Source organism: Triturus cristatus, chromosome 3_1, assembly GCF_964204655.1.
Source record: "Triturus cristatus chromosome 3_1, aTriCri1.1, whole genome shotgun sequence".
Classification (NCBI taxonomy): domain Eukaryota; kingdom Metazoa; phylum Chordata; class Amphibia; order Caudata; family Salamandridae; genus Triturus; species Triturus cristatus.
The window spans coordinates 762,013,262-762,085,350 of NC_140583.1; positions in this window are offsets into that span (position 1 = coordinate 762,013,262).

The window sequence follows — 72,089 nt, forward strand, 5'->3', positions numbered from 1 at the left end:
GGGGGTGGCAATCGTCTGGTCCTCAACTTGAAAGATTTAAACTGAAGTGTCGTTTACAGACACTTCAAAATGGAAGGGATCCATCTTTTGCGCGATCTTCTTCGCGAGGGGGACTGGATGGTTCGGCTCGACCTCAAGGATGCGTATCTTTCGATTCCCATTTTCGAGCCTCATCGTCGTTTTCTTCAATTCAGTTGGCAGGGGATTTGGTACGAATACACGGTTCTCCCTTTCGGCCTCTCGTCAGCACCCTGGTGCTTCACGAAACTTCTGAGGCCCGTAGTGGAATGTCTGCGTGCTCGGGGTGTCCGCTTAATAATATATCTCGACGATATTCTTCTCATGGCGGACAGTCCCCTCACAGTCTTAACACACCTGGAGTGGTCTATCGACCTTTTACAATCCCTGGGTTTTCTAGTCAATCCGCAGAAATCTATCTTGAACCCTACACAGGTGATCGAGTTTCTGGGTTTCCAGGTGAATTCCCTATCCTGTCAACTTCTATTACCAAACCAAAAGATTCGGTACATCAAGAGGGAATTGAGGTCTGTTCTTTCCAGACAGACTGTGTCGTTGAGATCGTTAGCACGTGTTGTCGGTCTATTGGCGTCCTCCATTCAGGCGATATTCCCAGGTCCTCTGCACTACAGAGCACTTCAAAGGTTGAAGATTCGTCATCTCCAAAAAGGTCTTCGTTATTCAGATCTGATTCCTCTTTCCGAGGATGCGAAGAGCGAGATGCAATGGTGGTTAGACCACATGGAGGCCTGGAATGGACGAGCCCTGTTCGGCTCCTCTCCGGATCTGGTGATAGAATCCGATGCCAGTCTATGGGGTTGGGGAGCCCGGTGCGGTCCCATCTCGACCAGGGGTCGATGGTCCCCCCAGGGACTGTCTCTTCACATCAACTGTCTAGAGCTTCTAGCGGGTTCCTTTGCGATCCGGTGTTTCTCTCCTCTTCAGACCGATTGTTGTATCCTTCTCCGCATGGACAACGTTTCAGCGGTCCGGTATGTCAACAAGTTGGGGGGAACACGATCCAAGATTTTGGCGGAGATCGCCAAGGATTTTTGGCACTTCTGTCTTCAACAGAAGATCACAGTTATTGCCGAATATCTTCCCGGCTGTCGCAATCAGATTGCGGACTGGAACTCTCGCCATCTTCGCGACTTCAGCGATTGGCGCCTTCATCCGCGCATTTTTCGCATTCTCCGTCGGACTTGGGGTCAATGTCACCTGGATCTGTTTGCGTCTCGCCTAAATACTCAACTCCCTCTATTCTTCAGCTGGAGGCCGGATCCGAAAGCCCTGGCCACGGATGCATTTCTTCAGACTTGGCCGTCCACTCTGTGTTACGCCTTTCCCCCGTTCATGATGATTCCCAGGGTTCTGGCCTACTCGAAACGTTTTCAAACAGAGCTAATTCTCATTGCTCCGCTGTGGAGAGCTCAAGCGTGGTTCCCGGTTCTTCTGGAGATGTGTTGTGCGGTCCCGTTCCTTCTCCCCCAGAAGTGGAATCTGTTGTTGGATCCCCTCGGCAATCCGCATTTCCTTGTTCTATCCGGCAATCTCCTTCTGTTGGCGTGGCGAGTTTCGGGGATCGCTGGCCGCTCCCAGGCCTTTCATGCGACGCTTCCAAATTCATCAGTGACGCCTGGTCTCCCAGTACTCACAAACGATATAGAGCCTCATGGAAACGCTGGTGTGACTGGTGTGTTCAGCGGGAAGTTGATGCCGCTTCAGCAGATGTGGCTATGATTATTAATTTTCTAGCTTCTCTCGCTTCCTCTGGTTTGGCTTATCGCACGGTCAACAACTTCCGTTCCGCCATCTCCGCGGCTCATGTTCCTATCAATGGTAAACCGGCAAGTGAACATCCCTTAATTTCCAAATTGCTTAAGGGCATTCGTTTGGCGAATCCTCCGTGTCCTAAATATGTCTCGCTTTGGGATGTCTCCATTGTTTTGAGATTTTTGGAGGCTTGGCCTTCTAATTCATTACTTTCTCGCAAGCAACTCTCTGCCAAATTGACTATGCTGTTATGACTCGTTTCTTGCAAACGAGTTTCTGATGTGCGTGCGTTAGACTTAGCAGGTCGTAGTTTTACACCCGAGGGTGTCACTTTTCTTATTTCTAAAAGCACCAAAACGGCTACCTCTTCGGTTACCTATCCTTCTTTTCCTCATCACCCCAACCTTTGCGTTGTTCAATGTGTCAAGGATTACGAGGTATGTACTGCCCCTTTACGTTCTGATACACAGGGTCAACTACTTATTGCCTTGCAGAAACCTTTTCGTCCTGTTACTCCTGCTACTTTAGCTCGCTGGGTTAGATGGCTCTTGTCTGAGGCTGGAATTGATGTTTCCATTTTTGGTGCTCATTCGGCTCGCGGGTCCATGGCCTCTAAAGCGTTCTCGATGGGTGTTTCATTATTGGACATCATGAAAACCGCAGATTGGTCTTCTGATTCTATGTTCAAAACTTTTTATTACAAACCTATCGAACATATTGCTTCTGTAGTGGTGGATCATCTTTGAACAAGCATAATCGGAGCCTCCTGTCCTGACATAGAATTAAAAATTTGCAAACATTTGTGACAAGAATTTTCAATTCTATTAAGGACAAGGAGGCGAGGATTATCCCACCCAAAGTCATGATTGATTCTCATGTTTTTCATTGTTACAGTTGCATTTGATTTATGCCAATGCATTGGTTTCTCTCTTTTTACCCTCCCTTTTGTATTGCCTTCACTCTCTTTATCGGATGAGTATTACGGCTGTACTTTCTTTTCAGGTTCTGACCCGAAATAGTGACCCTACTGTTCCTCCTGCTTACTCCGCTTGGATAGTCTGCTGCCTCCTCTGTTCGGCGATTGCTGTGTTTCTAACGTCAGGATGATCACCGGCTGTGGCTGATGGATTCTGTTACCTGGCATTCTTCGTTTTTCCATTGGACTTCCTGTTTTCTGTGAACTGTTCCTCACCAAAGAAAGAGGACGTACTTTCTCCTATTGTATCTTTTATATGAGAGACTCTATGGTTGGTCACGTGGTACCCTGGTGCTCATGGGTACTGTAGTTTTTTCGTTTCACAAACGGTTCTGATTGGCTGCTGGGCATTTCTAATAAAGAAATGAGAAAGCATAATCCTCGCCTCCTTGTCCTTAATAGAATTGAAAATTCTTGTCACGAATGTTTGCAAATTTTTAATTCATCTTCCCCTTCGCAGCAAAGAAAACCGGTTTCTCTTCATTCTGGTCCCGTTTTTTAAAGGCGCCTCGTCCTGAAAAAAGGAAAGTAAGTTAGCAGTCACGAAAAGGACGTGCAGGACATTACAGTAAGTCTATTTACATATTATATTGGAAATGAAAGCGAAAAAGACATCGGACTAAAACACAGGAAATTATTGGGGATTTTGGAATCAAGCAAGACATGCTAAGATAAAAACTTTACTTATCTTTTAGTAGACAATTAGTCTTCTTGGCATAAATCAACCCAATGGACCTATAAAAGAACAGAAGAACATTCTTATGTGAAATAAGGTGCCTTCTTTACGAAACAAATTGTAATTTTCTTTTTAAGTAAGTGTACAGCAGGCGCCAGATATCATACTATTTTGTTGATGTAGTAATAGTTGAACATCTGTGCTCAGGTGTGTTTATTTCTTTTACAGAGAGAGTAAATCACTCTAAATTTTGCATTTTTATGAATGACATTCTGGTGGAGACAAGACCAGAATAGAGAGGTATAGTTATTCATTGTATTAGTCTAGAGGTAATTGGAGAATTTAGGTTCTAAAACTATATGCTAATGTTATTTTGTTGCTTCTGTTTGAAATTAGAGATACAGTCCATAGACGTCTGGCCATCTACAGCAGATTGAAGCTGGAAATTGGAGTGTTTCTGTGTGTTTATTATTTTGTCCCAATTCCCCCTTCCCTTAGGATTTTGCTCCTGGTAAACTGTGTTTATGAATTCAGTTTTTCAGAGGCAGATTCTTAGGGGCAGCTGAGACAAATCCTCTCATCTCTCAAGTTGAACGTCCTGGATTTCAGGTGAGCGAAGGTCTAACAGAAGCATAAGCCTTCACAAAAAATAAGGTTCTCCTTGAGAGATATGGATTTGGAAGACGTAAGAATTAACGGCCAAGCAATGGCTCAAGTACTTGAAGAAGATGTGGAAAGGAACAAATCTGTGACAGATATGTTACATAAAATGCAATTAGAGATAAATAAATTAAAACAGGAGAATTTAGCTTTGCGACAAGAAGTAGTTCGTTATAAGCCAAGAGAGTCTTTATGGGGTGCTCCTTTTTCTTCAGCTTTTCAAGACTCTTCAGACTTTGGAAACAAAGCAAAATCTTCTAATGCGTTTATGGTATCAGACACAAATCCGTCTCCAGTACAAGTCACAGTAGCTGTACCTAATGTCGTTCCGCTATCAGCTCCAGAACGCTTTTTTGGTGATAGTAATAAGTTTAATGTGTTTATTAGTCAATGTCAATTACACTTTATTTGTAAACCACATTTATTCCCTACTGACGCAACAAAGGTGGCATTTGTACTTTCTTATTTGGGAGGCACTGCAGCAAATTGGTCTATACCATATATTGATAGAGACGATCCTATTTTGCATAACTGGCCCCAGTTTAAAGGAACAATGACTAAATTATTTGCAAAACATACCTACGTTCAAGCTAGTGACAATGAGTTGCTTAACTTAAAACAGGGAAAACGAGATTTGTTAACCTATGTCACCATGCTTAATAGACTATTGACAGAAACTCAGTGGCCTGAGGAAAAGCGCATGTCTTTATTTTATAGAGGTTTGCGCGACGATTTAAAGGATGCCTTAGCGCACATTGTAGATCTTCCTGATGAGTATTCAGAATTTGTGAATTTAGTTGTAAAACTAGATCACGCTTGGGAGAAAGAGAAGGAGATAAAACGCGATTTGAGGCTAGATTTTCGATATTAAAACATGACAAAAAGGAATCTGATAATAGAGTGTCAGAATCTGAACCTATGCAGATAGGAACCATCAAAGGACCTTTGTCAGTAGAAGAAAAAGATAGAAGAAGAAAATTAAACTTATGTTTATATTGTGCTCGGTCAGGACATTTTGCAAAAGATTGTCCTATCAAACCTAAGGTATCAAAAAAGGCAAATTCCATCGTAATAAATCCTCTAGAGCAGGAAAACTAAGGAACTCGTCAAGAAGGGAGGTCTCTTGCATAAGTGGAAAAAATCTACAGATCTCCAAACTTTTAACAAATACTGTGCCAAGAATACCACGACACTTTGTTATACAAGTTGTTTTGATAATGAGTACTCATTTACGACACTCAGTCCCAGTCTTACTAGACTGAGGAGCCACTGGGAATTTTATGGACATTAAAATGGCTCAAGAATTACATATAGCCACTGAATGGAACACTCACCCTGAGTCTGTTTGTGCGGTGGATGGTTCCGAACTATCCTCAGGAATGATAACAAAGAGAACTAGTTCTCTTATCATGGTATGCCAAAATGGTCATACAGAAAAAAATAAGTTTTGATTTAATTGATACACCTACTTTTGGTCTTATTTTAGGGGTACCTTGGCTAACACTGCATAACCCTAAAATAAACTGGATTTCACGAACTCTAACCTTGGATTCCTCACATTGTCGAGAATCTTGTTACCAAGAAGCACCTAACGACTCCATGACAATTTTACATTGTGCAAGTACAGTAACACTTGTTCCTAGTATTCCATCTGAATATCAGGACTTTAAGGATGTATTTGATCCTGTTAAAGCTGGTGTTTTACCACCACATAGATCATACGATTGTCGTATAGACCTAATACCTGGAGCTTCCTTGCCAAATAGTAGAGTGTATGCTCTTACAGAGGAAGAAACTAAATATTTGAGAACTTACTTGGATGATTTATTGGTGTCGGGTTTTATAAGACATTCCACATCTCCTGTATCCTTGCCACTATTTTTTATCCCTAAACCTGATGGAAGTCTCCGCGCATGTATAGATTATCGCGGATTAAACAAAGCTGCTATTAAAAATAAGTATCCATTGCCTTTGATACCAGTCCTATTAGACCAATTATGTCATTAAACTATTTACACAAAATTAGATTTAAGAGGGGCATATCACCTTGTCAGAGTAAAAGAAAATGACGACTTCAGAGTAAAAGAAAATGACGACTGGAAAACTGCTTTCAAAACTAAATTTGGTTTATTTGAGTACACAGTAATGCCCTTTGGGTTATGTAATGCCCCTGCAGCATTTCAATATTTTATTAATGAGGTGTTACATGAATTTCTTGATGTTTGTGTAATAGCTTATATTGATGACATACTTATCTATTCTAAAACAAAGGAAGAACATATCCATCAAGTCAGAGCAGTATTAAACAAATTATTAGAAAATCATTTGTTTGCAAAATTGGAGAAATGCATTTTTAATACAGATACAGTTGATTTTCTTGGATATTGTTTATCCCCAGCAAGAATAATGATGGACTATAAGAAGGTGAGCGCCATCAAAGATTGGCCAGAACCCACAACTGTGAAAGAGGTACAGAAAGTCTTAGGTTTTGACAACTTTTATAGGCGCTTTATTCCTCACTTTGCAGAGACAGTGGTACCTCTTACCAAATTATTACACAAAGGTCAGATATTTTCTTGGTCAGAACAAGCAGCTCAAGCATTTGAGCTTGTTAAACAAAAAGTTACCTCTGCACCTCTGTTAAAACACGCAGATCCAGATCTTCCTTTTTTCGTTGAAGCAGATGCTTCACAGATGGCAGTGGGAGGGGTACTCTCTCAAAGAGATACCCAGGATGGTAAACTACATCCCGTAGCTTTCTATTCTAAGAAATTGCTGCCTGCTGAACAGAACTATACTGTAGCTGAGAGGGAGCTCTTAGCTATTAAATTAGCATTGACAGAATGGAGACACCATTTAATGGGAACAAAATTTCCGGTCACCATCTTTAGTGATCATAAAAAATTTCAGTTTTTTAGTTCTGTAAAGGCACTGTCACCACGGCAAATGCGCTGGTTAAATTTCTTTAGTGCCTTTGACTTTGTTATTACTTATAGACCAGGAACACAGCAGTTACAGTCAGATGTTTTATCTAGATATGGATATACAAATGAATCTAAAAAAGAGTTGACAGGTCCCCCCATAATACCTCCACAAAGATATTGGCGCCAATCATTCAACATAATTTTTTGAAAACAGTAAGGGCAGAGCATTTTAAGTTAAATGCACAGACCTGGTTAAAAAGTCCTCACAATTCTATACAGGATGGTTTGTTTTACCATAAATCTTTACTGTTTGTGCCAACCAAGGATTTGCAAGAAAAGGTGATGACATGGCATCATGACTCAATATTAGCTGGTCATCCAGGTTATCAAAAGACTCTAGATAATTGTAAAAAACATTTTTGGTGGTCCTCAATGATCACCGATATTAAAGAATATGTAAGCACTTGTTCTATCTGTGCTAGAAATAAATCTTTACACAAAGCACCTATGGGTTTATTACAACCCTTATCTACTCCCCATGTCCCTGGCATACAGTCAGTTTGGACTTTATTACTAATCGACCAGAAGCAAATGATTACACAACTATATTAGTGGTAGTGGATTATTTGTCAAAAATGTCACACTTCATGCCATTGATTAAACTTCCTACCGCTGCAGAATTGACAAATATTTTTATTAAAGAAATAGTGAGGTTACATGGCTTGCCAACCAAGGTCGTTTCGGACAGAGGAAGTCAATTCACCTCAAAATTCTGGACAAATCGGTGTAAAAGTCTAAAAATGGAAATAGCTCTTTCCACAGCCTTTCACCCTGAGACAGATGGTCAAACGGAAAGAGTGAACCAAACATTATTACAAACCTTACGATGTTTAATGGCAGAATTTACTACTGAATGGGATAAAGTGTTACCAATTGGTGAATTTATTTATAACAACAATGTACATTCAGCAACACAATGACCACCATTATACTTTTTAAATGGGTACCATCCAAGAGTATTACCTATAACAGTAATTCCTTCTTCAACTCCAGGAGTCACAGAACAACTCTCTACTCTATTAAATATTCAAGAAAAAGCAACAAAACATCTAAATAAATATAAAGAGTTGATGAAAAAACAAACAGACAAACATAGATTAGACGCTCAGGAATATCAAATTGGAAATAAAGTATGGCTCTCAACTAAGAATTTGAATATATTGGGACCTAGAAAATTGTTACCAAAATACATAGGACCATTTTCTGTAAACAAGATTATAAATCCAGTAACAGTGCAGTTAGAACTGCCTCCTGAATATGCAATACACCCTACTTTTCATGTTTCCTTGTTAAAACCCTATAATCCTGAAACTAGGTTGGAACCCCCACCTCCACCCATTCCCATAAATGGTCATTTAGAGTATGAAGTACAAAAAATATTAGATGCCAAAAGAATTCAAGGAAAGCTTTATTATTTAATAGCTTGGAAAGGATATGATGCTACAGAAAACTCATGGGAGCCAGCATCATTTGTTCACGCACCAAGATTACTGAGACAGTTTTATTTGCGATTCCCACAAAAACCTCGCCCGTGGGGAGGCCTTTGAGGGGAGCGACTGTTAGGGTTTGTCTTAAGAATCACGCTCAACCTCATACAAAGTTTTAAGAATGAATACCGATTATGTAGATTAAGTACTAAAGTTTCATTCAGGTGTATTCCATGAGTATTTGCCAATATTATTGTTTTAAACATCAGACCATTTATTGTCAAAGAAGTGCTTATGTTTCCTTTGTATTCGTGTATTATTATTATTTGTACTTTGCCAGTGCTTATTTGCAAGGTTAGGTTTTGCTAGAATGAAGCCTTCAGGAGTTAGAACTCCTTTACACTGTAAGCACGTTTTGGAACACACTCCGTATGCAGCATGCACAAGTCACGTTGAATTTTAAGACAGTTGGTCTATGTGCTGCACGTGTTTTTTCCTTTCGCATTGAAGCAACCCCACCCTCCTGAAAATCTATTTAAACGTGAAGCGAGCAAACGCACACGCTTACGCTCGTTATTGTTTCACTCACCTGGAGTCTTCAGTCCTTCGTCGATGGGAGTTCCCTCTTCGGACATCCCGGCACCTTTGACGTGCTGAGCAGCCTATCCGGTCCAACCTGATTCATCTTCCCCTTCGCAGCAAAGGAAACCGGTTTCTCTTCATTCTGGTCCCGTTTTTTAAAGCCGCCTCGTCCTGAAAAAAGGAAAGTAAGTTAGCGGTCACGAAAAGGACGTGCAGGACATTACAGTAAGTCTATTTACATATTATATTGGAAATGAAAGCGAAAAAGACATCGGACTAAAACAAAGGAAATTATTGGGGATTTTGGAATCAAGCAAGACATGCTAAGATAAAAACTTTACTTATCTTTTAGTAGACAATTAGTCTTCTTGGCATAAATCAACCCAATGGACCTATAAAAGAACAGAAGAACATTCTTATGTGAAATAAGGTGCATTCTTTACGAAACAAATTGTAATTTTCTTTTTAAGTAAGTGTACAACAGGCGCCAGATATCATACTATTTTGTTGATGCAGTAATAGTTGAACATCTGTGCTCAGGTGTGTTTATTTCTTTTACAGAGAGAGTAAATCACTCTAAATTTTGCATTTTTATGAATGACATTCTGGTGGAGACAAGACCAGAATAGAGAGGTATAGTTATTCATTGTATTAGTCTAGAGGTAATTGGAGAATTTAGGTTCTAAAACTATATGCTAATGTTATTTTGTTGTTTCTATTTGAAATTAGAGATACAGTCCATAGACGTCTGGCCATCTACAGCAGATTGAAGCTGGAAATTGGAGTGTTTCTGTGTGTTTATTATTTTGTCCCAATTCCCCCTTCCCTTAGGATTTTGCTCCTGGTAAACTGTGTTTACGAATTCAGTTTTTCAGAGGCAGATTCTTAGGGGCAGCTGAGACAAATCCTCTCATCTCTCAAGTTGAACGTCCTGGATTTCAGGTGAGCGAAGGTCTAACACCCAGGCACCACAAAATGGATGCTGCCAGCCACAGACACGAGTCTGCCCTCTTGCTGCTGGACAAAACCCCAGCAGGGGATGGCTGGACAATAGTTTTAATGTCACAGGGAGGTGTGACCACCTCCCAGACAGGCTTTAGTGTATTGGGACTGGGTGGGTGCACTCTGAGAGTGCTTTGATGTCTGCACTGGGGGCACATTTGGTGTCCCTGTGCATAGTCCAGCTCAAACCGGTTGCAGGGGCTATCAGCCCCTGCTCTGGCGTGAAACTGCACAAAGGACATGGGTGTAGCCACCCTTCTGTCCTGACCCTCCCATAGGTGGGTCCCCAGAGTTTGTCCCCTTCCTTAGGTATAAAGTAGGAACCCCTGGCTACAGGACTTTAGATTTACCTGGCCGATACTCTGCTACAGAAACCAAGTACTTTAACTATCTACACTACGTTGCATGACCGAAGAATCTCCCTTGGAGTAAAGGAGTTACTTTCCTGCAAGGCCGGCACCAAAGACGCATCTGACCAGTTTTCATCTACGCAGCTCTTGACGGACTCCGAAGACTTTGCAACACAGGAGGTGGGTTCCTCAGCCTCCCCGAGGCCGACTAGTGCTCTCAACAAACCTGAGACCCGCAGTCCTCGTGGGGACCGTGCAACCCAAACCCTTGGACACCGTGCACATTTGCAGCAGCATATGCTTTTTGGCAATCCCTGAGGCTGTGCTTTGGGATACTTATAGTCCAGACCCCGAGCAGTGATTCCACCGAAGATTACTAGCCTACACTCCACGAGTGTTCCGTGGGCTGGTATTTAGTGATTCCTCTCGAGGTCCCTTCACAATGCCTGGTCTGTCGACCTGTGGGTCCCTGAAAAGGGTACTTTAACTTCCAGTGGGCTTTCCTGGTTGCTCCAGATGTGCCCTGACTCTCCATTGCTTGGGGAGTCCCCAGGACCTTGCTGGTCCACACCGAAGCATCTTTCTTTGACCGCGTGGGTTGCAGTTGCCAAGGCTTGTTGGTCTCCAATCTGGACAGTGACCCCCAGCACTCGACATTCTTTGTGGGACAGCTCGCCTGCGGACTTTGGTCATCGTCGATGTCTCCTGGTCCCCGAGGCTGCAGAGTCAAGCTTCACCTCTTCTCACCTGAAACACACGACATCAGTGGGCATTAGTCTATGGTGCTCCTGGTGACTGGCAAGTGACCCAGACTCTGTCCCCTCTGCTTTCAGGTTCTTCTCAGCTCTGATCCAGGCTTGGATCACACCGGACACTTTTCCTCTTCACGGCAGCAGCACTTTGCAGCATCACGCCATTGAAAACGACAAAGATTTCCGCCACCATTTGACACCTATGCACCCGGCTTCCCTGGGTTAGGTAACACGAGTGCTCCGGTGCTCACATGGGTGCTGGCCTTAGAACCTTCTAAGTTTAAAAGGGTTTGCTCAAAGTCCTCTCCTAAGTGTCCTTAAGCTTTAAAATTCCAACCGCGACTTTCCCATAGAATTGTACAGAGCTCGCTGCTGTGTTCTCACACTGCACGCGTCCCCCGTGGGTCCCCTGTGTCACTACCTTGGGTGGTTCCTAGGGGTCCCAGCAATTCTACATGCTCTAGACACTGTGCCTAGTCAAGTCTGGGTTGTTTTGCTACTTTCTTAATATACTGTTGGGTCTCCCCCTGGGGCCCACTGTGTAGTGTGCTATTTACTTTTGTTCTAGTGCTTTAATATTGTGTATCGGGTTCTCTAATCTCATAAAGAGGTTAGTAGAGAGTGTTTGGTGATACATACAATATATTTTATATATATACCTTGTGTGGTTCTCCTTTCATTTGGTCATTCAAGAGGTTATAATCTGGTAAACCAAGCTGCTTTACATCCCCCTCGAGACTTAGCCTGAAGGCTGCTCTCCATAGATAGCACTAGGATAGCGTTCAATAAAGGTTGTCTTTAACCTAATCATCAATAAGGGTTGTTTGGACTGGTGCAAGGTGCCCACTTTAATTAGCGCACAGCATATACCAGGCCAACTTCTCACACACAGGGCCACGGCTACCCACACACCACACTCATGGCAAGAAAACTGAGTTCAAGCACAAAATGAACACACACACAGACAATGAACAATCACTCCACTGGACACACAGCCTGCCAAGTCACCCAGACATACCTCACACTGACACACAGCCACATACACAGACCACATGCCAGCAGCAATGGAGTACAACATACAGGAAAGCTAAAGTGAGGTGCACACAAATGGAAGGTCATGGAGCTAACTATCAAGCATGTGTACATCACATGCAACACAAGGAAGATATAACAACACCCTCAGCCCATCAAATCACACATGGCTGGCACAGTGGCTGAAGTCAAACCACAGTCACCTCAGTTCAACAACTTAGGGAGACAGCAAGGCAACCCATGATTAGGCACAGGGATGAAAGGAAGGGTATGAAGTCAAACAGTGAACAGCTGCACATCTGTATACTACTACTTGACAGGAGTATGTCAGCAGCACAACACACAGGGCCCATTGCAACACTCCATGACTGTTATACTCAAGTAGAAATCTTCACACATACCCCCATCACACCTGCAGCACACAACACCAGTGTCAAACAAACAGAAGGGTGCCAATAATGTCCAGTCAATACACTGACAAACAATCACACTCCCTGGGGGGTATCCAAAAACATCACACACACACACAGAGATGCCAGAACCAATGTTTGCACAAAAACAACAGCCAAACACATAACTCAACAAAAACAAACACAGAACCACAACAAGACCAGGCATGACCTGTGCAGCAAAACTGTGGAAAGGCAATAGGAGCACAGACAGAACAGGAGTGCACAACCTCATCAGTCAGGAACAATACACAGACAACATACTACAACACAGACAAGAAGTACACCATCACTAAACAATCATGGACACAAACTGGGAGAAAAGGGCCTACAAATACACATAGACAGACATACCACACCACCCATCAAGTCAACATGGTGTCACAGTGTACCACATGCCTGCACATGCACAAGAATGACAAGAGACAGCTAAAATATGAGAGGAGAAAACACCAAGGACACACCTAACACAAGCACAGAAACTAGAATAGACCTAAGTTCCTGTGACAGACACACAAGTAAGGCACACCACACTGGCAACACACATCTGAATGAAACACACCACACCAACAAAACACACACACTGACATGCAAATAGAACAGCACACACAGAGCATCGGTCAGCTGCAAGAGACAACACAGCCCAATTACTGCACATATCCACATCAAACACAGAACAGATGCACATGCCAATAAATCACATTGCAAACACAGCAGGACATCAGGGGATGCACACCAGGCAAGGCAACATACACTCACAGCACTGCATGCACACCAAGCAGTGTGTGCACACCAAACATACCAGTCCCACACAGATATGAGTGACACAACATGAACACCCACAACAACAATCAAAACAGCACACAGAAAACATCACACTCAGGAAGTGAAGCAGTACCTCAGCAAACACACATACAGCTAACCCAACACCCACAGATGCACACGTCTGGGACCACAAAGTGGAAACAACATAACCAGAGGACTGTGCAGCACAAACAGTTGAACTGCATATGAGCAACCGTGACTGCTAAACAGTACAAGAAAATCTCATATATAACCAATTGGGGAAATGTCCTGAGTGGCACATTGCTCCTGTGCACAGATCTGCTTCACAAAGCACAGTGTTACAAATGAAGTGATGGGGAGGCACACACACAGGCAAACCAAGGGGACAGCTGTCAAGAAAGTGAAGTATTGTGTACGTCAGTAGTGTATCATACACAAATAGATGGAGTACAGACTCACAATGGGTAGGCATCTGAAGCACAGATGGGGGATGGTATGATGGTAAACAACGTTTACCCCGCAACTTTTTCCCCGCTTGGAATCACAACGCGGTCGTTACAACGACCGCGATGTGATTCCGCATACCATTACTCTGCAAGTCGGAAGAACGACTTGCGGAGGAGGGGGGAGGTGTTGGATTTAAAATCCAACACCTTCCCTAGTGTCCGCACACACTGGAGTTGGAATAGTAAATTATACTATTCCAACATCGAGCGCCCCTCCTCCGCAAGTCGTTGTTCCGACTTGCGGAGTAATGATATGCGGAATCACAACGCGGTCGTTTTAACGACCGTGTTGTGATTCCAAGCGGGGAAAATGCGACGGAATAGCATTGTACATTATGGTATGATACCACACACCACATGACATACTGGAGGCAATAAAGCACCATGTGACAGCAATGCATGAGAAAACACACCCACAATGTCAGTGTGGCGGAGCAGGTATGCACAGTGACCACAAACAGTATCAAGACACATGGCTGATCAACAAAACACAACACTGACTTGCCAGTCACACACTCTGCATACTCACAATTTCCAAAAACAACAAGTAGGAGTCAGAGGGCTTTTACTATGGCTGAGGGTAAGCCTGAAGGGGTCCCTACTGAGGGGCCTGTAGGTGCAAAAACGCAATACTAGAAAAGCAACTAAGTGGACTACGGGTCCCAAGAACAGTACCTCCAAGACGGTCCCGGGAGTTGACGAGACCATTCAACTGACATTCCGGACTCTTATTGAGGACATTTTCAGTGCCCGATTTCAATCAATATTGACTACTATTGCTAAGGATATAATTGATACTATGAACACCTGTGTGGCTGATTTAAAGAAAAAATGTGAGCGTTTAGATACTCTCATGGATTCCTGTATGAGGGAGAAATTGTGCTCTACAGAAGTTAACACTAATTTGGCCCTGTTACCTCCATCTTCAGTAGTAACTAAGTCCATTGGTGGTGGGAAACTTCCAGGAAGGCATCTGCTGCCACTCCCAGGGGGGGGGTGTAAAGTCGAATCTTCATGACAGGCTTGGTGTCCCCCAAGATTTGAGTCGAGGGGGAGCAAATGCTGTCCCTTGTGCTGTTAAATCGCAATTAAGTGGGCCGTCTACAGCATCGCGGGAGAATCTTAAACAACAAAAGAATCATAAATCCCTTATTAACTATAGAATTAATCTCCCTCCAGAAGCTACACCTCTGTTTGCAGTTCTTGCAGGGGTCCCTCCGTTAGATGCCCCTGAGAATGAGTCAACAGCAGCTTTGATGCGTAAAACAAAAAATTGGTGTGATCTTATTGCTCTGGTCAATCTGAGATTTCTAATCATATCATAATGGCTAGACGGGTGTCCTGGGTGGGTAACCGACCCAAACAAGTTTCTGGCGACTGTTTTGTAGTTAATTTTAATAACCTGGGCAGACTGTTTTGGGACGCTACTGATTTACATGGGGGAGGTATAAGGGCTCTCCCGCTGGGTTATTTTTATCCTCTAGTAAATGCAAATTGCGCTTCAGTCAGGATAAGGGCTAAAAGCATCAATCAGCCCTTGTTGTGTCTGTTTCATATCACAAGTCCTGTTCCTGGCCCTGTAAGTCTATGTGGGGGTGGAGTGGTATCTCCTAAAATGTCAGGATTGTTGTTAGGGCTCAACGAGGAGGGTTTTACACTCTCAAATAGATTTTCAGTTGGCTAGGAATGACTGACTAATGGAGAAAGAGGATTGTCCACCTGTATTAAGCCCTAACAACTTGGTTGGAATTGATACTAGGAGAGAGGTGTGCTTATCTGTATTGACCTCTAACAATTATATAGGAGGTGACACTGGAGGTGTAAACCCCACCAACTGTAGAATCCTTAGTTGGAATATTGCGGGCCTAAGGTCCAAAAGAGACGACCTTAACTGGCTAGATTTATAAAAACATATGATATAATTGCCTTCCAGGAAACATGGGATAGAGGGGAAAACTTTTGGATGGATGGTTTTAGTTCTTATTTCTTACCTTCTCGCCCTGCCCCGGCGGGAAGAGCAAAGGGTGGCCTTATGTTTCTTTTTTCTTTGAAAATAAGGGGATCTATAAAAAGGATTGAGTCAGACTCTTTTAATTGTCTGATAGTAGAACTAAGTAACCCGAATTACCCGAAGTTACTATGTGTGAATTTTTATAACTCTGGGGAGAATGATTTTATGAACCAACATTTGAGTAATCTGAAACTCTTTTTAGAAGACTATAGAGCAAAGCAGTCCACTTCTTATTATGTTTTGCTTATGGGTGATATTAATATACACTTGTGTGATTTGCACTGCCTAATTGATGATTATTATGGTTATAATTTTGCGTCGACCCCCCACTTTGAACACTCACTGCGGGGGGAGGGCCTGGAGTCCCTTTTAACCGAAGCCAACCTTTGTGAACCCGGCTTTGCTAACAATCTTGAGCGGTGTCCCACGTTTAAATCTAAGGCCAGAGATACCGTCATTGATTATATATTCTTGTCTCCCATGCTATTAGATAAGGTAGTTTTTTATAATGCCCGGGAGTCACCTTTCAGCGACCACAATCCTGTCATTCTGGAACTAGATAAAAGTTGTGGCTTGTTGGGTTATGGAAGAAAGAACTCGGTTCCTAGTAGCGTGGTCACCTGTAATGAGGGGAGTAGGCTTAGATGGTCTAAAATCATGCTTGACATTTTTTTTACAGACTTGTGCGAGAAAAGTAAAAGGAATATTTCAATATGTGTCGATCCCTCAAGTGCTCAGGAGGCTGTACTTAGAGCATTTGTTGGTATCTGTAGACAGATAGCATGTGATTTAACCGTCAATATGAAACAAAGAGCCACACGAGGTATAAGATGGTTTGATGACAATTGTTCGCGTGCTCACCTTTCCCTAACTTTAGCACTGAAAAATTTACCGCGTGATAGGGTTTTGGTAGTGAACCTGCGGAAACGGTATAAGTCAGCTGTTCACAGTCGGAAAGCAGAGATTAAGGCAGAGGCGTGATACGCGTTATTATCTGACGAGGTGCTAAAGGATAGTTAAAAATTTGGGGCAATTATTAATACCCCTTTCTTTTCTGGTATGGATAATGAGGTACAGGAAAGTAACATCACAGAGGCCCAGTGGTTGTCCCTTTTTGAGGCAATTTATGCCTCTAAAGAGGCACTGGCCATGTTCCCTAGGCCATTACCTAACCAAATTACAGCTCCACTCGTATTTTCTGAGGAGGAAATTGAGACATCTATAAGGGCAGGGCCGGACTGACCGTAGCGGGCACCGGGCAATCCCCCGGTTCGCCACACGGGTGGGGGCCGGTTTTGGGCCCCTGGGGGCCGTTTTTGTTACAGGGCCGTTTTTGCAGCATAGCTGCAAAATCGACCCTGTAACAAAATGGGCTGAAAACCGGCCCTGGCAAAGAGCACGGTGGCACCCCCAACCTCCCGGGAAGGAGGGGGAGGGGCTGCCGAGCACTTTGCCTCTGCCGGTTTTGGTTCCCAGTCCGGCCCTGTATAAGGGAGACCTCTAGCAACAAGGCTCCTGGTCCAGACTGTGTCCCTGCAGACCTCTATAAAAGTGAACCCAAATTTTGGGCGAAAATCCTGGCCAATGTTTTTAATGCTTCTGGTTCATTAGGGTTCCCTGCATCTTGGTCCCAATCGATTATTAAACCTGTTTTTAAAAAGGGTCAGAGAGGGGATCCGCAGTGTTATAGACCGATATCCCTGATCGACTCTTCTGTTAAAATATTAGGAAAGGTGATTTGAACTAAAATTACAGACTGGGCTACTGAGAAGAAGATCCTATCTAACTTACAATATGGGTTTAGAAAAGGCAGAAGTACCATGGACCAGTGCCTTAATTTATATTTATTAATAAGTAAATATACCATGGCTAAAGAAGGATGTCTAAGGATGGCATTTATGGACCTATCCTCAGCGTTTGACCTGGTTAACAGGTCAAAGCTATGGAATATTTTGCTGGATAAAGGTCTCTATCCATGTTTAGTGCATTTTCTGGCTGACCTTCATCAAGACCTTACTGCCTCAGTTAGGATCTCCCAGGATGGCAAACGCACAAGAACTTTTAAATCAGGCAGGGGCGTCCGCCAGGGGTGCATTTTGGCGCCCCTGCTTTTTACACATTATATTAATGACCTGGACAAGACTCTAGTGGAGGCGTCCCCGGATATTCCGTGTGTAGGAGACTGTCCTATTTCGGTTCTCCTATACGCGGACGACTCTGTTCTCTTAGCACGTACCGCGGTAGGCCTCCAGCGGCTTTTAGATGCTTTTGGGGCCTACATGCAGTCTTTGGATTTGGTAGTAAATAATGGAAAGTCTCACATTTTGTCAACTGGTACTAGAGTAAGAAAATCTAAATCTTTCTATTGTAATGGGGTGGAAGTGACTTCGGTCTCTTCTTTTACTTATTTAGGGGTTCTTTTTGATGATAGGTCCTCCTGGACACCCCAACAAATTTTTTTTAAAAATGCAATCATCCGATCTTCCTCAGGTTTATTAGGGTTTGCACAACGGCTGGGGGCCAGACCTATTGAGGGCATATTAAAAATATACAGAGCAAAGTCCCTGGCGATTGCGGCCTATGGCTCCTCTATCTGGGGATTCAAAGAGCAGGTTGGGGTTCAGATAGCGGAAAATACATTTTTACGAAGCCTTTTGTCCGTATCACAATCCACCCCAACTTTTTCTATACACCAGGAACTGGGGCTAGGCTATGTTTCTTATAACTTGAGTACAGCCCCGTTGCTCTGTTGGCTCAAAACCTGGTTAAATCCTGAATTAACTTTGAATCACCAGATCTTACGGGACTGTGTTAACTTAGATAAGTCTAATAAAATTAAGTGGTTGCCATATATTAGATGAATGCTAGCTAAATTAGGACGGACAGAATTATTGAATGCATTTTAAGCATTTATTGATGATGGCACGGGAAGAACAGGAGTTATGTAAACCCTTAGTTAGGGCCCATTTTTGAATAAAAACTAATATTTTTATTGAACCTTACTTGGTATTAGTGAATAAGCCTTTCCATCGCTGGCTCCTAACTAGGTTCCGTTTCAACTTGATCCCTCTTTTATTAGGTGACTTCCAGGGGTGGTGCAAACCTGAGGACGCAGAACCGTGTAAGTGTGACAACTATTCACCCCAGGATACCTTACATTTTATGATATTTTGTCACTTTTATACTGATATTCGCATGAAGTATTTAATCCCTATCCTGAGAGGAAGGGGTGTTTTTGCAGGTCCGACCAGCATTAATTTTTATCTGCTGACCCTGAGAAATCCCTGGGATACTTTTAACATTACGTGTTTCCTTGTTGCTGCTGTGAGGCTCAAGAAAAACAGAAAATTGTTGATGAATACTGTCTAAGTCCCATTGTTATTATATATACAAATCGAAAAGCTCGAGAATTTTGGGATATTATGAATTTCATAAGAGTGTTTGTTTTATAAATTTCATGTTTTTATCATTGTCTATGTATGTTGTGTAACGTACTTTTATGATTTTAATTAATCGAATAAAGTGGATTGATTGATTGATTGAAAAAGTAGGAGTCAGCCAGAACTGCAAGGACACACCAATACACTGCACAGTGCACAACATACAAAACACACATGTGCACACAGTCACAATCACAGGGCTGAACAATCACACAAACAGACACTCTACTCCTGGGTGACACATGTGTGTAGTTGAAATCACAGGGCAAACACACATCAACACTCCCGACAAAGTCACCCCCTTCACACTGCACACTTCTTGACCACCCAAGTGCACACATTGAAAGTAACCCATGTGACTATGATGACTGTCCATCACAAGATGACTATACACCTACACTGCTGGGCACACATAAAGTAAGATCACACATACATGATTTTCCTGGCCAGCCTGCTTGCAATCCTGTGGATAGAATCCCACTCTGTGCTGGCAGTGCCTCCAAACCTGACATGTGTACAAAATAGCTGACATGAACAAAGTATAATAATGACAACAGTATTTCATCTAAAACCACCATCATTGCACCCACAAGCATCAGAGTCAGGAAGAACTGAAGTCCCTGTCACCCGTGGAAAAACTAGAAAAAGTGAGACAAGCCATTAGCAATGTTGAAGTGGTATACAGAGCATGTGTCACAGTAAACCATGCCCACACAGAAAACACTTTAATCAGTAAGGACACTGACAAAACAGGAGCAACTGTCTTTATTCACATATTGCATAGATAGGCACCAATATTAGACAAGAGCAAGGCCAGTGACCAGTCCAATGTGCAGAGTAAGTACATGAGAAGCTGCATAGGTAAGGGGCAAACACTAGTGAACAACAAGGCCAGTGACCAGCACAACGTGCAGAGTAGTTACATGAAAAGCTGCACAGTCAACGGGTAAACAGCAGTGAACAACAAGGCCAGTGGCCAGCACAAAGTGCAGAGTAGTTACATGAGAAGCTGCACAGGCAAGGGGCAAACAGCAGTGAAAAACAAGGCCAGTGGCCAGTCCAATGTGTAGAGTAAGTCCATGAGAAGCTGCACAGGCAAGGTGCAAACAGCAGTGAACAACAAGGCCAGTGGCCAGCACGAATTGCAGAGTAAGTCCACGAGAAGCTGCACAGGGAATGTGTGCGACTAGACCCTGCCATGGTCAGCAACACACTCAGGGGGGTAACAATGGGCAGTACAGGCACCGCTGTGGGCAAAACAGTTGTGTGAGGGTGACTACCACTCAGACTTGGCTGTCAGTCAGACTGGGAGCTGGCTGTGTGTCGGATACAGTTGGAGAGCTTGACCGGGGAGAGAGAGGCCCAGCTGAGGTAGAGGCATCAGTGGCTTGGGAAGCCGGAGGGCTGCTTGGACCAAGTGGTGTAGTGGCATGTGGAGGTGGAGTCATGCTGCCGTGAGACACAGTGTGGGTGGGAGATTGTGGAGGGGTGCCTTTCCACTTCTTGGGGACTCTAAATGGCTTTCCTGTCTTGGGATTAATGGCAAGTGGTGTTGACACAACAGGCACACTCGCCACCAAAGCTGCATCAGGTGCAGACAGCGACTCTCCCTCTGGGGACATCCTGGATCCAGCTGTTCACTTGGCCTGGCCTTGCCTTTGCCCCTCCATCCCCTGTTTACCAGGTTTACCACTACAGTGCCCTCCTTCCCCTGCTTCACAGGGCTTTGAATGGGAGTTGAGTTTGTAGGTGAATCTGCCTTGGAGCTCCTCTTATGTGTACTATTAGCAGGCACCACCTTCTCAGCGGGCACGGTAACTGTCTGCTTGTCTTTGTGCTACGCTTTTGGGACAGGAGAGTCCTTGGCTGGGTATGCCTCTGAGGCATGTGACCCTGAGGCCTGCTTCTTGGCTTTGTGGTCCTTGCTGTTGCCTGACAAGCTTTTGTCTTTGCGCTCTCGGGTGGCTTTAGTCTTCTGTGGGGATGGTGTCTGTGCCCTGGACCGCTTGGGCTGCTGCTGCTGTGCGCTGTGTGTGCTGTACCTTGCCCTTGATGTCTGTGGTGCATGGTCACTATCGTCAGATGTGGCCACTGGCAGGAGGGTGGACAAAGGGACTGGAGCTTGACTCCGGGATTGTGCCAGTTGAATGGCTGCCGTCACTGCGGAGGACAAAGACTGGATGGTCCGGTGTAGCCCACCCAAGTCTGAATGTATGCCCTCCATGAAAGCAACCACCTGTGTCAACTTTTTGTCGTGGTCTTGGATGGCATTGAGGAGAGCTGTCTGGCTTACACACAGCTGGCACAAAAGGTCCACAGACTCAGCACTGATGGCAGCAGTGGGGACAGGGGCAGAGGTGCCTGGGGTGAAGGACACTCTTCCCTACTTACTGTTGTGAACATGGGCAGCACTAGTGGAAGTAGCTGGGAGGGTGGGCACCGTACGCTGTGTGGTGGAAGAGGAGGCAGAGTCCCCGTTCCTTGTTCCCTCCAACATGGATGCGTCACCGCTGGCGTCAGATGGCGTTGAGGTTTGCATTTCTGCCTGTGATTCCTCAAGCAGAATCCTGTCCCCCTCCGAGGCGCTGGTCACATCTGTGTCACTGTGCTCGTGTCCAGCTGTTGTGCTTGATGCCTCACCACTGGTGTCCGTCTCCTGTCCTTCCGGGCCCAAGGGAGATGCTGCATGAGAGATAGAGATGTAGGGTCAGTTCATTGGCATCAACAGAACAATCATATGCAAGCAAAGCATTACTGAAGATTATGAAATTACATGTTGCACACCACCCTGTGCAATAACATTGTGCAACCTCAATTTCTAACTCGAATTTTGCGTGTCAACAAGCAAACCAGGCATAAGTGAGCCATGTGATGACAACACAGCACAATATCCTGCTGGTGGCTCCGTTCAACCAAACACACAAATAGCTATGACCACACCTAGGGCCCTGATGGGGGCAAAGATGAACCCCACGACATGTTGCCACTGTCATGTCTGGATGGAGCAGAAGGGGACAACACAGATACAGACTACAACATAACAGTCCACAATGGCCATGAGCTCATGTCAACCAGCATGTTGTACTTTGGGGCACAACTATTGTTGCACATTGACGTCAGATGTCTAAGCCTCACAAATCTGAGGTCAGGCAATGCAGGTATTGATGAAAACACACTCAGATTATGCACACCCTTCCATGTGATTTCCCAGACTACCTCAATGCAGACGATACCTGAAGCCCACGACTCATAATGCAATGTCAATGCCCATTACTTAAATTACATTAGGAAGTACAGGTAGGGCAATTGCATGACAGCTGCACCCAACACAGAGGCCACTTACAAGCCACTGCATCACTCTACCAACATCACATAGTCCAGCGCTGGCCCAGGCTGTGAACACATGCAGCCACTCACAGCCAAAGTCACCCTTCCAAGAATACTCACCCCTAACTTGCTGCTGATGCTCCTTCAAACGTGTATCCAGCTCAGGCTGTGTCACGGCCAAGATGCGGGCCATTAGTGGTGTCATGCTCGCCGCGCCAACCTGCCAATTCGAGGGAGCAGCCCCAACATCATCTCCGCCACGTTCATGCTCAGCCGGCAGATGTCATCCCACCTCTTGTGACAGTGGGTGTGCCGTCGGTTTGAGATACCCAGATCCCGCACCTTGCATATGGCCCTCCACACAGCCTTACGCTGGTGAACTTTGAGCTGCAGGCATGGGAGACAAGAGGGGAAAAACATCAGTGACACAGTGTTATGTACCAATATCTCTCAGTACAGGAGCATGATACTAACTCATCCCAAATCCACAGATATGTCTAACAGAGACAAGAATGTATCTCACATGGAACATCAGCATGGGAGAGCCACATGTAAATGCATGCAGGTGTGAGGGTGGACACAGTACCTGCCCATCTCATACACATGCAGGATGACAGGATTGTGTGTTTTGACAGCACAGAAAAGCCATGTGTAGTCTGCCCACATCTACTGTCCATTTTTAGGTGGAGCAAGACATACATTGCATATCAATATATGTTTGGGGGTAGACTCACTGTGTCCAACACTACGCAGCCCTCAATGTCCTTGCCCTGTGAATGGCTCACTGTGTCATGGATGTCACATTGAGGGACATGATCTCACAAACCCACACCCTTCTCACAAGGCCTGTCATGTGCAATCTACCGGGCTGAGATGGCTCATTGATGGAGAGTAAGGAAAAAAAGACACATGTGATGTGTCCTTGTCAGATTGGGCAGTGACTGTGCAGGCCTGGCGGGCTCACACTGAGAAGGACAACAGGGACCCACACAGCCATTCACACAACAATAATAGTCCTGACTCCTGCATTACCAACTTGCTGCATCATTGTATGGCTGACAAGACAATACATGTCCCTCAAATCTGGATGTGCAGGCAGGGAAATGTGTGAAATAGGCTACGCACCCATTTTCCCTGGAGAAAGCATGCTAGGCAGTGCATGACAAAACCCCACACTCTCAGGCACATACTGCAGCAGCTCAACTTCATGTGGGCCCCCCTGCACTCTCACTCCAACTGTTGAGGACTTACCACGTCATTTGGGGCACCATATATCCTTGGATACTGTGTGAGCACCTTGTCCACCAGGACCTCCAGCTCCTCGGTGGTGAAGGTACTGGCCCAGATCTTCTCAGTCTTCACCATCACTGTGGCCAGGAGACAGCAACAGCAGCAGTTGGTGTTGAGGGGTGGCAGGCAGCAGTCCCTAGAGACAGCAGCAGCAGCAGTAGGTGTTGAGGGGTGACAGGCAGCAGTCCCTGGAGAAAGCAGCAGCAGCAGTTGGTGTTGAGGGGTGGCAGGCAGCAGTCCCTGGAGACACCAGCAGCAGCAGTTGGTGTTAAGGGGTGGCAAGCAGTAGGCTCTGTGAGCTGTGGAAATGTGAGGCTCTGCCCCACACATATATAGCCCCCTGGGCTAGTTTCAGTGGTTCTAAAGCTGCTGGAACTGGTGTTCCAGGTCAGCCTTTTTCAAATGTATCCAGTGACCAGCTACGCGGTGGCGGAGCACACCAACCGCGATTTTCAAAATTTCATAAGGCTACGGCGATTGCGGTTTCCATTGGCTGTAAGGGCATGGTCCATGACAGTGACACACCGCAGGGGCCAGGCGGACGCTACCGCGGTGGTGCATCTTTCAATTGCATCCAATGACCGGCTCCGTGGTGGCGGAGCTCGCCTACCGCAATTTTCAAAATTGCATTAGGCTACCGTGATTGCAGTTCCCATTGGCTGTAAGGGCATGGGCCATGGCGGTGACACACCGCTGGTGCCAGGCTGTTGCTACCGCGATTTGGGTGCCATACATTGACATGAGTGACCGTGATTTGGGTGGCAGAGCATGCCAACCGCCATTTGGCAATACTCATATGCCTATCACTACCGCAGTTGTGTTTTGGGCATTGGTGGTGACACACCACTGGGGCCAGGCGCTAGCTACCGCGATTTGGGTGCCATACATTGACATGAGTGACCGTGATTTGGGTGGCAGAGCATGCCAACCGCCATTTGGCAATACTCAAATGCCTATCACTACCGCAATTGTGTTTTGGGCATTGGTGGTGACACACCACTGGGGCCAGGCGCTAGCTACCGCGATTTGGGTGCCATACATTGACATGAGTGACCGTGATTTGGGTGGCAGAGCATGCCAACCGCCATTTGGCAATACTCAAATGCCTATCACTACCGCAATTGTGTTTTGGGAATTGGTGGTGACACACCGCTGGGGCCAGGCACTAGCTACCACGATTTGGGTGCCATACATTGACATGAGTGACCGTGATTTGGGTGGCAGAGCATGCCAACCGCCATTTGGCAATACTCAAATGCCTATCACTACTGCAATTGTGTTTTGGGCATTGGTGGTGGCACACCGCTGGGGCTAGGCGGTAGCTACCGCGATTTGGGTGCCATACATTGACATGAGTGACCGTGATTTGGGTGGCGGAGCATGCCAACCGCCATTTGGCAGTACTCAAATGCCTATCACTACCGGGATTGTGTTTTGGGCATTGGTCAGTTACACATCGCTGGGGCCAGGTGGTAGCTACTGTGATTTGGGTGCCATACATTGACATGAGTGACCGTGATTTGGGTGGCGGAGCATGCCAACTGCCATTTGAGCATGTGTATATGCCTATCACTACCGCGATTGTGTCTTGGGCATTAGTGATGACACACCGCTGGGGCCAGGTGGTAGCTACCGCGATTTGGGTGCCATGCATTGATATGAGTGATCGTGATCTGGGTGGCGAAGCACTTTGACAGCACCTATGGGCACATCATGCTGTGTCAATGACCAATAAGCAGTTATCAACAGTGCACAGTGGCCAATAATTAATGACACATCATTGTGCACACAATGCCAATGTAACATTTACCCCACTGCTGACTACACATGCCATGTTTATGTATGTGATTTTGGACATTGGCATGTACTCCCTCACATGTCACTTCTGATATTGATGGGCATGTACACAGAACAGTGTTGTGATGGACTCTCCAATGTGTACACATGCCAATGTGTGAAAGTGCTGGGAATATCACAGTGATGCATGTCTTAATGGACAGTGGTGGGAGTAGTAGTGTAGTCTTTCCACCCACAAAGCCCCCTGATACAATGGTTTCCAACTGCTTCTGGGTGGGACAGTGCTCCACCCTGCTCAGGTGTGGGACAGGGGGCCTGGTGGAAGTTGTTGTGCAGGCCTCCCACCTCCTAACAGCCCTCCCAGGGAAGATGGCTACCTACCTGTAAGTTTGTTTGTAGTGATACAATGGCTTCCAACTGCTTCTGGGTGGGAGAGTGCTCCATCCTGCTCAGGGGTGGGACAGGGGGCATGGTGGGAGTTATAGTGCACTATTCTCACCCTCAAACACTCCAATCTGTGAAGATGGCTACCTACTAGTTATTTGTAATTGTACAATGCAATGGCTGACACATGCATCTGGGTGGGAGGGAGTGCTCCATCTTGATGAGCTGGGGAACAAGGGGGCATGGTGGGAGTAGTAGTGTAGTCTTCCCACCCCCAAAGCCCCCTCCCTGTTAAGATGGGTACCTACCTGTTAGTTTGTTTGTAGTGATACAATGGCTTCCAACTGCTTCTGGGTGGGGGAGTGCTCCATCCTGCCCAGGTGTGAGATAGGGGGCCTGGTGGGAGTTGTAGTGCAGTCTTCCCACCCCCAAACCCCCCTCCCTGTGAAGATGGCTACCTACCTGTTAGTTTGTTTGTGGTGATACAACGGCTTCCAACTGCTTCTGGGTGGGGGAGTGCTCCATCCTGCTTAGGTGTGGGACTGGGGGCCTGGTGGGAGTTGTTGTGCAGGTCTCCCACCCCCAAACAGCCCTCCCAGGGAAGATGGCTACCTACCTGTTAGGTGAGGGTGAACCATACAATGTCTGCCAACTGCTTCTGGTTTGGTGTGGAGTGCTCCATCCTGCTCAGGGGTGGGACAGGGGGCATGGTGGGAGGTGTAGTGCTGTTTTCCTGGAAACATACAACCCTGTAAATGTTGGCTACCTTTGGGGTGATTCAGATGGAGTGAATGTTACATCTGTGGGACATGTGTTGGATATTGTGGTGCATATGGATATACTTGGGCCTCTGAGATGTAGCTTTGTAGTTGTGCTGGACAGTACATAGCTATGTAATGGTCTCCATTTGTTTGTACTTACCAGCCTGCACTCCCCCGTCTATTCCTGTGAGACTCTCTGGATGCAGTATGGCAAGCACTTTCTGATCCCATGCAGTGAATGTTCTTGGTGGAATGGGAGGGCCTCCGCCAGTCCTCTGAGCCAGCTAACGGTTCTTGCTCCTCTTTTTTTGACAATACTCTTCAGGTCGTGCCACTGCTTCATGATTTCCTGTCTGTTGCGCGGGGTGGTCCCTACTGCATTGACCTTGTCAACTATCCTTACCCACATTTGATTTCTTGTGGCTAATGGTGTCTGTGGGACCAGGTTGCCAAACAGTTGTGGTTCTACTCTGATTATCTCATCTACCATGACTGTCAACTCACTCTCTGTGAATTTGGGCATTTTCTGTGGTGCAATGGTGTGTGATGTGCAAAGGGGTTAGAGGTGCAGGTGTGTAAGTGGTGGGGGTGGGGGTGATGTGTATGGTGTTGGATGTGCACAGGGGTTAGAGGTGCAGGTGTGGAAGTGGTGGTGGTGCTGTGTGTGGTGTGAGTAGTGATGGTGTGTTGATTTGCCTCTCCTTTGTGCTCTGGAGTTGGGCCCTTCAGTTGTGGAGTATTGCAAAGGATTCTGGTCAGGGAAGGGACTGGTTTTATACTCAGTTATGTGGGTGTGTCCAAATGGGGTATTGCTGTCAAGTGAGTTGTGTGGGTTGTCCTGGGATTTGTATTTTTGTAGTTGCCATGTGGTTGTGTCATTGGGTTGTGGTCTGTGTTTTTGAGGGCCACGGCTAGTTTGCTGTGTGCACTTTGTGGCCTTGTTGTGAGTTTTTTCTGTCGGTCGCCATATTTGTCACGGAGTGTCTGCAGTGGTGGCTATGCTACAGTTCTTCTGCCGGCTCTCCCATTCATCACTGTTGGTGACCGCGGCGGTCGGTAACAGTGGCACATGCCCAGGTCACATCGGGGATATCCTAATTTTCCGTGCGGTGTCTCCGCTGTCATGGCGGCGGTTTGGTGATTTTCCACCGCAAATCCGACCGCCGCGGACGGATTTTAGCTTTCTCCGCCCGCTACGGGTGTTTTTTCGTTGCCTCATTCCGCCGCAGTCAGATTTTTTGGGCGGTTGATCCCAAATGTACTGCCGGTTTCTCCACAGCACCGGCGGGCGGTTGATTTCCTCTACCATGGCGGTCGGGGTGGTTTTCCGACCGCCATCCTAATGGGCCCCTTTGTCTTTAGATGCTCTCCTCTAAGTAAAGAAGATGAATTCAGCCGCTACCTGTCCCACAAGGTTAATTTTTCCTATAATACACATGAATTTACTATCTCCTGGCCTGTCTTTTCACCCAACAATAGTCTTGCTGCAATATCTTCTATTAATTTTTGAATGTCTATTCTGTATCCTCTAATTAATTATTACTGTTTATTTATGTATATGATGTATCTGTTGTTTGCTACCTCTGCTGGGCTCCTGGCATTTGTATACGCAGAAATACTCAGCATAAACACACAGGTCTTACTCACTCCTGACGCGTAATGCATTCGTATGCAGTTGACTGTGTCTTGTTTTATTAGCGCTTCCTAAACTCTAGATTTCATGAACATGACAGTCATGCAAAGGTGCTACAAAAAATCTGAACACAGTGAACTGTTTGGAGATTTACCGTATGTCTCTGAAGCTGAGGGGCTGAAAATTGAGTGCAATAGGGCTAGGCATGGTAAAAACACTAAATAGTTTCTTGGATCTCTGCCGTTCTACAGGAATGAAACTATAAACATAAAAGGTTCCAAATTGCAAAGCCATTTCCGGCGATAAACATACATTTATGGCTACAAAGAGACAGAATTACTCCTGTCAAGTGCCAGCAAAAGCATATCTTGCACGTGTAAATATATTTACCACTTAAATAACTGTACACCACACCCCAGTGTTGGTGATAGGGTGGATTATACATGGTTTATCTATTAATAGCTGCCAAGTTTTCAAATTACTTCTGTGTGATATCTCCATGGTTCCCGTGTACCTATGAGTGACATTCCACTGGTAAATGTGTGACACTTCGAGTGACACTTTCTCATGAGTAAAACCATACAATGAAGTACATATAAAGAAATATTATTGGAAATTACGCCCTTTTGAGCAATGAGAATCTGTGTAAAAAAAGCATGGATCGAAATTTCTGAAATGGAAGCTCACTAACCTTTGTGCGCAAAGTTTAGAATTTTCCACGCTGTGAGTGGAAGAGATATGGCACTGTTAGACCTGTCAGCCCTAGGGTGGTCTCCCCCTGTATTTTTCATCATGCCTCATTTTTTTCACCCGCATTTTTGTGTTGGACTTAGGTCTCCGGGCGCCTTTTCATTGCCAATCAGTGTTAAGGTGCAGGTGCTCCCTTCCCCTAAGATGGCTGCCACAGGCCCCTGCTACTGCGGAGTGGCCTTTCTAGTAGCACCCTAGCTGCCAGGAGCTGGCTGGGACCCCACAACAATGTTGCGACACCAGCCCGCCTTTTTTGTCCTATACCTAGAGTGGGGAAGCTCCTGGAATGTGCTGGTACCTTCTAGAAGAAGGGTGGGGATTTACTTTTGCCGCCTTAGGAGGTGGTCACCTGACCTAGGGCTACTTAACAGAGGGAGGGAACTTTTTCTAGTTAGTTGGGGTAAAGCAGACCTGGGGAACCCACGCAGGAGTTTTAGGCGGTAGGGCCTAGACAGGGACTTATGCCTCTGAAGGTGACAGGGTTTAGGCACTGCCCTTTAAGTGAGTGAGGGATCCTGTACTACCCACTGATCTGGCCCAGCGATAGGGAGACCCCGGAATGACCTGCCAAGCCTGACTAGGAGGGAACTAGTCACCAACTCACCCCCCAAGGAACAGAACTTTTAAGGGCGCGAGAACCAACTGCGCCACCAAGACTGCAAAAACCTACTTCTGAAACTCTGCTGGAGCTGACCGCCGGAATTTAAGTCCGAAACTGAGGGCGGAAACTGACTACTGAATCTTATTACTAAAAACTCCCTGCTGGACTGCTGGGGGATCAACCAGGTACTAGCGCTGTGACCCCTGCGCTCCCCGACCTTGCCTGGGATCCCCCCTAGTCAGTCCTGTGCCAGGCGCTGGTCGCCGAAGTCGCCGCTTAATTTCAGCCCCCCCCTGCCTGGGGAATTCGAGGCGCACTCACCGCTGCGGCCCGGGGCCGGGTAACTGCCCGCCTGTCGTCACCGGGGCCCGCGGAGAAGCCCGGGGCCCCGCCGCTGCCGTCGCAGCCGAGGTATCGTGGCCCGAGGGCAGAGAAGGCAGTCGAGAAGCAGCGAAGGCCGCGTAGGCCTGAAGCCCCGCACTAGCATCACCTGACGGGGCGGACTGCCAAGCGCCGCCCCCGCCGTAACCCCATTGGTGGACTGGGCCGCGCCCCCGCAGACCGCACTGCCATTGGCGGCTGCGGGCGCGACCCCGGAAACAAGGCCGGAATCCCCCTGAAGTGCCTGTGACGCCAGCGGAGCTCCCCGGTCACGTCTGACCAGACCGGGAGCCCCGCGCTGTGTCCCCCCCGCTCCCCGCACCGCTCCACTAGGCGGGAGAAGCCCGCGACCAAGGCCCTCGGCCCGGAGATCGCCGGGCGGCCTCGACGTCAGCTGGAGGTCCCTCGCCGGGGAGAGCGCTGCAGCGCGAAGCCCAGAGGAAGAGAACGCGTCGCCAGGGCCGAGGGAAGGCCAGAGACTCAGGTAAACTCCGGGGAGGAGGGCGGGAGGCCCCACTGAGGCCCGGAGCACGCCCCTCCCCCGGAGAGACTCCCCACATGGCCCCCTATCATCCCGGACGGAGAAGCGCTGGGACTGCCTCCCAGGAGAAGCGCTGGGACTTTCTACACGGTGGTGAGCTCGTCCATCTAGCGCCCCAGTGTTAAGTTGGCTAACGCTTCGATGACTTACCAGGCTAGTACTGCCATACCCTGCCATGTTTAATGCGCCAAGGCGATCCCATGTGGCTGGCTACATTGTAATGCCCAGTTCAGCAGCGCCACGTTAAATGACATGTGGGGAAGCGCTATTCAGGTGTTAGGTGTGGCGCTATGTTCCTAGAGCCTGGTTTACAGTGCTATCCAATTGCTATTTGCCGTGCCCTGTTCCTGTAGCCTGATTTTAAGCGCTATTCATGTAAACTGTGCAGTGCTGGGTTAAATGACATATTTGGAGCGCTTGGAAATTGCTATTTGCGGCGCTTTGCTCCTAGGGCCTGGTTCCCAGTGCGATTGAATTGCCATGTGCAGCGCTATGTGCCATGCTCATGCAGCCTGTTTTTAAGCGCTATTAATTGTTGTGCGCAGCACTATATCCCTAGAACCTGATGTTTTATTGTAGCCAGGTGGGGTCAAGTTAAAGCCTAATGAATTGCTTTTAAACTGAACTGCTTTGAATGTATAATGGTACTGCCAGTGAGAATCTAATGAATTGCATTTGGACTAGATAAACTTGATTGATTTTTAAGTGAACCGACTGTGTGGTGTCAATTATTGTGTGCGCTTTCTGCTTCAGGGGATGTGTGTGCTGTATGGTTGCTTCACACGTAAGCCTTCGGGTGCCCAACCGCTCGAGTCACGCTACGCCTTTAGGGCCCGGTGACCCCAGGTCTTACATTGTTGGCGAGCGGTGGGATAAGGACCTGTGACCATACAGCACCCTCCAGTGAAGCGGAGGGCGCCGCAATTAGACGCCTTTTGTGGTTAAGCTCTTCAACTGTTGATTACTGCATTGAGTGAATTCCACTGTCCAGACTGAGGGTGTAGAATCCCAGTAGCCGGAAACTGTCCCCCACATCCTAGGATTTTTTTTTTCCTCTTCTTCCTTAGTATCTAGGTCCCCGCCTGTCACGATGGAGTTCCGGTTAGCTGACCTCGAGGGGTACACTGTGAGGCAACTGAGGGAATTCGGGCAGGAGATGGGGGTGCCTGGGGTGCGGAAGGTCAAAGGACCGGAACTCTGCACCGCCTTAAGGGCATGGGTAGAAGCCCACCCAGAGGGAAGAGGGGATGAGGGACAGGAGGCGCAGGATGCCCCTCAGGAGGAGAGCGCGCAGGAGGTACTAGACCTGATCAATGGGGATGTGTCCGAAAAGGGGCCACCAGGGAGACGTTCTGGGGCCAGCAGTAGGGCAGGGTCCAGGAGAAGCGCGTCTCCAGAGGAATATGAGGACAGGAGGGAGGAGAGGCAGTTGAAGTGGGAGCTAGCCAAGTTAGAGCAGGAAAGGGAAAACAAGAGATGGGCAATGGAAGAAAAGAAGCTGGCGCACGAGCTTCAGCTTAAAGAGTTGGAGCTGCGCGCTCTCCAGTTGAATGCGTCCAATAGGGATGATGGTGGCAGCGTACCAAAGACTCCCCAGGAGTCAAAATTCTATTTGCCCAAAGACGTGATTGCCAGTTACACGAGAGGGGATGACATCGCCAAGTGGCTGGAGGCATACGAGGTGGCCTTGACAGCCCATGGGGTACCTGAGAGTAGCTGGGGGGGTGGCCTGTATCGCTACATACCTCCCGATGTCAGGGACACCCTTTTGTATTTAGCAAAGGCAGATCAGGTCAGGTATGCCCCCATGAAGGAAGCCCTGCTTAAGAAATTTGGCCTCAACCCCGAGAGGTATCGGCAGAAGTTCCGTGGCAGCCATAAGCTGTCCACGCAAACGTGGGTGGATTTTTTTGATTACGCCCGTAAGGCGCTAGATGGTTGGGTGCGTGGCAGCGAAGCACAGGATTACGAGGGCTTGTACGATCTTTTTTTACGGGAGCACCTCTTGGATAAGTGCTTTCCGGAGCTGCGCCAACATCTGGTGGACCGCAAGATAACGGACCCCCGTGAGCTTGCGGAGGAGGCAGATATTTGGGTGAGCACCCGGGTGTCTCACAAGGGCCCCGGGGGAGATGGCTCGAAAGGCGGACAGGGTTTCCCCCAGAAGAGAGAGAGGGGAGATAAAAAGGTGGAGTTCTCAAAAGGCCCCCAAAATAAGTTTGGGAAAGGAGTAGGAACCCCACCCCCGTCCAATTCCCCAAAACCCACTTACCCTGACAGGAGTCAGCAGCCAAGGATTGTGAGGTGCTACGAATGTGGGGAGATTGGACACTACAAGGGAGATCCCAAGTGTCGCAAGCGACCCCCAGCCCCAACGGGCGGGATGAGCCCCGGGGTAAGTAGTGTAGCGCTTGGGGTGGAGCTGCCCTTAGATAGGGAAGGGGAGTGGACAGGCCTGGCCCTGGTTTCACTCGGGGATAGAGAGATGGTTCCCGTAGTGTCCCTACCCCCGAATACTGCTAAATACCAGCAGAAGGTGAGAATTAACGGGGAGGGGGTGGAGGCTCTGAGGGACACAGGGGCCAGCATGACCACTGTCGTGAGGCGGCTGGTGTCCCCAGAGCAAGTAATCCCAGAGGAGTTCCATCCGGCCGTATTGGCTGACGGCAGTGTGAGTCACTATCCAGTGGCTCAAGTTCCCTTTGAGTGGGGAGGAGTCAAAGGCCTGCTGAGAGTTGCGGTGAGCCCTGCCTTGCCTGTGGGGTGTTTGCTAGGGAATGACCTGGAGCACACCGAGTGGAGAGAAGTAGAGTTTCGAGCTCATACAGAGATGCTGGGGTTACCAGGGTGGACTTGCGTAAGCACGCGGTCCATGGCTGCCCGGCATGGAACTCACCCTGGGTTGGAGCCTGGAATCATGGCCCAACCCAAAGCCAAACATGGAAGGAAGAAGGTGGTGGAGGACACGCCCCGTGAGATGGATGGGGAGGCCGCAGAGGTGCCCCCGGAGTCCGCGGAGGTAGATGTCGTTCCTGTGGAGGACTTGCCGACCCTTGCTGACTGGCATGTGGAAGGAGGACCTACCCGGGAGGAGTTTTGTCAGGCACAAAGGACGTGCCCCACTCTTGAAGGCATGCGGCGGCAGGCCGAAGCCCAAGTGGCCAGTCAGGAACTGGGAGGTTATCATGTGTATTGGGAGGATGGTCTCCTATACAGTGAGCCCAGGGTGCCGGTACATGGATCTTCGAGGGCCATAGTGGTCCCCCAATGTTACCGGGCCTTCCTGCTGGAGTTAGCGCACGAGATACCCTTAGCCGGACATCTGGGCCAGGACAAAACCTTTGCACGGTTAGTCCCCCATTTTTATTGGCCCAGGATGAGGATTGCCTCGGACACCTTTTGTAAGACCTGCAAGTCTTGTCAGGCCAGTGGCAAGACTGGGACTAAGTTGAAGGTCCCGTTGGAACCGCTCCCCGTGGTCGGGACCCCTTTTGAGAGGGTCGGTATCGATATTGTTGGGCCATTGGACCCTCCGACCGCAGCGGGACACCGGTTCATCTTGGTTTTGGTGGACCACGCCACAAGGTACCCAGTGGCTATTCTTCTGAGGACCATCACTGCACCGGTGGTGGCGCGGGCACTGCTGGGGATTTTTACCCGAGTGGGATTCCCCAAGGTCGTGGTGTCGGACAGGGGCACGAATTTCATTTCGGCCTACATGCAGGCCATGTGGAAGGAGTGTGGAGTGACCTATCGGTTCTCCACCCCTTACCACCCCCAGACTAACGGACTTGTGGAGCGCTTCAACAAGACGTTGAAAGGAATGATCCGGAGCCTGCCAGAGGGCTTGAGGCGTAAGTGGGACGTCCTCCTCCCTTGCCTGCTGTTCTCCTACCGTGAGGTGCCGCAGAAGGGAGTCGGGTTCAGCCCTTTTGAGCTGCTCTATGGCCATCCCGTTAGGGGGCCCCTCAGCCTAGTGAAGGAGGGGTGGGAGAAGACTTCGCAGAAGCTTCCCCGGGATATTGTCAGCTACATGCTGGCATTCCGCAGCCAGATGGCCAAGCTGTGGAAGGCGGCCTCAGAGAATCTAGAGGCTAGCCAGGCCGTCATGAAGGAGTGGTATGACCGCAACGCTCGGACGGTAGAGTTGGACGCTGGACAGAAGGTGTGGGTCATGGAACCTGGGGAGCTTTGTGCCCTCCAGGACCGGTGGACTGGTCCATACGAAATTGTGGAGCGACGAGGCCAGACCACCTACGTAGTTGACCTGAAGACCCCCCGTCAGCCCCATCGGGTGCTCCACGTCAACCGCCTGAAGCCGCACCATGAGCGATCGGAGCTTGCTCTCCTCATGGTGACGGATGGGAGCGAGGAGGAAGAGAGTGAAGCTCTTCCTGACCTTCTTGCGGTCCAAGAGAAGGATGGTTCGGTAGAAGGTGTAGTCCTCTCCCCATCCTTGACCCCAGAGGGACTGTCGCCATGTCCTGGGACAGTTCGCCTCGTTGTTCTCCCTCACGCCTGGAATCACTCATCTGTGTACCCATGATGTGGACACAGGGGACAGCCCCCCGGTAAAGAACAAGTCTTACCGGCTCTCTGACCGAGTGAAGGATAGCATCCAGCGTGAGGTGGCAAAGATGCTGGAGCTGGGGGTGATAGAACCTTCCAGCAGCCCGTGGGCTAGTCCAGTGGTGTTGGTGCCGAAAGCGGCCCCACCGGGTACGACGCCAGAACTTCGGTTCTGTGTGGACTACCGGGGGTTGAACTCTGTCACGAAGACAGATGCTCACCCCATCCCACGAGCAGACGAGCTGGTGGACCGGCTGGGAGCAGCCCGGTACCTCAGCACCATTGACCTGACATCCGGATATTGGCAGATTGCCATGGCCGATGGAGCAAGGGAGAAAACAGCATTCTCCACCCCCGAGGGCCACTACCAGTTCCGAGTGATGCCCTTTGGGCTCAAAAATGCTCCGGCCACATTCCAGCGGTTAGTGAATCAGGTACTATCTGGCCTGGAGTCCTTCTCAGCGGCATACCTGGATGACATAGCTGTCTTCAGTAGCAGCTGGGAGGACCATCTGCAACACCTCCAGGAGGTATTGCAGGCGCTGCAACGCGCTGGCTTAACCATTAAAGCCAGCAAGTGCCAGATTGGACAGGGATCTGTCGTGTACCTGGGACACCTGGTGGGCGGAGGTAAGGTGCAACCCCTCCAGGCCAAAATAGAGACCATCATGGCCTGGGAGCCCCCCAAGACCCAAACTGCGGTCCGAGCTTTCCTCGGCCTCACTGGGTATTACCGCCGGTTTGTCAAGGGATATGGCACCATCGTAGCCCCCTTGACAGAATTGATGTCCAAGAAACAACCTCGCAAGGTCATATGGACCGCTGCTTGCCAGGAGGCATTTGAAACGCTGAAACAAGCGATGTGTACCGCTCCAGTACTCGCAACCCCAGATTTCAGTAAAGAGTTCATTGTACAGACGGACGCCTCAGAGCACGGCATAGGTGCGGTGCTCTCGCAGCTCAACACAGAAGGCCAAGATCAACCTGTGGCCTTCATCTCCAGAAGACTCCTCCCTCGGGAACAGCGATGGAGCACCATCGAGCGGGAAGCCTTCGCGGTGGTCTGGGCTCTGAAGAAGTTGAGGCCATACCTCTTTGGATCTCACTTCCTGATTCAGACGGACCACCGCCCCCTTCGCTGGCTCATGCAGATGAGAGGCGAAAACCCCAAGTTGCTGAGGTGGTCCATTTCCCTACAGGGGATGGACTTTCGGGTGGAACATCGGCCCGGAGTTGACCACGCCAATGCTGACGGTCTCTCCCGGTTTTTCAACCTTAGTGATGAGAACTCCCTAGAGGTTGGGTAGCTCTCCCCTCTTTCGGCTGGGGGGGACGTGTGTTAGACCTGTCAGCCCTAGGGTGGTCTCCCCCTGTATTTTTCATCGTGCCTCATTTTTTTCACCCTCATTTTTGTGTTGGACTTAGGTCTCCGGGCGCCTTTTCATTGCCAATCAGTGTTAAGGTGCAGGTGCTCCCTTCCCCTAAGATGGCTGCCACAGGCCCCTGCTACTGCGGAGTGGCCTTTCTAGTAGCACCCTAGCTGCCAGGAGCTGGCTGGGACCCCACAACAATGTTGCGACACCAGCCCGCCTTTTTTGTCCTATACCTAGAGTGGGGAAGCTCCTGGAATGTGCTGGAACCTTCTAGAAGAAGGGTGGGGTTTTACTTTTGCCGCCTTAGGAGGTGGTCACCTGACCTAGGGCTACTTAACAGAGGGAGGGAACTTTTTCTAGTTAGTTGGGGTAAAGCAGACCTGGGGAACCCACGCAGGAGTTTTAGGCGGTAGGGCCTAGACAGGGACTTATGCCTCTGAAGGTGACAGGGTTTAGGCACTGCCCTTTAAGTGAGTGAGGGATCCTGTACTACCCACTGATCTGGCCCAGCGATAGGGAGACCCCGGAATGACCTGCCAAGCCTGACTAGGAGGGAACTAGTCACCAACTCACCCCCCAAGGAACAGAACTTTTAAGGGCGCGAGAACCAACTGCGCCACCAAGACTGCAAAAACCTACTTCTGAAACTCTGCTGGAGCTGACCGCCGGAATTTAAGGCTGAAGCTGAGGGCGGAAACTGACTACTGAAACTTATTACTAAAAACTCCCTGCTGGACTGCTGGGGGATCAACCAGGTACTAGCGCTGTGACCCCTGCGCTCCCCGACCTTGCCTGGGATCCCCCCTAGTCAGTCCTGTGCCAGGCGCTGGTCGCCGAAGTCGCCGCTTAATTTCAGCCCCCCCCCTGCCTGGGGAATTCGAGGCGCACTCACCGCTGTGGCCCGGGGCCGGGTAACTGCCCGCCTGTCGTCACCGGGGCCCGCGGAGAAGCCCGGGGCCCCGCCGCTACCGTCGCAGCCGAGGTATCGTGGCCCGAGGGCAGAGAAGGCAGCCGAGAAGCAGCGAAGGCCGCGTAGGCCTGAAGCCCCGCACTAGCATCACCTGACGGGGGCGGACTGCCAAGCGCCGCCCCCGCCGTAACCCCATTGGTGGACTGGGCTGCGCCCCCGCAGACCGCACTGCCATTGGCGGCTGCGGGCGCGACCCCGGAAACAAGGCCGGAATCCCCCTGAAGTGCCTGTGACGCCAGCGGAGCTCCCCGGTCACGTCTGACCAGACCGGGAGCCCCGCGCTGTGTCCCCCCCGCTCCCCGCACCGCTCCACTAGGCGGGAGAAGCCCGCGACCAAGGCCCTCGGCCCGGAGATCGCCGGGCGGCCTCGACGTCAGCTGGAGGTCCCTCGCCGGGGAGAGCGCTGCAGCGCGAAGCCCAGAGGAAGAGAACGCGTCGCCAGGGCCGAGGGAAGGCCAGAGACTCAGGTAAACTCCGGGGAGGAGGGCGGGAGGCCCCACTGAGGCCCGGAGCACGCCCCTCCCCCGGAGAGACTCCCCACGTGGCCCCCTATCATCCCGGACAGAGAAGCGCTTGGACTGCCTCCCAGGAGAAGCGCTGGGACTTTCTACACGGTGGTGAGCTCGTCCATCTAGCGCCCCAGTGTTAAGTTGGCTAACGCTTCGATGACTTACCAGGCTAGTGCTGCCATACCCTGCCATGTTTAATGCGCCAAGGCGATCCCATGTGGCTGGCTACATTGTAATGCCCAGTTCAGCAGCGCCACGTTAAATGACATGTGGGGAAGCGCTATTCAGGTGTTAGGTGTGGCGCTATGTTCCTAGAGCCTGGTTTACAGTGCTATCCAATTGCTATTTGCCGTGCCCTGTTCCTGTAGCCTGATTTTAAGCGCTATTCATGTAAACTGTGCAGTGCTGGGTTAAATGACATATTTGGAGCGCTTGGAAATTGCTATTTGCGGCGCTTTGCTCCTAGGGCCTGGTTCCCAGTGCGATTGAATTGCCATGTGCAGCGCTATGTGCCATGCTCATGCAGCCTGTTTTTAAGCGCTATTAATTGTTGTGCGCAGCACTATATCCCTAGAACCTGATGTTTTATTGTAGCCAGGTGGGGTCAAGTTAAAGCCTAATGAATTGCTTTTAAACTGAACTGCTTTGAATGTATAATGGTACTGCCAGTGAGAATCTAATGAATTGCATTTGGACTAGATAAACTTGATTGATTTTTAAGTGAACCGACTGTGTGGTGTCAATTATTGTGTGCGCTTTCTGCTTCAGGGGATGTGTGTGCTGTATGGTTGCTTCACACGTAAGCCTTCGGGTGCCCAACCGCTCGAGTCACGCTACGCCTTTAGGGCCCGGTGACCCCAGGTCTTACAGGCACGTACTGTAAGAATGTCAGATGCATTTATCTATAGAAGTAAATAAACGTAATAACCATTGGAGAAGACATACACGTTATAAAACGCGATCATCATATAGCTGTTACGAATGAGGGGGTCTGTAGTTTTTTTTTACAACTTTATTAACATTTTGTGGATACATTGGAGCACAGAGTCAGTTAACAAAAAGACAATCACTTGACATGTAGTTGCAATATATAAATCACTTGTATCCAGCATGCAAACTATTAGCAGTAGACATTTACTAAATTTGGCGTGGCTTACAATTCTGCCTTCGGCTACTCGTTGACTGTGTGGGGTCTTGCAGCCCTCCCTTCATTGCTGTCTTTCATTCTGTCTGCTTCCAAGCCAACACAGTTTTGACCCATTATTTTGCGTTCGCACCTCAACCTTATTGTACCAGTGTCTGCACTTTCCGTCTGTTATGTTTCGATTTTCTCCTCCTTTATTCATTAGCAGGCGCTACCGCACCCTCCATCTCTCTATCTTTGGTGAGTAGGAATGTTTTATACAGTCCCCAGAAGTTTTTAGGGCAATTGCGCGGGGGTATGATCTCACTGTAGTTTTCCGTTTGTGTACTACAATACACCATGTCTTTTGTCCAACTCGTAACTGTGGGAATCAGTCCGCGGGGCCAGCATATCGCTACTCTGTGCTTGGCTATCAGTAGTGCCATGTCTACCATCCATCTAACTGTTTTAGGTACTTGTTTAGAATGCCCCAATAAAGTCAGCATTGGGTCAGGCGCTAGTGTCTTGCCTAAAATATCTCCCAAGTTCTTAAAAATCAGAACCCAGAAGTCCACAATCCCAGGGCATAACCAGAGTAGGTGGAAAAAGTAATCCCTCCTGTGCACCGCATCATTCACAGTCTGCGGTGTCTCGCAATCCATACTTGGGCAGCCTCTTTGGCGTGTAATAGGTCCTATTTAAAAACTTTAAATGAATCAGTCTGTGTCTATCATTCAGCGAAACCTGCTTATTGCTTTCGCAGCAGTATCTCTACGTGGCATCATCTAGGTCTGTTCTCAGGTCTGTCTGCCAGTCCAATCGGACCTTGGTTCTAGTGATTTGCCCTGTACTCCTGGGATCGTTTGTATATGTTAGATACTATCTTGGTGGGAGAGCTAGTTTTAATCATGTGCGTGAGTGCGATCACTTCTGGTGGCTCCGCTGCCCAGGAGTTCCAGTAGTGCTTGTCTTGTTCTGTGGAACTGAAATTTATTGAGCAACGTGATGTTGAGCTCCACTGCCTCCACCTCCACCCACTTTTTTGCTATACCCTCTGAGAACATGTCCCCTTTCGCGCGTAGGTTTAGTAAGCCTAATGCCCGAGTCACGCCCCTGACCCTGCAAGGTGGGAGCCCTGCCACCAGTCTAGTGGGGTCAGCCGTGAATACAGAATAGCTACGTCTTGTTCTTTCAGAAGGTGATTCCATGCGTGAACTATCGTGTTAATTGAGTCCAGAATACCCGTCTGTGAGAAGTTGGCCTGGCATATGCTGGTCACTAGTTATAGTGGCCACCTTGCAACAGTCCAATTCGACTCTTATGGTAGATAGATTTAAGACAACCTTTTAAAGAAAGCTATCCTAGTGGTACTTACCAGCCTGCACTCCCCCGTCTATTCCTGTGAGACTCTCTGGATGCAGTATGGCAAGCACTTTCTGATCCCATGCAGTGAATGTTCTTGGTGGAATGGGAGGGCCTCCGCCAGTCCTCTGAGCCAGCTCACAGTTCTTGCTCCTCTTTTTTTGACAATACTCTTCAGGTCGTCCCACCGCTTCATGATTTCCTGTCTGTTGTGCGGGGTGGTCCCTACTGCATTGACCTTGTCAACTATCCTTACCCACATTTGATTTCTTGTGGCTATTGGTGACTGTGGGACCAGGTTGCCAAACAGTTGTGGTTCTACTCTGATTATCTCATCTACCATGACTGTCAACTCACTCTCTGTGAATTTGGGCATTTTCTGTGGTGCAATGGTGTGTGATGTGCAAAGGGGTTAAAGGTGCAGGTGTGTAAGTGGGGGGGGGTGGGGGTGATGTGTATGGTGTGTGATGTGCACAGGGGTTAGAGGTGCAGGTGTGGAAGTGGTGGTGGTGCTGTGTGTGGTGTGAGTAGTGATGGTGTGTTGATTTGCCTCTCCTTTGTGCTCTGGAGTTGGGCCCTTCAGTTGTGGAGTATTGCAAAGGATTCTGGTCAGGGAAGGGACTGGTTTTATACTCAGCTATGTGGGTGTGTTCAAATGGGGTATTGCTGTCAAGTGTGTTGTGTGGGTTGTCCTGGGATTTGTATTTTTGTAGTTGCCATGTGGTTGTGTCATTGGGTTGTGGTCTGTGTTTTTGAGGGCCACGGCTAGTTTGCTGTGTGCACTTTGTGGCCTTGTTGTGAGTTTTTTCTGTCGGTCGCCATATTTGTCACGGAGTGTCTGCAGCAGTGGCTATGCTACAGCTCTTCTGCCGGCTCTCCCATTCATCACTGTTGGTGACCGCGGCGGTCGGTAACACTGGAACATACCCAGGTCACATCGGGGATATCCTAATTTTCCGTGCGGTGTCTCCGCTGTCATGGTGGCAGTTTGGTGATTTTCCACCGCAAATCCGACCGCCGCGGACGGATTTTAGCCTTCTCCGCCCGCTACGGGTGTTTTTTCGTTACCTCCTTCTGCCGCAGTCAGATTTTTTGGGCGGTTGATCCCAAATGTACCGCCGGTTTCTCCGCAGTACCGGCGGTCGGTTGATTTCCGCTACCATGGCGGTCGGGGTGGTTTTCCGACCGCCATCCTAATGGGCCCCTTTGTCTTTAGATGCTCTCCTCTAAGTAAATAAGATGAATTCAGCCGCTACCTGTCCCACAAGGTTAATTTTTCCTATAATACACATACATTTACTATCTCCTGGCCTGTCTTTTCACAAAACAATAGTCTTGCTGCAATATCTTCTATTAATTTTTGAACGTCTATTCTGTATCCTCTAATTAATTATTACTGTTTATTTATGTATATGATTTATGTGTTGTTTGCTACCTCTGCTGGGCTCCTGGCATTTGTATACGCAGAAATAATCATCATAAACACACAGGTCTTACTCACTCCTGACGCGTAATGCATTCGTATGCAGTTGACTGTGTCTTGTTTTATTAGCGCTTCCTAAACTCTAGATTTCATGAACATGACAGTCATGCAAAGGTGCTACAAAAAACCTGAACACAGTGAACGGTTTGGAGATTTACCGTATGTCTCTGGAGCTGAGGGGCTGAAAATTGAGTGCAATAGGGCTAGGCATGGTAAAAACACTAAATAGTTTCTTGGATCTCTGCCGTTCTACAGGAATGAAACTATAAACATAAAAGGTTCCAAATTACAAAGTCATTTCCGGTGATAAACATACATTTATGGCTACAAAAAGACAGAATTACTCCTGTCAAGTGCCAGCAAAAGCATATCTAGCACGTGTAAATATATTTACCACTTAAATAACTGTAAACCACACCCCAGTGTTGGTGATAGGGTGGATCATACATGGTTTATCTATTAATAGCTGCCAAGTTTTCAAATTACTTCTGTGTGATATCTCCATGGTTCCCGTGTACCTATGAGTGACATTCCACTGGTAAATGTGTGACACTTCGAGTGACACTTTCTCATGAGTAAAACCATACAATGAAGTACATATAAAGAAATATTATTAGAAATTACGCCCTTTTGAGCAATGAGAATCTGTGTAAAAAAAAGCATGCATCGAAATTTCTGAAATGGAAGCTCACTAACCTTTGTGCGCAAAGTTTAGAATTTTCCACGCTGTGAGTGTAAGAGATGTGGCACGTACTCTAAGAATGTCAGATGCATTTGTCTATAGAAGTAAATAAACGTAATAACCATTGGAGAAGACATACACGTTATAAAACGCGATCATCATATAGCTGTTAGAAATGGGGGGGTCTGTAGTTTTTTTTTACAACTTTATTAACATTTTGTGGATACATTGGAGCACAGAGTCATTTAACAAAAAGACAATCGCTTGACACGTAGTTGCAATATATAAATCACTTGTATCCAGCATGCAAACTATTAGCAGTAGACATTTACTACATTTAGTGTGGCTTACAATTCTGCCTTCGGCTACACGTTGACTGTGTTGGGTCTTGCAGCCCTCCCTTCATTGTTGTCTTTCATTCTGTCTGCTTCTAAGCCAACACAGTTTTGACCCATTATTTTGCGTTCGCACCTCAACCTTATTGTACCAGTGTCTGCACTTTCCGTCTGTTATGTTTCGATTTTCTCCTCCTTTATTCATTAGCAGGCGCTACCGCTCCCTCCATCTCTCTATCTTTGGTGAGTAGGAATGTTTTATACAGTACCCAGAAGTTTTTAGGGCAATTGCGCGGGGGTATGATCTCACTGTAGTTTTCCGTTTGTGTACTACAATACACCATGTCTTTTGTCCAACTCGTAACTGTGGGAATCAGTCCGCGGGCCAGCATATCGCTACTCTGTGCTTGGCTATCAGTAGTGCCATGTCTACCATCCATCTAACTGTTTTAGGTACTTGTTTAGAATGCCCCAATAAAGTCAGCATTGGGTCAGGCGCTAGTGTCTTGCCTAAAATATCCCCCAAGTTCTTATAAATCAGAACCCAGAAGTCCACAATCCCAGGGCATAACCAGAGTAGGTGGAAAAAGTCCGCCTCCTGTGCACCGCATCATTCACAGTCTGCGGTGTCTCGCAATCCATACTTGGGCAGCCTCTTTGGCGTGTAATAGGTCCTATTTAAAAACTTTAAATGAATCAGTCTGTGTCTATCATTCAGCGAAACCTGCTTATTGCTTTCGCAGCAGTATCTCTACGTGGCATCATCTAGGTCTGTTCTCAGGTCTGTCTGCCAGTCCAAACGGGCCTTGGTTCTAGTGATTTGCCCTGTACTCCTGGGAACGTTTGTATATGTTAGATACTATCTTGGTGGGAGAGCTAGTTTTAATCATGTGCGTGAGTGCGATCACTTCTGGTGGCTCCGCTGCCCAGGAGTTCCAGTAGTGCTTGTCTTGTTCTGTGGAACTGAAATTTATTGAGCAACGTGATGTTGGGCTCTACTGCCTCCACCTACTCCCACTTTTTTGCTATACCCTCTGAGAACATGTCCCCTTTCGCGCGTAGGTTTAGTAAGCCTAATGCCCGAGTCACGCCCCTGTCCCTGCAAGGTGGGAGCCCTGCCACCAGTCTAGTGGGGTCAGCCGTGAATACAGAATAGCTCCGTCTTGTTCTTTCAGAAGGTGATTCCATGCGTGAACTATCGTGTTAATTGAGTCCAGAATACCCGTCTGTGAGAAGTTAGCCTGGCATATGCTGGTCACTAGTTATAGTGGCCACCTTGCAACAGTCCAATTTGACTCTTATGGTAGATAGATTTAAGACAACCTTTTAAAGAAAGCTATCCTAGTGATAGCTGTGAAGAGCAGCCTCCAGGCTAAGTCTCTGAGGAATGTAAAGCAGCTTGTTTTACCTTATAATCTCTTGAATTACCAAATGAAAGGACACCACAGAGGTATATATATCAAATATATATGTATTTATTTCTAGACACACTCTACTAATCTCTTTATGAGATTAGAAGTAAGGAACACATTCAAATATCAACGTTTCACAATACGTTAAGCACAAATATGGCTGGGGCCCTAGGGGCGTACCAGACCATATACTAAAAAAGAGGTTTAGGAAAGTCGACTTGCAAGGGGACAAGGCCTAGGTCCTGTAGAATCGCTGGGGCTTCACTAATGCAGCAAAAGCAGGTAAGTAAAAGACCCACAGGAGACGTGTGCAGTGTGAGAAAACCGCCGCTGGTTCCCTATTGATTTTAATGGAGCAAGTCGCGGTTTGATTTTTAAAGTATAAGGGTACTTCGAGGAAGTCTACAAGCAAGCCACTTACAAGGTAAGTAATTCAAGGGCCAACACACACTAGGGAACAGAAGTGCACGAGTTACCTCACCCAGGGAAGCCGGGTGCATAGGTGTCTTTTGGTGTCGGGTCGCGTCGCTGTTTTCTATGGAGACCGAAGTAGATTTGCTGCTTGCGAAGACTGGAATCCAAGGCTGGATTCAAGATGAAGATGACCTGAAAAATGAAGGGACAGTGTTCACAGTCACTTGCCAGTGATCCGGGGCCAGGAAGATGGATGCCCACGGAAGTCAGGTGATTTCAGGTGATCAAGGGTGTTTTGAGTCTTTGCTCACGAGGATCAGGAGAGATCAACGATGACCAGCAGCTGGATTTTGAGTGTTGCATAACATCTGCAGCTGACTGCGGTGTCAGAAACCGATTGGGGCCAACAAGCTTGGGCAACAGCAAGTCTTGTGGAAAGTGAATTTAGTCAATGGTGCAGACTAGCAAGGTCTGAGGGACTCACCCAGCAAAGATAAGTGAGGGCAGGCCTGGAGCAAGCAGGGGAGCCCTTTGGTTTGATAAGAAAGTCTTCGGGGGACCCACAAGCCAATGGGCAAGGGATCGCAAAGACGTCTCTTGAGGAAAGGCTTCACAGGAGTCCACGGTCACTCAGGACGGGGTAGGCCTCTGATGTTCGCTGCAAAACCTGCTGGAGGCTTGGGCCACAAGTGTTCCAAAGCACAAGTTCGTTGAACATGGTGAAGGGGTTTCACTTGACAACAGTGCACAGTACCTGGGTATTGCTGTTCCTCGTCACTCGTGGGGTCCACTTGCCTCAGCTCTGCTGGGGACTCACAATGGCCGTCGAGAAGTCAGGAAATCTACTTCCGGGGCTGCAGGGACTTCGGACTTCGGCGGGAGCGGGAAAGTTTGCGACTGTTGATTCAAGTTTTTGGTGCCTGCCAAGCAGGGGAGTCACTCCTTGACTTCAAGGGAGATTCTTCCATCTTCCAAAGGTAGTGGAACGTCGAAGGACCAGGATTCTTCTTTTAAAGCGTCGTCCAGGGATATCTAACTTGCAATGGCAAGGGTTCCCTATCTTATACTCAAAGACAGGGAGTTACTAGCTCTATGACCACTCCTCTGGGAGGGTCAGGGTAGGGGGTGATTACACCCACTTCCCTTTGTCCAGATTCACGCCAGAGCAGGGACAGGTAGCCCCTGAACCGGTTTGAGCTGGCATATGCACAGTGGAGCCTACTGCTCCCCCAGTGCAGGACTTCAAAGCACTCTAGGAGTGCACCCACCCAGCCCCAATACACTAAATCCTATCTGGAAGGTGGTGACACCTCCCTGTGACAGGATGCCTATTGTTGGGCCTCCTCCACTGCGAGTTTCAGTCAGCAGCAGGAGGGCAGCCCAGTGTCTGTGCTGGTGGCATCCATTTTGTGATGCCAGGGCTCTTTCAGATTTCTACCGTGTTACCACAGTAGGTACATGTCGTCCCCGCTAGAAGGGTGGGATCATACTCCCACACCAGTTACTGGTGTGGGGGTATGATTCCTGGTTGTTTGACACCAAACACAACATGTTTTGATGCAGTCATTCCAAAGTTAGCATTTACCGGTAGGTTATAATGCACTTAAGAGTATATGGTTTAACCGCATCCACAAACAGCCACAAGGAATAGACCCTGCCATCTGCAGAGGGGCCCTGCTCAGGCAGATGCACCCCTTCACATTGTAAACCAAGCACCCTGCCCTCAGGATTGATAGGGCCTGCCATAGGGGTGGCTGATAGGTTTATATGTGTTTTTATGGTGAGATATAGGAACCTATGCCACAGTAAGGAGTGCTAACACCACCTCACCCAGGCTGCAGTAGCAGGCCTGTGGTGTCAGATTTAGTCTGCTTCCCAGGGGTAGCATAATACATGCTTCAGCCCCTGGTAGGCCTGTGAAGTACCTATGCCCTTGGTACCTAGGGTGCCATATACTAGGGGCGCATAAGGTACCAGAGTATCCAATCACTAGTACATCTAGTATGCACACAAAGTTGTTTAGAGAGAACAGAGATACTGGGGCCCTGATTAGCAGGGACCCAGCCAGACTATAGCCAGAAACCAGTGATAACATCAGAAAAAAAGTGGGGGCAACATAAATGCAGATCCTACTCTCCTACACCGTCCTACGGTCAGGTGGAGTAAATAAGAGAGCCGGCAGTTTTGTAACGGCTGCCACTGCTTTCTCAATCTGTACGTGGGGGGTGTCTGGGGGACCATGCATCCAATAGTGGGCATGCGTGCTTTGCGCTGCCCTGTAATATAGATCCAGGTCAGGTGCTCCCAAGCCTCCCCGGTGGTATGGGAGCGTGAGAATATCCAACTTCACCTGCGTGTGCTTCCCAGCCCAAGATAGCTTCGCTAGTGCTGAACGGAGCAATCTGAAGTATAATTTAGGCAAAACCATAGGTATATTTGCAAAGAGAAATAAGAACCGCTGCAGTATCACCATTTTCATTACTGACATCCTCCTCGCTAGGGACAATGGTAGCCGGGCCCACCTATCTACATCTTCTTCCAGTTTGCTAAGAGCTACTCCATAGTTTTCACTCATCACTATTTCTGAATCTGTGTATCTTTATTCCCAAATGGCGCACTGGCTCAGTCGTCCATTTGAGTGGATACTCTGGGGTAAACTGGATAGTAGTTGGAATGAGGAAGAATATGATTGATTTGGTCCAATTCACTTTGAGGCCCGACAACGAACCATACTTGACCACCTCACAAAGCAATGGTGAGAGATGCCTGTCAGGATCGCTAACGAATAACAAGGTATCATCTGCATAGGTGGAGGTAATCAGCTCGTGTCCCAGGAAACGTATACCCCTGTTGCTATGATACTCCTGTATGGCGCAGGCCAGAGGCTCCACTACCAGTGCGTACAAAAATCTGGGACATTGGGCACCCCTGACGCGTGCCTCCGGTAATATGAATCGGATCAGTTGCCATGTTGCCAATTTTTATTCTGGCTGTTGGGGAGTTGTACAGGACCCCAGACAGCTGGAGAAAGATCTCACCCAATCCCATTCTCAACAAGACCTGCTTCATGAACTGCCATTCCACAGAGTTGAACACTTTCTCCATATCTAAGAACACTGCAACAGTCTGCACGTCACTTCTTGTAGGTTGTATCGCCCCGAATACAGTACGGAGATTATAAGTCAAGTTTCTACTGGGGACAAACCCTACCTGCTCAGGCACTACTAGAACCAGCACCAGTGGCACCAAATGATTTGCCAATATCTTGGCATAAATCTTCACGTCAACATTTAGGAGCGACAGTGGATGGTACGAGGCACATTCAGTAGGTTGCTTATCTGGTTTAAGAATCGCCACTATCAGTGCCTCCCTCATTGAGAGTGTCATGATACCGCTCTCGCTCATCTCTTCAAATAGCGTAGCTAAGTGCGGGATGAGCACTTCTTTGTACTCTTTATAGAATGCGACTATCAGATCATCATCAATGACGACAACACCATCAAGATCATGAACACCGTCCACTCTGGATCCCCGGAAGACCCCTGCCCACACCACATCTTCAACAAAGCCAGCAGCACCATCGCACCCCATCTCCGGAAAACCATCAAGATCTCCTTCAAGACAGCGACCTTCCCGGAGAGCTGGAAGCATGCAGAGATCAACACCTTACTCAAGAAACCTAAGGCAGACCCCAAGGACCTCAAGAACATCTGACCCATCTCCCTGCTCCCGTTCCCGGCAAAGATCATCGAAAAGGCCGTCAACAAACAACTGACCAGCTTCCTCGAGGAGAACAGCATCCTGGACCCGTCCCAGTCCGGGTTCCGCACCAACCACAGCACCGAAACTGCCCTCATCGCCGCCACCAATGACATCAGGACCCTTCTAGCCAACGGAGAAACCGCGCCCCTCATCCTCCTGAACCTGTCAGCCGCCTTCGACACAGTCTGCCACCACACACTACGAACACGCCTCTACGATGCTGGAATCCAAGAGAAGGCCCTGGACTGGACCTCCTCCTTCCTCTCCGGCAGAACACAGAGCGTCCACCTTCCCCATTCTGCACCGAAGCCACCGAGATCATCTGCGGTGTACCCCAGGGCTCATCCCTCAGCCCAACGTTGTTCAACGTCTACATGGCACCACTCGCCCACATCGCACGACGGCACGACCTCAACATCATCTCCTATGCCGACGACACTCAGCTGATCCTCTCCCTCACCAAGCACCCCCACACAGCCAAAACCAACCTCCACGAAGGAATGAAGGCCGTCGCCGACTGGATGAGGAACAGCCGACTGAAGCTGAACTCGGACAAGACGGAGGTCCTCATCCTCGGATCCACCACCTCGGCCTGGGACGACTCCTGGTGGCCGACTGCACTAGGAACACCCCCAACACCCACCGACCACGCACGCAACCTAGGGGTCATCCTTGACTCTACCCTCTCCATGACAAAGCAGGTCAATGTCATGTCCTCCTCCTGCTTCAACACCCTCTGCATGCTTAGCAGGATCTTCAAGTGGATCCCCACCGAAACAAGAAGGACGGTCACCCAGGCCCTCGTCAGCAGTAGACTGGACTACGAAAACGCACTCTACGCAGGAGCCCTGGCCAAACTCCTGAAACGACTTCAACGCATCCAGAAAGCCACCGCACGCCTGATCCTCGACATCCCTCACCGCAGCCATATCACACCCCACCTGAGAGACCTGCACTGGCTCCCTGTCAACAAGAGGATAACCTTCAAACTCCTCACTAACGCACACAAGGCACTCCACAACACCGGACCAACGTACCTCAACAGCCGACTCAGCCTCTACACCCCCACCCGCCAGCTCTGCTCCGCAGACCACGCCCTCGCCACCGTGCCCCACATCCGAAGAGTGACCGGTGGCGGCAGATCATTCTCCCACCTCGCCGCCAAGACATGGAACACCCTTCCCATCCGCCTACGGCAGACCGAAGACCTTCTGACCTTCAGAAGACTTCTCAAGACCTGGCTCTTTGAACAGTAGCAGCTTCACCCTCCCTAGTGCCTTGAGACCCTCGCGGGTATATAGTACGCTTTACAAATGCCATGATTGATTGATTGATTGATCTCCGCCTGGCGCGCTCCCGGATTTCATCCCAAATGGGGATCTCTAGTTGGCAGAGACTTGCACCCTGTCCAAGTAAGGACCCTTAATTTAATCAGGGTAAGGGAGTTACACACCCAAGATCACCTCAACTTACCTTTTTATTGCAAAGTACCTGGGATGCATCAAAATCAAAATACGAAAACAGGCACAGGGGAGATGAGGTTCTGAAAACAAAGCGATGCATTGATTCCTTACTCTAAGGCCGTGGTACTCATAGTACAGCCCGCGGGCCATCTGCAGCTTGGCAGGCCTTCCTTGCGGCCCACGGACCTTGCAGGTAATGTGCCCATGGCCCCCCCAGAGAGAGAGGGAGGGAGAGAGAGAGTGGAGAGAAAGAGTGAAAGTGGAGAGTGGAGAGAGAGAGTTCAGAGAGAAAGTCAGTGGAGAGAGAATGGAGAGAGAGAGAGAGAGTGGAGAGAGAGAGCGGAGAGGGTAGAGAGGGAGCAACTGAGAGAGAGACTGACTGACAGAGAGAGACTGACTGACTTAGAGACTGACTGACTTAGAGACTGAAAGAGAGAGAGACTAACAGAGAGAGAGACTGGCTTACTGACTGACTGACTGAGAGAGAGACTGACTGACTGAGAGACTGACTGACTGAGAGAGAGATGGACTGACTGAGAAAGAGACTGACAGACAGAGACTGACTGACTGAGAGACTGAGAGATTGCCTGACTGAGAGACTGACTGACTGAGAGAGAGACTGACTGAGAGAGAGAGACTGACTGAGAGAGACTGACTGACTGAGAGAGAGAGACTGACAGAAAGAGAGGCTGACATAGAGAGAGACTGACAGAGAGAGAGAGACTGACAGAGAGAGAGACTGACAGAGAGAGAGACTGACTGATTGAGAGGGAGACTGACAGAGACTGACTGTCTGAGAGAATGACTGAGAGAGAGAGACTGACTGAGAGAGAGAGACTGACTGACTGACTGAGAGAGACTAACTGAGAGAGACTGAGAGAGACTGCCTGACTGAGAGACTGACTGACTGAGAGACTGACTGAGAGAGAGAGACTGACTGAGAGAGAGTCTGATAGGCAGACTGAGAGAGAGACTGACTGAGAGAGAGAATGAGAGAGAGAGACTGACTGAGAGAGAGACTGACCGAGAGACTGACTGACTAAGTGAGAGAGACTGACTGACTGACTGAGAGAGAGACTGACAGACAGAGAGAGACTGACAGAGAGAGACTGACTGACTGTGAGAGAGAGACTGACTGACTGACTGACTGAGAGAGAGACTGACTAAGAGAGAGACTGAATGAGAGAGAGACTGACAGAGAGAGAGACTGACAGAGAGAGAGACTGACTGACTGAGGGAGAGAGAGACTGTCTGACTGACTGGGAGAGAGTGACAGACAGAGATAGACTGACAGCGAGAGACTGACAGAGACTGACTGACTGAGAGACTGACTGTCTGAGAGACTGACTGACTGAGAGAGAGACTGACTGAGGGAGAGACTGACAGAGAGAGAGAGAGACTGACAGAGAGAGGGAGACTGACTGACTGAGAGAGAGAGAGAGAGACTGACTGAGAGAGAGACTGACCGAGAGACTGACTGACTAAGTGAGAGAGACTGACTGACTGACTGAGAGAGAGACTGACAGACAGAGAGAGACTGACAGAGAGAGACTGACTGACTGTGAGAGAGAGACTGACTGACTGACTGACTGAGAGAGAGACTGACTAAGAGAGAGACTGAATGAGAGAGAGACTGACTGAGAGAGAGAGACTGACAGAGAGAGAGACTGACTGACTGAGGGAGAGAGAGACTGTCTGACTGACTGGGAGAGAGTGACAGACAGAGATAGACTGACAGCGAGAGACTGACAGAGACTGACTGACTGAGAGACTGACTGTCTGAGAGACTGACTGACTGAGAGAGAGACTGACTGAGGGAGAGACTGACAGAGAGAGAGAGAGACTGACAGAGAGAGGGAGACTGACTGACTGAGAGAGAGAGAGACTGACTGCCTGAGAGAGAGACTGACTGCCAGAGTGAGACTGATTGACTGAGAGATAGACTGACTGAGAGAGAGAGATTGCCTGACTGAGAGACTGACTGACTGAGAGAGAGACTGACTGAGAGAGAGAGACTGACTGAGAGAGACTGACTGACTGAGAGAGAGACTGACAGAAAGAGAGGCTGACATAGAGAGAGACTGACAGAGAGAGAGAGACTGACAGAGAGAGAGACTGACAGATTGAGAGGGAGACTGACAGAGACTGACTGTCTGAGAGAATGACTGAGAGAGAGAGAGACTGACTGAGAGAGAGAGAGACTGACTGACTGAGAGAGACTGACTGAGAGAGACTGAGAGAGACTGCCTGACTGAGAGACTGACTGACTGAGAGACTGACTGAGAGAGAGAGACTGACTGAGAGAGAGTCTGATTGGCAGACTGAGAGAGAGACTGACTGAGAGAGAGAATGAGAGAGAGACTGACTGAGAGAGAGACTGACCGAGAGACTGACTGACTAAGTGAGAGAGACTGACTGACTGACTGAGAGAGAGACTGACAGACAGAGAGAGACTGACAGAGAGAGACTGACTGACTGTGAGAGAGAGACTGACTGACTGACTGACTGAGAGAGAGACTGACTAAGAGAGAGACTGAATGAGAGAGAGACTGACTGAGAGAGAGAGACTGACAGAGAGAGAGACTGACTGACTGAGGGAGAGAGAGACTGTCTGACTGACTGGGAGAGAGTGACAGACAGAGATAGACTGACAGCGAGAGACTGACAGACTGACTGACTGAGAGACTGACTGTCTGAGAGACTGACTGACTGAGGGAGAGACTGACTGAGGGAGAGACTGACAGAGAGAGAGAGACGGACAGAGAGAGGGAGACTGACTGACTGAGAGAGAGAGAGAGACTGACTGCCTGAGAGAGAGACTGACTGCCAAAGAGACTGACTGATTGATTGAGAGACTGACTGACTGAGAGAAAGACTGACTGAGAGAGGGAGACTGACTGACTGCCTGACTGAGAGAGAGACTGACAGATTGAGAGAGACTGACAGATTGAGAGAGACTGACAGAGACTGACTGACTGAGAGGCTGAGAGACCGACTGACTGAGAAACTGACTGACTTACTGAGTGAGAGACTGACAGAGAGAGACTGACTAAGAGAGAGACTGACTGAGAGAGACTGACTGAGAGAGAGATACTGACTGACTGAATGACTGAGAGACTGACTGAGAGAGAGACTGACAGAGAGAGAGGGAGACTGACTGACTGACTGAGAGAGAGACTGACTAACTGAGAGAGAGACTGACTGAGAGAGAGACTGACTGAGAGAGACTGACTGAGGGAGAGAGAGACTGACTGCCTGAGAGATAGGCTGACTTACTAAGAGAGAGGCTGACTGACAGAGAGACTGACTGACAGAGAGAATGACTGACAGAGAGAGAGACTGACTGACAGAGTGAGACTGATTGACTGAGAGATAGACTGACTGAGAGAGAGACTGGCTGAGAGAGAGAGAGAGACTAACTGAGAGAGAGGCTAACAGACAGAGAGAGACTGACAGAGACTGACTGACTGAGAGACTGACTGACTGAGAGAGAGACTGACTGAGAGAGACTAAGAGAGAGAGACTGAGACTGACTGAGACTGACTGAGAAAGAGACTGACTGACTGAGAGGGAGACTGACTGACTGAGAGACTGAGTGACTGACAGAGAGAGACTGACTGACTGAGAGACTGACTGACTAAGAGAGACTGACTGACTCAGAGAGACTGACTGACTGAGAGAGAGAGAGACTGACTGAGAGAGAGAGACTGACTGACTGACAGAGAGAGTGACTGACTGAGAGAGACTGACTGAGAGAGAGACTGACTGAGAGAGACTGACTGACTGAGAGAGACTGACAGAGAGAGAGAGAACCTGACTGACTGAGAGAGAGACTGACAGAGAGAGTGACTGTGATGGAATTGGGGTCAAAGTGTGTATGAAGCTATGCAATGCCTCTTAAGATTGATATTGTCTGCTAATAAAAATGTATTATCAAAATGTGCTCTTTGTAGTTACATCTGTTTTTGAAATACAGCATTGTTGCATTGTCTAATGTTTTGAAACAGTTTTTTTACTCTAATCCTGCCCCCCCACTGACCCCATCACACTGTAATTGTGGCCCCCGACAGAATGTTTGTGAGTACCCATGCTCTAAGGGAAGGTGATGAGTTGATTCCTTACTGCCAGACAATGTGATGCATTGATTCCTTATTGCCAGCAAAGGTGATGCGTCGATTCCTTGCTGTCAGGAGAGGTGAAGTGTTGATTCCCTTCTACGAGGGGAGGAGATGCGTCAGGTTTTGGACATGCAGCCTTTGTTCCTTACTGATGGGCTACTTCGATGAAGACTTGGCGCACAGGTGCGATGTGTGGAAAATCTGGTCGCGCTGGGTTGATGCAGCAAAACAGGCACTGCGTTGATTTCCCAGCCGCGATGCAGGTGATGTGTCAAAATTCCAGCCACACAGCATGGCCGGCTTTAGAGTCAGAGAGGGTGCCTTAGACGTTGGAGACACGGTGCTCAGGACTCGTGCTGCGGCGATCTTTTGGCCACACAGCAGGCATTGCATTGATTCTTCTGCCGCACTGCGGTGATGCTTTGGTTTTTCACCCGTATTACAAAAATGTGGTGAGAAAAACAGGTGCTGAAGGTCGATGCATGGATTGTCTTCTCTTCTTGCAGGAGAAGCCACCTCCAAGGGCCCAGAACTGGAATTGGCACCCATTGGCAGGTTAGATCTCACAGCAGAGGAGTTCAGGGGCTGCAGAGGAAATCTTTGATGGCCCTGAGGCTTCTTAACAGCAGGCAAGCACATTCAAGCCTTTGGACAACCTTGGCAAGCAGGATGAAGAAAATAAAGCCCAGTCCTTTCACTCTTCAAGACAGAAACAGCAAACATTAGGCCAGAACACAGCAACAAGCAGAATGACAGTTCCCTTCCTACAGCTTATTCAGCTCTTCTTCTTGGCAGAATCTCTTCTTAGTCCAGAAGTGTTCTGAAGTTATGGTATCACAGCTCCAGTACTTATACCAGTTTCTCCCTTTAAAGTAGGCAAACTTCAAAGGAAAGTCTTTGTAGTGCACAAGACCCTGTCTTTCCCTGACCTGGCTCCAGACAGACTACAGGGGGTGGAAAAAGTTTTATGTGAGGATAGGCACAGCCCTATTCAGGTGTCAGTGACAACTCCTCCCACCATTCTAGCTCAGGCGGTGTGCCCATCAGCCTGGTGATGGGCAATCAGGATGTGCAGGGCACACCTCAGCTCCCTTTGTGTGACTGTCTAGAGTGAATGTACAAGCAGCCCAACTGTAAGTCGTGGATTCCACAGGCTGGCAGAGGCACAGAATGGTAAAGCATGAAAATGCCCACTTTCTAAAAGTCAGAACACAAAACAATGAACCCGGCTCCGTACTACGAACACTCCTACTACTCATGAAAAACAAAAGATCCCACAGCCGACTTATGTCGTGCACATCTGTATCAGAGTCCCATCAGTTTCGATGTTCCTGTGCCAGACGTCTCCAAGACCTGCTGCGGAGAGATCTCACTTGGAAATCCAAAAAACAACTGTTAAAGAAAAATGGAGGCAGCACCAGGAAAGAAGTCACGAGCCACAAAGCGTAAGCTTATTCGTAAACAGTCCTTTTAATTTCTTCCTCTTCAAAATACGAGCAAACGCAAAACAACAGCCACTCCTACTACTCATGGAGTAACGAACAGTCAACTCTTTTATCTGTCCGAATGGAATTTTTATTAGACCATTCCTGTTTCTTATTAATTTAAAAATTGATCAAAACAAGTTTTTGGACTGAAAAAGAAACACAGACTTATCAAATTCACACATGAACCTACACGTATATACAATTCACATTAACATACACTTAAAGATAAAAATGGACTTAGACACTGTGAAAAAATTATTGGCAACAGCTTGCAACATGACAAAATCAGCAAATTAATTCATACATTAATCTGATGCAAAACACATTTTTAGAAAAATTTACATCATATACAAAATGTAGTAATAAACATGAAAATATCCAATGTTATGAACCACATGTGTTATTCTAACTTCAGCGTCAATAGAGTGTCTGAATAGTATATCAATACTTTATCCAATAATTTCCTTCAACGCTCGCTGCATTCAGAACTAACTGAATTAACTGAATGCCTCCCAAAATGCCAACGCGTTTCAAGACCCAGGCAAATAGTACTGGGACTATAATCAGGACTTCATATAAATGGACCGGATATTCTGTTTTCTAGAGATGGAGCGGCCGATCCAGCTCGTTTACTCCAAGAGGTTTTGGTTTTTCTGCCACTGGACTCACTTATGTTACTGCCTACGAGGCTCCCGTAACACTTTGCCAGTATGAATTTCTTTACTGCAGGCCTTACCTGGCCCCGGTCCGTTGGGCTTAACCCCTATATGTTTTTGCACTTTCTAAAAGTGGTATTTTCAAGCACACAATTTAAAAACCAACTTCATTAAAAGATGTATTTTTAAATTCTGAGTTCAGGGATCCCAAACTCCAAATCTCTATCTCTTCCTAATTGGAAGTTACACTTGTAAGATGTTACAAGGTAGTTCCAATGATAACCTACTAAAAGAGATAGTACTTGCAATAGTGACAAAAGAAAATTGGCAGTATTTCACTACCAGGACATGTAAAACACACCAGGACATGTCCGACCTTTCACATACACTGCACCCTGCTCATGAGACTTCCATGGGCCTACCTTAAGGTGCCATACGTGTAATAAAAGTGAAGGTATGGGGGCATTTGCCAGGTCGACATGGCAGTTTAAAAAAAATATATATTTTTATTGATTCAACAAAAGAAACAATACAGGTCGTCTTGAAATTATTACAAATTACACATGTTACCTGAAGTCTCACGTTTAATTCTCCTTGTGGCTCTGTCACAAGAAGCATATCCTTTATATTAGTTCTGTACCAGGTATCTCTTTCAGCGCCAGTTCCACAGTTGGGGAGATACAGGGTCCACCTCGATAGATGTTCCATTTTTCCCATTGTTTGTCCCATTTCCGGGGGCATCCTCTGTTTTTTAACACTGTTTTCTCTGCAGGAATACATTTGTCCAGTTCTTTAGACCATAGTGACAAAGTGGGTCCCCTTGCACTTCCCCAATGCATTGCTATACATTTGTGGCCAGCGTGTAACATGGCAGTTTTAAACTGCACTCACAGACATTGCAGTGACAGGCCTGAGACATGCTTGCAGGGCTACTCCCATGGGTGACACAATCAGTGCTGCAGGCCCACTAATAGCATTTGAATCACAGGCCCCGGGCACACACAGCATACTTTACTAGAACCTTACCAGTAAATCAAATATACCAATTATGGATAACCAATCACAATTTACACAGGGAGCACTTGCACTTTAGTACTGATCAGCAGTGGTAAAGTTTCCTGAGTTCCAAAACCAGCAAAAACGAAATGCAGCACAGAGTAAAAAACAGTAGGTCAGAAGCAAAAAAAGACAGGGCAAAAGCATGCCAAGGATGCCAGGTATAACAATAGCATTTACTAGTAATCATTTCTAAACTGAACCCTTTTTAGAAACCTTAAAATAATGAAAGATTGAGAATAAATAAAGTAAGTCATATCTTTGCATTTGGCATAAAGCACCTTGATGCTGGTTCTTAACTCATTAATCTATATGGCAAGGACCTGAAGGACACAACAGGATCTCTGCAACACAAATAACCCACTGAGCTATCTTTATAATAAACAGATTTGTGACCTGCCTCTTATATGCTGTGTATTACAACAGGCACATTAACGCTCTATGCTGTTTTATGATGAGTCAAACCAGGGACTAGACTGGACACACATCCCTCCACAAGTGCATCAACCAGCAACGTTATTTTACATCTATTATATCATGGAACTCTGAGGGTACCAAAAGGTTTTTGCAGCAGGTGTCTTCACCACACAATACATCTCTATTCACACAGCTATGACTGTGAATAATTCACTCCGGAGTTGGCCCCGGAACTTCCCTCATTCAGTGTGGCTCCTGAATCCAAGACTAAAGTTGTGCTTGTGAGTTTCAGTCCTTGGTGGTTGTATAGTACTTACTCGAAGTCTGTTCAGTTCTGCAGTACCATGTGGCTGTCGGCAGACCAATGCTGAGCTGCATGATGCTCTGGAGTGGTGGTAGTGGTGGGGGGGGGGGGATAAAGGGGGACAGGCTGACAGTCACTGCTGCTACAGTAATCTTGGTGCTGTATGCAACACAGCTCTACAGAGAGGCCTGCGCGGCGCACTGAGCCTTGGCAATTTACCCTGTGTGGTTCTGAGGGTGCTAGGAATGTCTGACAGAAGAATGGAAAAACATCCTGTGCGCCATGCCCACTGCCCACCTGAACAACCTCCCCATCACAGAGCATTGTGATGGTCTGCAACAGGTAAAAAACATAGACCTGCCACAGCAAATGTGTTTATCACTGTCTGCGGTTCTGCACATGACCACTCTGTGGTTCTGGAATTAACAACTTGTGGCACTTTATAGCTAGCGATCAGAGGTGCAACTAGAGCCACATTTCGGGGGGGGGGGGGCTGCTTAAAATTTCGGGGGAGGGGCTAATTCTTCCAGCGATAGTCAAAGTGGAGATGCAAGGGCTCTAAGAAGGGGCAAAAAAACAAAAAAGACTCATTAGCAAGTAAACGGTCTTTTAAAGACCTGTGAAGTACTCGGGAGCGGCTGTGTGTGTGCCCACGAAGCTGTCTCAGCTCAGGTTAGCTCGGGCTGACCCACATGACGGGGCTCAAGCCCTTTCAGCCCAATGGGCGTTGCGCGCCTGCTAGCGATTACCCCTCCCAGCCCAGCTGAGTGAAAGAGGCAGCCAGCAGCAGTTTAGCCAAAGCAAGCTGAAGACTTGCTATCTACTTTTGTTATCCAACTTGCAACTCATTGAATGCATCTAGATGGTCCCAGAGGAGCTATAATGGTGTGTATTGTGATACTGAATCCCCCAAAGGGGCAACCCCTGGAGCGGTGCTGTATATAAAGGAGAAACCCCTACCCCGGAAGTGACTTCACTGTAGGGGTTTGTCCTTCTGCTCCATGTGTGACCGATACCCCTCTCCCATCCCGGCCATCCCAAGGGATAAAGTGGATGAACGGGTGTGCAGTCTGTGTTTGGAATGCTGCACCAAGTTACTGCCTGCCCAAATTGTCACCCTATGTGCGACACAGGCAGTCACATGCTTTTACAGGTTCCCAGTGGTGCTATAATCGTGACCAACCTATTATAGAGGGAAATTTTAGTGCAGTGTTGCGAAAACAGCACTAAAATGCTTTAGTCTAACCCATGATGCGTTGCACTTGTAAGGGGAGCCTTGTGTGTTTGTAAAGTGACACAAATTATCAGGTGTTCACTAAGACAACTTCCCTGTTATCAAAAAACCCCCATCAAGAAGGGCAGGGCTGCAAATCAAAATCAGCCCTGCCAAATCATACATTCCAAAGGACTCCATTCAGGCTGGAGATTACCGATCTTCTAAGAGAACAATGGCTTTAACTGTTTACTGCCTAAACTTGCCTCTGCGTCAATGAAAGTAAATGGGGGAAAACAATTCCCTCCATTTTTCTCCCCAAAATCTCCCTCTTTCTTGTTCTAAAATGTTGCCATGTATGCAAAATAGTCAAACCAGCCCCACATTGAAGGAGACAATCACTACAAGAACGGGGCCATGGGGACACAGTTGGGCCAAGGATGCCAATCTGGCTTTGAAAGCCAGACTTCAGACCATCGAGAACATACTAGAGCGGCACAACGGCCTGTCCGGTCCTGCCATCAAGCAGCCTTTTAATTTATTGAAAAACTCCTTGAAAAAACAAACGATCTGTTAAGTACCTGGGCCATAAATAGAGCTGTCGCACATGACCGACGGTTGGGTGCGTGGTCCACGCTGCGCGTCATGCGTGTGTGACCTCATGCGTACGTGAGAGTTCAAGGACAGGAAGGAGGGGGCCGATTATTATGTCTGCCAAGGGATCAGGCGAGGGTTATGGGGCGACGCTTCCTCACTAGAGAGTAAACATTGGGAGCAAAGAGTGACTTGGCAGAGGCGCCCGGCGGCCCGTTCCCCGCCTGGCGCAGCGCTCGTTTGTTTGTTGTCCGTTTGGGCCCCCGCGGGAGGCCTGTTGACAGAACTGAGGCTCTGTGTAAAGTTATTTGGAGCGCACGAGAACTATGTCCGACCCCCATCCTCCGTCCTAACGCACTTGGGCATTGTTCTGTCGTGTGCTACACAGGGTGGCAGGCTGCAGAATCTGAAATATGTGCAGCACCGCGGCCTGGTCCTGGGCCGCGTCCACCAGCCTGCGGAGAGTTGGGCTGAACCCACAGAAGCTTTGGCAAAAGGCTTTCGTTTGTTTTTATCCCTTAATTTTACAGTGTAATATTGTTTCTTAATAAACTTCCAACTGCGGTCTTCCAATGCGCCCCTGATTTTCCTGCTGCCTTCTTGTATTTCTGTGGCTACACTGCTGCTGCTATCCTTGGGTGCTTTGTATCACCTTGTGTGCTTGCTGGTCTATTATATGGTCTTGGGTGGTCATTTGCATTCTTCTCTCATCCTTTTCATTGTTCCTCTTAGCCTGTTCTTTGCCCTTGGGTGCAATGATGTCACTACACATACAGACGCCCTCCGTAACACCCACATTTTCCAGCATGATGATGTCACGCTTCTTTCGTGGGCTTTTCCTGGATGCCATGATTTCAACATCGTCTCCTTATGCTATTGGAAACCATGATGTGTTCTACAATAACACGTTTTATGAACTAGCATACACCACTGCTGATATCAAAAAAGGATTCAAACCTGGCGTATGATGCACCCTCAGAGTAACTCTTATAGAATCATACCTCATGGAACCAGGGTTAGGGCTAAACAGAGTAAGGTATAACAACTCACTGAAGGTCACACTGAAGGTCATGTACTTATCCAGGTATTAGACCCGGTCTCGTATAGGCCTATGATTCACCAATGATCTTCCACAGATCGAAACACCACGCATAAACCGAGGAAGGTAAAATAAGTAACTGAGTATCACACTCTCAGCTACAGAAATGACAGCGAGGCATAGAATGACTCACTGAGAATGACTCACTAAGTCAAGCTCAACACCCAGGATTAGACCATGACTCAAAAATTGATGGGATGCACAGAAGATGATGCAGTCAAAGATAGAATGTAAGTCTAGACCTTTGTTTATTTATTGGTGATTTCTTAGGAGCTGTGTGCAGCTGCTTGCAAACCATCTTCAAAAGGCCATGAGATGAGATAGAGAGATTGTGTGTGTGTGTGTGTCTGTGTGGAAGAGGGATGGAGAGTGGGGTGAAAGAATGGAAGCAGGAAAGATGAGGACCAAAGTGAAGAGTAAGAGCTTAGAATAGGCACTTTCGAGACAAGACAGCAAGCCTTTTCCATCTATGCTCCCAGGATCTTGAATAACATCTACTCATCCACCAGGACCCGCACAACGCTGCTTCAATTTAGGAAAGAGTTGAAGAGACACCTCTTTAAAGAACACTACATCACAATGCACTAACTGTCCACAACTCAGCTAAATCTCCTACTACTCACAATCTGTAAGCTTGCCTTTGGCCATGTACAGTACTCTGCTGCCTTTTGGCTGGGTTCGCGCTTTAGAAATACCATATTATAAATACATACTTACATGTAGTTGCTGCATTCTAGTTCGTGTTCTCGAGCCGAGGGTTGATGGGTAGAGTCAGCTTTCCCTCCGCTGGTTACTATGGTGGAATCATTGGTTGAAGAGGTTCCAATGGATGTGATTTACTGTTCACAATGGAGCCGGTAGTGGTCATGTTAACATCTTATTGGTAGGCTCAGTTTGCATAACTCCTCTGGGCCTTCAGTCTCCAGGGGTTTTTCCCTGAAGCCTTTTTAGATATGTAGCTTTAGGTATCTTGCAGATCTCAGCACAACACACTGCACAAGTCATAGCATACAAAAGGGGCTTTAAGTCCGCCTTCTTCAGCAACTGGCTTGTTTGGTTGAGCCCAGTTTATGTCCTTATTTCCTGGGTTGATTCGGTATCTGCCATGGCATTTAATGACGATTTACTTATTCTTTTGTTGCACTGGTGATGTAGCAGAGTAGTCCATTAAGGGTAGCATAGCCATTGTGCAACTCCTGCCTGCAGTCTCCCGGCTTCCTGGGGAGGCTTCAGGAAAGTGCAAAGAAGATTGCTGCTGCTTGTGAAAGACAGTGCTGAAGATTACCATTTACATAATTGCGATCTGATCTGGCAACATGTATTTTGAAACTCTCCCAGTTTACCGTATTCCTCCTGAGGCTCAGCCGGGAGTTAGCCTAGCGTTATTTGTACATGCTTATTTTAAAAATTTTACCTGCTATTGCTGTTGTCTTGTAACTGCCCCCCTGCTGCCTTCTGCTCCCTGCCTGATAGCGCCCAGCAGCGATCCTAACGCTGAGAGCTTGCGGGAGTCTTGGCAGGCGCCATCGGCCACGCCGGAGCGAGGGACACGCCCCCCTCGAGGCCACACCCCCTTCACTGAGTATATCTGACCGCTGACTTACGAGCGCGTCAGTTTACCGTATTCCTCCTGAGGCTCAGCCGGGAGTTAGCCTAGCGTTATTTGTACATGCTTATTTTAAAAATTTTACCTGCTATTGCTGTTGTCTTGTAACTGCCCCCCTGCTGCCTCCTGCTCCCTGCCTGATAGCGCCCAGCAGCGATCCTAACGCTGAGAGCTTGTGGGAGTCTTGGCAGGCGCCATCGGCCACGCCGGAGCGAGGGACATGCCCCCCTTGAGGCCACACCCCCCTCCCAGCCCTATAATAATGTGTATTCACCGGAGGCGCAGCGGACGAGCGCAGCGGGCGCGACGATTGCGCGCCGAAGGCGCGCATAAGGCAAGCTCGTCTGCGCTCGTCCGCGCCGAGTCCGGGCCTAGGGCCAGTCCTTCTGCCTCTCAGTTCTCAGGTCCCATCACCTATAGTGCTGACACTCTCCACAGTCTTAGGATACTTAACAGGAACTGTAGTCAAAACAGCTACCAAGCTGACGCCTTGCCGACCACATGCCCTGATTGCTCCCACTCCTTCAGACCCACTTGTAATTTGGAACCTCTACACAATTTTTGTATGTTGTTATTGAACTGCCGTTCCCTCCCAAAACATGCGACTGAAATTGCGATGCTAATAGAGGAACACGCACCAGACATATTGTTTCTTACAGAAACCTGGTTATCTCCTGAGGCTGATCACGCGGTCATAGCAGCTATTCCTCCAGGTTTTAGAATCTCCCGCCAAGACCGCCCCAAAGGGAAAGGAGGAGGTGTGGCGATAATCCATAAAGAACGACTTCACTGCCGAGTGGTCTCGGAAACCATTACGGACTGTGAGAGTCTTACTTTTAACATCGAATTAACACCTAATAGTTGCCTTTCTGGCACTCTTATTTATCGCCCCCCCGGCCCCCAGAAGCAATTCCATGTCAGCTTACCTTCTAGTGTGGCTGAACGCCTTAATACCACCTCCAACTATATCCTGTTGGGAGACTTCAATTTTCATTTTGAATCATCCTCAGACCATGTAGCTTTGACTTTAGCAGAGGATCTAGCAGCCCTGCAACTCTCCCAACGGGTACCCACGGCCACCCACGTGAAGGGCCATTTGTTGGATCCAGTCTTCAGTAACTGCACCGGCCTTTTAATCACGCCTCCAATTCCCTTGCCATGGACAGATCATTTCTTGATCCCCATTAACTGGACGGTGTTTAAAAATCCTGAGCCAACACCCACCACGAGATTCATGAGAGCGTGGCCCCGCTTAGCGGCAGATAAGTGGTCCAGCAAACTTGCTGAAAATCCACCTAGGATTCATGCCAACCCCGACCTTGCCTACCAAGCATACGCCAGCTGGATCACTAAATCCCTTGACGTTGTCCTACCAAAAAAGGTAATTACGCTTAAACGCTCCCACAAATCCTCCCCGTGGTATTCTGAGACCCTGAGAGACAAGAAACGTCTCTGCAGGCAATCGGAGAGACGTTGGCGTTCTGCCTACTCCACAGACAGTAAAACTCTCTACCGAAATGCCATCAGCGAATATAAAACTATGATAAAAGCAGCACAAGCCTCATACTTCTCCGCGAATATTCTACTTGCTAAATCAAAGCCTAAAGAAATTTTCCGGATCATCAACACTCTCACTAAACAGGCCCCCTGCCTGCAGGTGGACAAGTCCACTACCCACTGTGACGATATTGCAGAGTTTTTCTATCAGAAAATGAGTTCTATCTACTCCGCTTTCCCTCCTAAGAACCCCAATCCCTCTATCCCTTTTCCAGATTCCGCTACCCCCTCATCAATGTATCAGCCAGATTCCACTACCCCCTCATCAATGTATCAGCCACCTTTGCTCACTCACTTTCCCCCTCTGGATCTCGCCACCCTGGACTCCCTGGCACGGAAAGTTCATTCCGGATCCCCAGAAGACCCAGCTCCTCCAGACATAATAATGGCAGCCTCGCAGGTCACTTTACCCATTATTAGGGAGGTCTTAAATGCCTCCATCTCTTCCGGCACGGTTCCCACCATATGGAAACAGGCGATGGTTAGAGCCCTATTGAAGAAGCCTACCTTGGACTCCACTAACCTGAGTAACTACCGCCCCATCTCCCTGCTCCCCTGGACAGGTAAGATCCTGGAGAAATATATTAATTCACAGTTAATAAATTTCCTGGAAGTTAACCATCTACTGGACCCCACCCAGACGGGCTTTAGACCAAAGCATGGGACCGAGACCGCCCTCCTCATGGTCACAGAGGAAACCAGGAAAATCCTTGATCATGGAGGATCAGTGGCAGTGATCCTCCTTGACCTAAGCGCGGCCTTTGATACGGTCAGCCATGTCACCCTGATGGAACGCCTATCCCAAGCTGGGATTAAGGATAAAGCCTGGTCGTGGTTCCAGTCCTTCTTAGAGAACAGGTCTTTCCGCGTCTTTGAAGGCGAATCAGTGTCCACCAGGAGACCTTTGAATTGTGGAGTCCCCCAGGGCTCCTCTTTGAGTCCTGCTCTCTTCAACCTGTACATGAGGCCACTGGCGGATGTCGTCCGCCCATTCGGTATAAAGATCATTTCCTATGCGGACGACGCGCAGCTGGTGGTCTCCATGACGCAGGCTGCCAATCCATCTGCTTGTGGTGGACTTAGAGAGTGTTTAGAGGCAGTAAAGACCTGGATGTCCCTGTCCTGCTTAAAATTGAATGGGGACAAAACCGAGCTCATGCTCCTAGGTTCTTCACATTTCAGCCTCCCCACCTCCCTGTGGCCGCCTAGTTTAGGACCTCCCCCAACTCCTAAAAATAGTATCAAGAGTCTTGGAGTCTGGCTGGACAGATCTTTGTCTTTTAACATACAATCTACGAAACTTTCAGCTACTTGTTTTGGCATCATGAGGATGCTAAAGAAAATTCTCCCTCTCCTCCCCCTGGAAGCCAAACAAGTGGCCGTACAAGGTCTTATCCAGTCACGCCTTGATTTTAATAACGTATTATATCTTGGTGCCCCTGAAGCCACTCTAAGAAGGCTGCAGACAGTTCAGAACTGCGCAGCACGCATTCTACTAGACCTCCCCCGTAGACAGTCCGTGAGGTCAGGTCTGGTCTCCCTTCACTGGTTACCGGTGCGTCAGAGAGTAATGTTCAAAGCTATGTGTATAGCTCACCAGGCCTTCTGGAACGCCGGCCCCAAGATTACTCGAGACCTAATCTCTCATTATACGCCCAGAAGAAGCTTACGTTCTAGTCAGACCTTCCTCGCGATGGCCCCCAGAATTAAAAGAACTAGAGCCGGAGGCAGAACATTCTCTTACAACGCAGCTAGGGCTTGGAATGCCCTGCCACCGCATCTAAGAGCCAACCCCAAGCTGACGGCTTTCCGCAAACAGCTGAAAACCTTTTTATTCCACTCAGTCTAGTTTCTCTCCCCTCCTACTTCTGGATCCTCTGGTTGGATTACTGGTACTCTCAGCGCTTGGACGCCTCCGGGCAGCAATTCGCGCTCTACAAATGTACTTCCAATTCCAATTCCAATTCCCTTGCCTGCAGCTGTTGAGCATCAGCAGCTTGGAGCATTAGCAGTCAGCCTCTGTCAAAATTCATGGGCCATGGCTACATAGCCTGCCAAAGAGCCGTAATAGATCGTGTGTAAATGAATTATCTCTGATCCCAGTCACCTCTTGCTGAAATGTCACCTGGCCCTGTGCATCATTTTCAAAGTTACAAGGTGCAGGAAAGCCATTGTGTTTTATGTATTTGTAGCAACCATCACTAAAATGACGTCTGCAGCATTGTCTAGGACCATGTGCTCTGTACTTATTTCAGCGTGAGTTGTTTGGCAGCCCTGACACTGCGTCTCGCAGTGGGCTTTACCCGTGGGTCAAGTGGTGCTACATTGAGCCAATGGTTAGTTTTTATTGCAGTAATAGTTGGAGAAGAAGAAGTCCCTCTCTAGGATGGTTGGAAGCTCCCTCACCCTCCCACAAGTGGAAACCACTCCTACAGTGTGAACCCCACTCCCCATTCCCAAATAGCCCCTTCACAAACCAAAAGCGAGAGAATGATGTGGCATAGAGTGGGCCACAACGTGCAGTGAAGCAAAACTCCACAGTTAGTCGCCAGTCTGACCTCTAACCCATTCCAGTGTGCTGTTATGGTGCGTCTCAGTACTCAGTTTGACTTGAGTTGTGGTGCTGTTGGCTATGTTTTCATGTCTTCTGTCTTTTTCAACTGCATACTGCTTCTCACTGACCAACACCAACTGTTATAGTTTCCCTTCTCTCTGTTACATCTCCAATCGTCAGCAGCCTTGACCGTCTCTCTCTAACTGTTGTGAATGTCATCCACCATTTATTATTCCCCATAATTCACTATACACATACCTGTGTATGCAACTTCTGGTTCTGAAGCTGCTGCAGCTCTAAACTGTTTAACGCATGAGTCTGTTAGCACTGCAAATAGGCTGGCTATAACTGAATATGATAGTCACACATATTGGCTTTGCTAGTGCTTGTCTTCTTGATGGAGCGATAAGAGGGTTCGAGAGAAACGAGATGTTGAGGAGTGGAGTTGCAAAGTACTGCTTTGAAGAAAATATCTTAACAGGACACTGACTTCGTGGAATAATGCCAAAACGATGACCTTTGCCTGCCCATTTATAAACCAAACAAATAATTTTTTGAGGCAGACCCACTAAAACTACTTGAAAAAGGGATGCTAGAAGACATATGGAGCAAGACATCTGAAATCATAAAGAATATAGCACATCACAGCGCGATGCATTACATCGCGTGCTTTTGCAACGTGGCTGTTACAATGACCGCTTTGTTAGTACGTGATGCATTTACATTGCAAGTCATCACAACAACTTGCAGTAGGGGGCGCACTGGACTTAGGAATAGTATTATTTACTATTCCTACTCCAGTTTGCGCAACAGTAGGGAAGTTGTTGGAATTCATTTCCAATTCCTCAGCGCCCCCTACAGCAAGTCGTTATAATGACTTGCGATGTAAATGCATCGTGTACTAACAATGCGGTCGTTGTAACAACCACGTTGTAATATTACTACGATGTAACGACAGCATTGTAAACGCTGTTTCGCATCATAAATTAGAGGACTTTTCCTGTCCCCTTGTTGTGATGGAAAAGGACCGCTCCATTGCTGAAGTAATCAAAGAATACAGTCTAAGGGGTCTATTATGATGTAGGGCAGATCGCCACCGCCTGCATGCCGGTGGCGATCTGCCCTACATCATACCCCTCCCGCCACCCATTTCCCCCTCGCCATCTTAGTATGGCGGGGGACCCCGGCGGACGGAAAGACCATCCGCCGGTTTTCCACCGGTCGACCAGTTGATCGGGCGTAAAAGGGGCTGGATATGGTGGAAGTGTCTGCTAGACACCGCCATCCATATTAGCATGGGAGCGGGAAGCAGCCTTTCTGTGCCTGCGTTGGCTCCACGGAAATGCATGCAGATTTTGCTTTCGGCGGCCCAATGCGAGCCCCCAGGGTATGGGGGGTGAGGGGTGAACATGGGGGTACCTATGGTACCCCCCTACATTGTCATAGACAAGGTGGCAGGCACCACGCGGTGCCTGTCACATTGTGCAAGACAATGCACAACATGCATTCCCAGCATTGTGGCGGGTGGTGCTGTGAGCACCGCCCGCCACAATGCTGAGAATAGAGGATGTCACCGCCGCAGTGGCATCCTAATTGCCAGTGCGGGACCGCCCCACCACTGGCAGCCGGTCCCTGCACCGCTAGGGTGGCGGGCGAACGAAAGTCCGCCCACCATCCTAATAGACCCCTAAGTTTTCATAAAATTAGGGGTTGCCCCTTTCCTTCTAGCACGTATACCTATCTATCTCTGTGTCCCAGAATTCCTGACATGGGGTATCTATGCTGGCATTCAACCCTTCCCTTCTAGACCTATTTCCCTTTGTATCGTCAAGTTGAATGGCCCTGCACTGTAATTTGTGGCATCCACTTATTATTAAAGAATACTGACCCAGATACGCTAAGTGCCACCCTGGGACCACAGACACAGGCGGGAGCGGATATGTTTGTGCACTGGTGCAGTGGTCTAACTACCTTCAAGAGCCTCTTCTCTGGAAAATCTCAGGGCCAAACAGTGTCTTCTCCTATTGTGCCCCGCCTGCGCATTCTGTCTAACTAAGTTTGGATCCTGCTAGACTCAGTGAAAAGGTGTAACTCTGTGGGGTTGGTTTCATACAGGGTGATGTTTACCACTACTCTAGGGGGCTCTACTGCACTGGGTCGTATCTTGAGGCATTTAGCTTTTTTTAGGGGCTATTTCTCGTGATATGTAAAGTCTGTCTGTGCCCACAGCATGGTGTATCAACGAGCAGGAATAGCATGACTTAGCCGATGTCTGGGCGCCCACCTTGGTCATGTGTTGGTACCATGTGTTGTGCAAGAGTGCGCTGTGTAATGCATGCAGAATACTAGCGTTTGGTTCAGTGTAAGTGTAAGTGAGGTGGGAGAGGTCCCTACGCAAGCGATGTAAATATGTTGAGGTAGGCTCCATGTGACTAGGCAAATTTCTCGCTGCGTATGGATGCGGACACACCCATGCTAAGCAGATGATATACAAGGTGCAATGAAACATAACTTTTGGAACATTGTAGATATTGGAATAGTGTCTGGAGGGATTATCTGCAGCTTTCTGGCGTTTGGGGGTGTCTTTGATATAAAATGGCCTCAACCATAAAGAGACTCCGCTCTGGGAAATGTAGTATGTCTTGACTCTGCTTGCATGTTTTCAGTAGTGTAAGTGTCACAGTCATTAAGTCTACAAGCGAGTGACGCCAACACTTTTTATGACCTCTTCTGCAGCAGAATCCTCATGCACCTCTGAAGTTCAGAGGAATGCATCTCCTCACCCACCCAGTCTACACAGCCAAGCGCTGGCCACAGATCATGGCAGTGGGTTGCCACCTATGTTCCCTGTAGGCTGCGTGCTTGTGTGTGATTCATAGCTTTGCTTCTCCCAGCAACTAGAGTCTCTCTGGGAGCGCGCTTGCCGATCCCATGACATAAAGACATAAAAGGGAGGCTTGAAAACTCCCCTTTTCTCTGTTCATCGCAGGCTGTACACCAGGAGGCCCAGCAAATCCATCAAACAGAAAGAGGCTGCTTCTTTGATTTGAGATCGGAGTGTTTCAAGAGGGTGCAGCAGGTAGTGTAAAATGGACATGTGTATGATGGAGTTTCACACCCAATGAGAGTAAGGGGGTATATGGCATTACTGCCAGATTTGTTGACTCTGGGACTGGGGAAACAGGTTCCAGGCTCGATGCTCAGGTAAAGGGCTCTAATACTTTCCGGTCGAGTTTGGTATACATAACTGCAAAAAATGAAACTTTCAGCTTAAAGAATGGGTGAATACTTTTTAACTGATCTTACTTTTTGTTCATCTTTGCAAATGAAGGCACCTTCAAATATGTGGGAACAGGCTTTGCAATATACAAAACAACTTTTGTGTTTGATTTAATGGCCTATGAAGTTGCTCCATCAATTATTAGAATCTACTTCACAAATAGGGTACACATGATCCCTGACTTGCCTTTTAGTTCACTAATAGCATTGTCTTTAGAAGGAAGTGGGGGGGACGGGAAGGAATATTTCTTAGCTCATGTTTAAAAACTCTCACTTTGAATAAATGCTTTGCACATAATCTGATGTATTAAGGTCAGGGCCATTGGAATTATGAGGCAGGAGAGCACCAAATTATGCCTCTGGGTTGACTAAATTAAGCAGCAAGAAAAGGCAAATTATGTGGCATAATGTGGCAAATTGTCATAGTTTTGTCATTTTTACACATGATAATATTGTCTGTGCAAAGATCTCCCCTTATGACTACCAATGTAACAACCAAATGAACAAATAAGGAACTGAAAGATGACAAGTTAAGCTTTGCGAAGGGTCTTCCATTGTGTGTAAACACATGTTGCCACATTTTTTGTAATGAACAGTTTGCTAGAATTTGTTTTTAGATCCGCAGAGTATACGTTCTTGGCGTTCCTTGCTAGGTAATCATTCTAGTTAAGTGGTGCAACTGGAACTTTTTTGCCAGGAGATTGGGACTCATTGCACAATTATCTGGAGTTATTAAAGACATGTTGATTTCAAAGAAGTATTCTGGATAACACTTGGGATCAAGGATGTAGACTTAGGTTCACATTTAGTGCTAAAGGCATACTTCCTAGGATGAAAAACTCTGTAGCACTGAGTCATCAATCCTAGGATTACTAACTCCATAGTATTGAAGTCACACTTCCAAGGATTATGAAATCTATTGGATTTGGGAGGCAGTGAATCTTCAATTTGTACAGACTTTGTTAGATTCCTAGATTAACAAATGGTATTGTGGTATTGCTAGCAGTGAGGAAGTGAATGCGTATTGTCAGGAGAGAAAGCACAATATTAGTTTGTATTTCTTGTGTTACTGCTAAAAAAACTATTTTGAGAATCATTCACATCACAGACTTGATTACAATTACCAGGAGATAGCTATCTCTATGACAGCAAATATTACAGTTCAGGTTGTTTTATGCATTTATTAAAAAGGTTTGTATTACCCACAGACAGCGGGTAATAGATTTTCACAAGGTATATCACATGCCATTGTAGGAATAGTCAATTGTAACGTAATTATAAAATTCTTAAATTGTTATTTCTGGTTGTACACAACAGTGCCTCTTCAGAGCTACATGAGCTCAGCAGTAAGAACAGGCAGCGTGAAGACAAACAGGATTTGTTTTTTTGGCTCTTTTTTTCATTCACCTTTTGCCAGGTCTGATTATGAGCAACATAGATAGCCTTTGTACAGTCGCCAGAGGGTTCAGGGAAGCATGAATACTACCAGTACTCCTGTTGGATCCAGATTGCCAGGTTAGTGCGCCCTTGACAACCATGAATCCATTTTAATTTAATGTATATAAGTGGTACTTAAAAATGGGGATTGGAGCGAGCCTGACAGACAGAAATGTGAGTTGCAGGGTTTCTGCCAAGATTCTTTCTGTGTGGAGATAGAAGACAGAAGGTCCGTTGGAAGTTCAGTGACAGCCCTTTTCTACTTCTTGATATATTCTTCTGCAGAAGGGGTAACTCAACAGGTTGGGAGGTAAATGAGTGAGGAAGCCTCTTCCTCTTTTGATGGCAGAATCTGTTAGTATAAAA